General features: G+C 48.4%; 2 protein-coding genes across 2 annotated transcripts in view; both read left to right on the forward strand.

The window, feature by feature from the left end:
• Positions 1–967: 967 nt before the first annotated feature.
• On the forward strand, positions 968–55,787 carry TMEM72 (transmembrane protein 72). The gene is made up of 5 exons (XM_029059125.2): positions 968–1,299; positions 33,129–33,195; positions 34,877–34,948; positions 47,658–47,797; positions 54,562–55,787. Exons 1-5 carry the CDS (start codon positions 1,230–1,232, stop codon positions 55,035–55,037), a joined length of 825 nt encoding a protein of 274 aa, XP_028914958.1. The 5' UTR covers positions 968–1,229; the 3' UTR covers positions 55,038–55,787.
• An 11,143-nt stretch (positions 55,788–66,930) lies between these two features.
• Positions 66,931–72,089, forward strand: part of RASSF4 (Ras association domain family member 4) — a 101,422-nt gene continuing 96,263 nt past the window's right edge. The window contains exon 1 of the mRNA XM_029061387.1: positions 66,931–67,145. The gene's annotated coding sequence lies outside the window, so the exon portion shown is untranslated. The remainder of the gene's footprint in view (positions 67,146–72,089) is intronic.

Raw genomic sequence — 72,089 nt, forward strand, 5'->3', positions numbered from 1 at the left:
TTGGCAAGCCATTTAACTTCTCTGTTCCTCAGTTTCCTCACTTGTAAAATGGGGATTGAATACTTGTTCTCCTTCCCTTAGACCGTGAGCTCCATGGGGGTCTGATCTGACTATACCCTGCTTCTATCCCAGCAGTTAAGCAAGGGCTTGTCATATAAGTGCCTTATAAACAGCACGGTGTAGGGGATAGAGCCCAGGCCTAGGAGTCAGAAGGTCATGGCTTTTAATCTAGGATCTGCCACTTGTTTGCTGTGTGACCTTGAGTAAGTTACTTCACTTCTCTGTGCCTCAGTTACTTCATCTGTAAAATGGAAATTGAAACTGTGAGCCCCACGTGGGACAGGAACACTGTTCAACCCGATTTACGTGCATCCACCCTAGTGGGTACAGTGTCTGGCACAGAGTAAGTAGTGCTTAACAAATACCATAATTATTATTATTTTCATTACTAATAGAGTGTTGAATTAAAACCACTGATTATTATTATTATGACTAGACTGCTTATGCTAACATCAATATGGGCGGGGGAGCGAGGATACTCTGCCCGTCCTTGTAAAAACAATAATCTCTGGAGCCAGCAATTGCCACCCTGTGATCTGGTCCGATGACAGGGATATGCAGGAATTTTCCTCAATGGACCAGCAGTACCCTGTTATGCTTTCATGGACTGATCCCCTTCCCCTCCACAAATGGTTAATTCCAAGCTATGTAAATTGTCCAACAGCATTAAGGAGTTTATGTGCTTCTAATCAGATTGATCTACAGTACCACAGCAACTCAAAGGCAAAGCAAAAAAAAAAAACCAAAACAAAAACAACAAAAAAAAAAAAACCCAACCCACAGAGTGGCTCCTGGCATTCATAACTCCCTGCTCTGAAAGACATTCTTCGGGGGTAATTATTAAACAAAATCCCTCCGACAATGCCGGAAAAGCTACAGGCCAGGAGGGGAGAAGCTGATTTTCATTAACACCTCAGGGAAGTAAGTAGCCGAAGCAGCATTAACTGGTTTGGTGTGGCGAGAACCCGTTCCGCTTCAGCTAAGTCCTCCAGGGCCTCGGGAATCACACAACACTCTGGAAGCCAGCTGTCTCCTTCAGAAAGGTCATTTGGGCTTTGGCAGGAGACGGGCGTTTTCTCCCCGGCGAGGGCCGGATGGAGAGAGATGTAGGCCGGGGTCGTCGGGAATAATTCAGCCGGGTCATCCTCTGGAGCCTTTTCTCTTGGATCATGAAGCCCGGAACGGTCTGGAGAGCCCTGGAGTTCATCTGCCGGTTTCTGGGAGTGTCCACGGCTGCAGGTAAGGGGAACCATCTCTTTGCCACCTCAGGTGTGTTTCCTATTCACGGTTCATCCGGGCGGCCAGGTATTCCGGCGTCAGGGCCCCTCTTAATAGACGGACAGACGGTCCCCTTCCTCTCTCGTCGGAGTCGGGTGGCACAACTTCTCTCTCTGCCCTCGGGGTCTGAGACCCCGAGAGAAACCGAGGTTGGAGAAGACCGTCTTCAACTGCATTCATCGGGGACAGAGCGTCCGGTTAGTGAGAGGCGTGTTATTTTGAGGGGGCTTCCTTTGCTATGGTTTGAAGGAACCCACTGGATCCCTTTAAATAAAGAAGTACAGAACAGGCTTCGAAGACTTAGAGTGAGGTAACTGAAATGGAGGAAAGCCCATATCCTCCCCGGGAGCCTTGGTCTTCCTAATGGATTCCAGTATCTGAAAGCAGTTCGGTGGATCTGATTTACCGTCATTCCTCCTCCACAACCGACACTGAGCCTCCTCCTCCGTCTGCTGCCGTCGCTTCTTCTAACCGCCGACTTCTGTTTCTGTCCGATGCCGGCTCCGCAGCCTGATGCCGTGAATGTGCCCGCGGGGCTGAGCACTGATGTGCTTTTTGGTCTGAAAGTCTGCCATGTAGGATTCTTTCTGCCCGAATCACCGTTGAGTGATCCTGGCCAGGGGCTTCCTAGAGAGACGGGGAAGATTCCAATCAAGACGAACTTATCGGAGAGGCGCTGACGGAAAATGAGAGGTCTTCTTAAACGGAGAGGGTCCGTTCAGATTCTGGTTTAATTTCTGACACTTTAGATGGGAACTGTGGGGACAGTTGTGTCCCCTGAACCCCTCTCTCTCCCAGAGATCATCAGCATCATCGAAGGTATTTAACTGAGCCCTTACTGTGGGCAGAACTCATTCATTCATTCAAGCGTCTTTACTGAGCGCTTACTGTGTGAGGAGCGCTGTACTAAGTGGTTGGAATCTACAGTTCAGCAATAAAGAGAGCCGAATTGGACTTTCCAAGAGTGCTTTCCAAGAGTACTTTCCAAGAGTACAGTGCTCTGCACATAGTAAGCGCTCAATAAATACTAGTGAATGAATGAATGAATGAATCCTTGCCCACACCGGGCTTACACTCTCGAAGGGGGGAAACAGACATCAAAACAACTAAACAGCCTTCAATATAAATAAATAGAATTATAGATATCTACACATCAAAACTGCACTAAGCGCTTGAGAGAGTACAATACAGGCAGAGTAGAAATTTAATTCTGGACTCATTACCTACAAGTAACTATTGAAATGTTTGGGAAATGTTCTCGGGTGAGGAGAGATCCAAGGTAAGAGAATCAATCAGTCATTTATCGAGCGTTTACTGTACGCAGAGTACTCTACTGCCCCAGCGCTTAGAACCGTGCTTGGCACCGTGTTAGCGCTGAACAAGTACCATTATTAGAAGCAGATAGAGCGCCGCCCTGAAAGTCAAAAGGTCATGGGTTCTAATCCCAGCTCTACCGCTTATCTGCTGTGTGACTTACGATTAGACTGTAAACCCGTCAAAGGGCAGGGACTGACTCTCTCTGTTACTGATTTGTACATTCCAAGCGCTTAGTACAGTGCTCTGCACATAGTGAGAGCTCAGTAAATACTATTGAATGACCTTGGGCGAGTCAGTTCACTTCTTGGCGTCTCAGTTACCTCATCCAGAAAATGGGGATTGAGACTGTGAGCTCCACGTGGGACATGGACTGTCGTCAAACCCGATTTGCCTGTATCCACCCTAGTGCTTAGTAGAGAAGAAGCGACGTGGCTCAGTGGAAAGAGCACGGGCTTGGAAGTCAGAGGTCATGGGTTCGAATCCCTGCTCCGCCATTTGTCAGCTGTGTGACTGGGCAAGTCACTTAACTCCTCTGTGCCTCAGTTACCTCATCTGTAAAATGGGGATGAAGACTGTGAGCCTCACGTAGGACAACCTGATGACCCTCTATCTCCCCCGGCGCTTAAAACAGTGCTCTGCACATAGTAAGTGCTTTACAAACACCAACATTATTATTAGAGTGCTTGGCACATAGTAAGTGCTTAATTAATACAATAGTAGTAATAATAATTATTATTATTACTATTACTGAGTGCTTGAGAAAGTACAGGATAACGTTCGATGATTTCTTCAGCTATCAGGGCCCAGCATATACTCTAGAGTGTTAACTCGTCGTGGGTAGGGACTGTGTCTACCAACTCTGTTGTACTGTACTCTCCCAAGTGCTTAGTACAGTGCTCTGCACACAGTAAGTGCTCAATATTCATTCATTCAATAGTATTTATTGAGCGCTTACTATGTGCAGAGCACTGCACTAAGCGCTTGGAATGAACAAGTCGGCAACAGATAGAGACGGTCCCTACCGTTTGACGGGCTTACAGTCGATAAATACCATTGATGATGATAACCTAGTGGCAAGAGCACGGGCTTGGGAGTCAGAAGACAGAGGTTCTAATCCCAGCTCTGCTACTTGTCTGCCACCTGTGACTTTGGACAAGTCACTTAACTTCTTTGGGCCTCAGTTACCTCATCTGTAAAATGGGGATTAAGATTGGGAGCCCCACATAATAATAATAATTATTATGACGACGGCATTTGTTAAGTGCTTACTATGTTCCAGGCACTGTACTAAATCCTGGGGTGGATACAAGCAAATCGGGTTGGACACAGTCGATGTCCCACGTGGGGTCACAGTCTCAAACCCCAGTTTACAGATAAGGGACCTGAGGGCCAGAAAAGTGAAATGACTTGCCCAAAGTCATACAGCAGACAAGTGGCAGAGCTGGGATTAGAATTTATGACCTTCTGACTCACAGCGTGGCTTAGTGGCAAGAGCACGGGCTTCCGGATCAGAGGTTGTGGATTCTAATCCTGACTCTGCCACCTATCAGCTGGATGATCTGGGGCAAGTCACTTAACTTCTCTGTGCCTCACTTCCCTCATCTGTAAAATGGGGATTAAGACTGTGAGCCCCACGTGGGACAACCTGTTTATCTTGTATCTACCCCAGCACTTAGAACAGTGCTTGGCACATAGTAAGCGCTTAACAAATACCATCATCATCATTATTATTATTACACCTTGCTGTTGTCCCATATGGGAAGGGGACTGTGTCCGACCTGATTAGTTTGTAACTACCTCAGTGCTTGGAATAGGGTTTGGCATATAGTAAGCATTTAACAAATCCCTGTCATCATCATCATTATTGTTATTGCTATCATGATATGAAGCATAAACTAGTTGTTGTAGCTCAGAGATAGATTAATCTCCCAAGCAGCTAACTCAGTTTCTCTACTTTTTCATTTTTTTCCTGAGGTTGGGATTTGGTCTGACCTCCTGTGGCCAGTGAAGGGGTAATGGTCCATGGAAAAACCTTTTTTTTTCAATTAGATCAAGTATTTATAAATCCTACTTAGACCAAAGGGAGAGCAAAGATTTTCTGGGTTATCTTGGTAGTGACCCTCACCTTACCACAGGACGTTCTTGGAAGAAGAGAAAGGCTTCTGCTCTTTATGGCTGCACTGTGAGTTCTTAGCCTTGCCAATCCCAACATTACGCGATCACATCGTCAGTCTTTAGTCAGACGAGATGTATTTACGGAGCCCCAGTTAGAGGCCAAGTTCTGTCATGCACAATAAACCTTGCCAAATCTAGGAGCAGGGAGGGTAGTTTTTAAGGTGTTTGTCAAGCAACTACGATATGCCAAGCGCCGTACTGAGCGCTGGGGTAGATGCAGGCTGATCAGGTTGGACATAGTCCCTGTCCCACGTGGGGCTCGCAGTCTGAGGTAACTGAGGCCCAGAAGTGACTCACCCAAGGTCACACAGCAGACAAGTGGAGTAGAACGCAGGGCTTTCTGACTCCTAGGTCTGAGCTCTATTCATCAGGCTCACCTCCTCCAAGAGGCCTTCCCAGACTGAGCTTCCCCTTTTCCCTCTGCTCCCTCTCTGCTCCCCCCCACCTCCCGTCAGCTCAGCCCCCTCTCCCCCCTTTGCCTCCGCTCCTCCCACTCTCCCTTCCCCTCCCCTCAGCACTGTGCTCATTTGTATGTATTTTTATTACCCTATTTATTTTGTTAATGAGGTGTCCATCCCCTCGATTCTATTTATCACGATTAAGTTGTCTTGTTTTTGTCCATCCCCCCCACCCGACTAGACTTTGAGCCCGTCAATGGACAGGGATGGTCTCTATCTGTTGCCGAATTGTACATTCCAAGCGCTTAGTACAGTGCTCTGCACATAGTAAGTGCTCAATAAATACTTTTGAATGAATGAATCAGGCAATACTGCTTCTCAAGTGCGCTTTCTGATTGTGCTTACCTGTACAGACACACCCACATGTGTGCATCGCTAGGTATGTCTACGTTCTCTTTGTAGAGAAAGGGAAACGGGAAGCATTCTATCCCATATTTTCCACTGTGACTCACTGCAGCAGTCCTGTGGCAGGAAATCAGGTTGGGTCCTGTTCACTGTGCCCCGAGTAAGGGAAACTCCAGCCCGAAGCTTGGCCTCCAAAGGAGCTGGACACCTAGGGTGGGTAGTGGTGAAACTGAAGAATTCCGTTCATCCCATTGCAATCCCCGTGGTGCTTTTGCACTGTCCTTACAGAGAACTCTGTAACGTACCGCGATGAGAGGGGTCGAAAGGACGCACAGGTCTCGTAGACGTTCCCGGCACCTAGAGGGACCCCCAGCACGTCGTCGGACGGGATCACGACCCGTGCTTCCCCGGAGTTGTCGCGCTCCCCTCGGAGGAAGCCGCGAACGCGGGTGCCGCCTCCGAGTGGTGGGCTCGATGCCCGGAGCCGAGGCGGAGGGTGCCTGCGTGTTTATAAATTTAAACCGTGGGCGTAAAAGTGGCGGGCCCCTCAGTGGTACCAGGCATCTGATAATCCAGCTGAAATCGATCAGTGATATTTTTTGTTTACTGCGTGCAGTGGGAGAGTCCAAAACAGCAGAGTTGGTCACTTAACTTCTCTGTGCCTCAGTTCCCTCATCTGTAAAATGGGGATTAAGATTGTGAGCCCCACGTGGGACAACCTGATTCCCCTGTGTCTACCCCAGCCCTTGAACGGTGCTCGGCACATAGTAAGCGCTTAACAAATACCAACATTATTATTAGACACGTTCCCTGACCACAGTGAGCTTAAGGTCCAGCGGAAAAATCAGACAAATGGCTGCCCTGTTGACGTGAGAGCTACTCGTGGGCAGGGAATTTGCTTACCAACTCTTATGTCGCACTCTCTCCCAAGTGCTTAGTACAGTGCTCTGCCCACAGTAAGCATTCAATAAATACGATCGATTAACTGGAGCTCCAGCAGGCCATATGTAGAAGTGATTGAGCTCATCCTTTAGGGCTGATCTGAGTTTTAGAACTTCTGCCTCATGGCCTTTCTTTGATTGTGTCTATGGGAGGCGGGGGGAGTTTGGGAACAGACTTTTCTGGTATGAAACTCCATTTTGGTCCCTAAAGCTTCCCGGGGTGAACACCAACTTCATATATAGCTACAGAAAGGTCTTTGGAGCCACGTGATGGTTATCATACTTATAATCAATATTATGCATGAATACGATATTGATTAAGCCATTCTTATGTGCCAAACACTCTGCTTAGCCCCGGAGGAGATGCGAGATAATCAGCCTGGACACTGTTCCTGTCCCACACAGGGCTCACGGTCCAAGACAGAGGCAGAGCAGGTATTTTATCACTATTTTAGAAATGAGACACAGAGTGGTTGACTGACCTGCCCAAAGTGACACGGCAAATACGTGGTAGAGCTGCGACTAGAATCCGGGTCGCCCGCCGAGTCCCCGACTCTGCTCTTTCCAACAGCAAGGCAGCACTTTACCCCACTAGAACATCTGCCCCTTCGGCCCCAGCAACCCTGGCATTGGCACTGACAGATTTCCAGGGTTTGCAATTCCCCAGTCCCATCTCCCTCCCCCGCTGCCTCCTGGGGGGCCTCAGGATGATCTTCAGAGCCTCAGCGGCACATCAGGGGAGGCAGCGAGAGCTGCCCAGCCCCCAGAAAGCTGGAAAGCTACCACGATCCGGGCAGACTCTGGAATCTTTAGGGAGGAAAATGCGAGGCAACAGTCTCCTGGAAAATATTTCGATGAAAGCGTGGTGCTAAACCAGTGTCAGGTGAAATCCCGGTTCTGAGTGACCAAAATGCATCAGTCCAGATCTGATAATAATCGTGATAGTCGTTAAGCACTTACTATGGGGCAGGCACTGTACGAAGCGCTAGGGTAAATACAAGACAATCTGGTTAGACACAGTCCCTGTCCCACATAGGGCTCACACTCTCGAGAAGCAGCGTGGTTTAGTGGAAAGAACCCGGACTTGGGAGTCAGAGGTTGTGGGTTCTAATCCCAGCTCTGCCAATTGACTGCTGTGGGACCTTGGGGCAAGTCACTTAACTTCTCTGTGCTTCAGTTACCTCATCCGTAAAAATGGGGATAAAAATAAAAATGTGAGCTCCACGTGGGACGATCTGATTACCCTGTGTCTACCTCAGTGCTTAGAACAGTGCTCTGCACATAGTAAGAGCTTAATAAATACCATAATTTATTTAATTTAATTTTATTTTAATCCCTATTTTACAGATGAGGTAACTGAGGCCTAGAGAAGTAAATTGGCTTGTCCAAGGTCACACAGCAGACAAGTGGCAAAGCCTGGATAAGAAGCCAGATCCTTTCAACTCCCAGGCCTGTGGTCTATCCGCTAGGCCACGCTCCTTTTTTTAGAGATAGGTCACGCAGAGATTTCTGACGTAGCCCAGGATCAGTAATCCCCACCCGATCGCTGCAGGGAAGACAAGTTGTTCCCCTCACCCCAATTCCACTGTGCCACTTTAGTAGAGTGCTCTGCACACAGTAAGCACTTAATAAATACAATTGAATGACTGACAGCTTGGATTATCCGTTTCAACGGCGGCTCTGGAGAAAGGTAGCACAGTTGGGAAGGTAAGGAAGACAAAGGGACCTCTTATAAATATTGATAGCTCTGGTATTTTTTCCAGAGTTTATCGTGGACCAAATCGTGTACGAATCACTGGGCTAGATACAAGATAATCAAGTCAGGCCCAGCCCCTGTCCCACTAGGGGTTCACGGTCCAACGGGGAGAAAGAAAAGGTATTGAATCCCCTTTTCACACATGAAGAAACTGAGACATGGGAAAGTGTAGTGACTTCCCCAAGGTCACACAGCAGAGTGGAATTAGAACCCCTGTCTTCTGGCTCCCGGGTCCGTGAGCTTTCCGTTAGGTCACAGTGCTTCTCTCCCCCGCTAAACCTGTGCTGCTTTCAACCAGAGGGAGAGGATCCTGTTTTGTCTTCTCCCTCCTCCATCTTATTCCCATTCCACTCCACACCGCACTGTCTGAAGGGGAACGGCCGCCCCCTCTCAGTTCCGGAAAAACCCCTGGGCTCGAGGGCCACCTGGGTTCCAAGGTGACGAGAACCGGAAGGTCACTGACGCCCGAAAGAGGGGCCGCTGGCGGAGAGGAGCTGAGCTGCCAGGGAGTGGCAAGAAGGAGCGTGTCTGGATCAGACTGAGCAGGCCTCTGCCTTTGGGTCAAAGAGCTCAGGTATTTGATCATCGGGACCCCAGTTGGGACCCCCCTCCCGTTGTCTTCCCGCCCCCGTCCTTCTGGAAGCAGCAGTGGCTTTGTAGCCTTTGAGAAGAAGCCGGGGAGGGAGGCTGCGGGGAGCAGGTGGAGGGGACGATGTTTGGGGAAGCTAAGGGATGTAGAAAATGGGTCTCCTAGCGGAGGGGAAGGGGCGAGGGCAGATGGGAGGCAGGGAGTGATCAGCAATGTCATTTGCAATGACCCAAAGAGGCTCGGTCATCCTGCCGGGGACCGTCCCTGAAGCAGGAAACCATCAGGTTACATTTCGAGTCTCTGGGAAACATCCCCTAATACGTTGGTTCGCAATACAGCCCCATTTTGGAGGAACCTCTCCTGGGGTACACCTGTTTCATTAATGTCACTGAGGTTTGCACAGCCTACCAGACAATGTTCCGATTATCTCGGCTCTACGCGGGCCTGGCATTCAACCGGCTCCTCGCGTAAATGGGGCATGCACATACATGAAGCGGAGCCGTATGACCCTTTTTTTCTCCATCACATGTGGATGTCGCGTGCGATTTACGTGGTTGTGTTGCGTTCTACATTCTCTGCTGAGAAGTGTGTCGGTGGGATATTCGCTCGCTCGTACACATACGCACACATTTCCATTACGATGGCCATGGGCCAATTACAGAGTTTAGGCTGAGTCAGATGATTTTTGAAATCCCAGTTCGGCAACACATGAATAAGTCCCAAATTATGGGAAAATCAAGCTAAACAATGAGTTTATGTTCACTGAATAAACATCATTTATCATACTTACTTGTTCTTTTTTACAAATCAAATATTTGGGGATTACTGGGCAGTTCCTTTTTATGGCTTTTTGGCTCTCTAACCTGCCTTCGTGTTTATAAAAAGACTTGGCCGGGCTAAGCCTCAGCCTCGCAATTTTCTCATTTCACATGGCACTCGGAAGACTTCAAAAAGGGGATGTTGTTTATGAATATGCTTAAAATTCAAGAAGCATTTTAAACCCAGATGTTCTCATTATATTTTAAAGAGTACTGCTAACCGGGAATGTGACCTCCTACCCATGCTAAACCCTAAAGACTAATGCTTCTGAAGAAGCATATCTCTTGCCCGATCGCCGATTTCCACTTCTCTTAAATTATATCCCCACGGGCCCTTGCTTGCCAGTGGGGAAAGGTTAGAGAGCCCCGATTTGTGGGTACGTGAATTTCTGACCCTCATGTGTCCGGATGGGGCTTTTAGACCTTAGGGTGGATCCTATGTGTGTCTCTCAGTGGGAATGGAGTCCCGGAATTGTAGCGCACCCCACTGAATCGGAGAGGAGAATGTGGTGGCCACTTTTCTTGGGTGGCGGGTCATCCGGTTTTAAATCAGAGAGCCCGGTATTTGGGGGGGTCCATCCCTTGTCCATTAAGGCTATTCCTGGCTTCTCTTCAGCCCCTAGTCTCCATTCCTTCCTTGAGGTGAGTTCCACAATTCAGCTATGACGCACATGGACGGGAGCATTCCAAGGCCAGTGGGGAATCAGAGACGCCCTTAGACAAAAACTCTAGCGTGGGCCAACTCAAACTCCTTCTTCAAAATGGTGCACACGATGGCATTTGGAGGCATTGTATGCCCGGCCTAACACGTGACACTACACTCCTCTGTGTTTGGATTTTTTCAAGGCAGGCAGCTTGCCTTCATATCTGATGATCTCATCTCTTTAGAGAAGCAGCATGGCCTAGTGGATAGTTGTGCGACCTTGGGCAAGTCACTTTACTTCTCTGGGCCTCAGTTACCTCATCCGTAAAATGGAGATTGAGAAAGTGAGCCCCACATGGGATGGGGACTGTATCCAACCCGATTTGCTCGTACCCACCCCAGCGCTTGGGACAGTGCCTGGCACATAGTAAGTGCTTAACAAACACTGTAATCATTATTATAATTAGAGTTTGGGCCTGGGAGTCAGAAGATCATGGGTTCTAATCCTGACTCTGCCACTTGTCTGATGTCTGACCTTGGGAAAGTCACTTCAGTTCTCTGTGCTTCATGTCCCTCATCTGTAAAATCGGGATTAATAATAATAATAATAATAATAATGGTATTTGTTAAACGTTTACTATGTGCCGAGCACTGTTCTAAGCGTTGGGGTAGATACAAGGTAATCAGGGTGTCCCACATGGGGCTCACAGTCTTAATCCCTATTTTATAGATGAGGCAACGGGCACAGAGAAGTTAAGTGGCTCACCCAAGGTCACACAGCAGACAAATGGCGGAGCCGGGATTAGAACTCACGTCCTCTGACTCCCAAACCCAGGCTCTTTTCACTAAGCCATGCCTCGTGTGGGACAGGGACTTTGTCCACCCCAATTATCCTGTATCTACCCCAGAGCTTAGAACAGTGCCTGGCACATAGTAAGCGCTTTAACAGACACCATTATTATTATTATAATTGTTATTAAGTCCATATCGTTCAGCATGTTTTCAAAAGGAAAAATAATTTGTAGCTCAGTTTAGAAACTCAAAATGAAAGCGGTATCCATTGAAAAAGTCTATTAAGTGCCCCAAACCATACTAAACACTTAGGAATTGTAGCTCCCTGTGCTAAATACTTAAAATGATCTTTAATTCATTCATTCAATAGCATTTACTGAGCGCTTACTATGTTCAGAGCACTGTCCTAGGCGCTTGGAATGGACAATTTGGCAACAGATAGAGACAATCCCTGCCCAGTGACGGGCTTACAGTCTAATCGGGGGAGTCAGACGGACAAAAACAAGACAAGTTAATCACTAATAATTGTGATACTGTACCTCGTATCTACCCAGTGCTTAGAACAGTGCTTAGCACATAGTAAATCCTTCACAAGTACCAAAATTATTATTATTACTAATCTCCGGTGAAGATGCCAGATAAGCAGGTCAGAGATAGTCCTCTCTCACAGGAGACTGACTGGCTAAGGGGGAGGGAGAATGGGTATTCCTCTCCTCCCGTTCCCCGTCGCCGCTATTTTCCAGATGAGAAAACTGAGGCAGAAATAATGAAGTGACTCACCCAAGTCCACACAGCAGATAAGTGTTGCCCAATTGTCCATTCCAAGCGCTTAGTACAGTGCTCTGCACATAGTAAGCGCTCAATAAATACTACTGAATAAGTGGTGGAGTTAGGATTAGAACCCAAGTCCTCTGAGGGTCTGGCCCTTGCTCTTTCCAAACAAACCACAATCCTTTCCCTGCTGCTCTAAGACCCCCTCTTTCCCCGGTAGCCCCAGCTGAGCTGCCCTACTCACCATTTCCCACAGACTCTCGTTAGGACTGGGGCAGAGCGACGGGGAGGCTGTCTTCAGGTGTGGCTTAGATCTTTGTCGCTCCCCGGCTCAGTCTTGCTTCATCCTTGGGTGGGACGGAAGGGCCTTCTGAAGGTGGAAAGCGTCCTGGCCTGAAAGTCAGAGGACCTCTGTCATTAGTCTGCCGGGTGACCTTGGCCAAGTTACTTCACTGGGCCAAAGTTTCCTCATCTATAAAATGGGGATTCAATCCTACACCATCCTACTTAGACCGCAAACCCCACGTGGGACGGGGACTGTGTCCGACCTCGTTACTTTGTATCCACCCCCAAGCGTGACATACGGTAAGCGCTTAACGAGTTCCCTGATTGTTTCTTAGGATGTTGGAAAGAGTGGAGAAACGCCACTCCTTTCTGGGTTTAATCAAAGAACTGGCCTCAGAACCCTATCACTTTAGGCAGGTCACAAGGAAGGCCTACATGCAGCTGTGGCTGATCATGACGGAGAATGAGGAGGGAGTGGGAGAGAAAAGGAGAAAGGGAGAGCGGCAACAGGAAGCCGAGCCTAATGGCCATTTTCTGGCCACCGCAGTTAAAGGCAGAAGCGAGGGGTTTTATAGTGGGAGAGTGGAATCGTAACTTTGGTGATGATCCTGCCCATTTTGGGGTGTCTGATCATGTAACTGTATGCTCTCGACTGTAACAGGGAATGTGTCTACCAACTCTGCTTCACTGTCTTCAATCAATCGTATTTATTGAGTGCTCACCGTGTGCAGAGCACCGTACTAGGTACAGTGGTCTGCACACAGTAAGCACTCAAATATCATTGATTGATTACTAACCCTGGGTCTTCTCAGAACTCTGGAACCCTTTTTCCTCCAGTCAGTCAATCAGTGGCATGTATTGAGTGATTACTTTGTGCTGAGCGTTATACTAAGCACTTGGGAGAGTACCATTAAATAGCACTGGTGGCCATGACCCTGCCCACAGCAAACTTAGAGATTATACTGAGAGACATTAAAATAAACGATAGCTAGGGGAAACAGCAGAGTTTAAGATTACCTACAAAAGTGTTGGGGGACCGGCATGACTATCAGCCACCATAATCGGGGAAACCTTAATTTCTTAAACGAGAGGGTTTCACTGGCTTTCTCCTTTTGTCTGTTTTAATGTTGGTATTTGTTAAGCGCTTACTCTGTGCAGAGCACTGTTCTAAGCGCTGGGGTAGACACAGGGGAATCAGGTTGTCCCACGTGGGGCTCACCGTCTTCATCCTCATTTTACAGATGAGGTAACTGAGGCACAGAGAAGTTAAGTGACTTGCTCACAGTCACACAGCTGTCAAGTGGCAGAGCTGGGATTCGAACTCATGACCCCTGACTCCAAAGCCCGTGCTCTTTCCACCGAGCCACGCTGCTGTTTTGATTGTAGTGTTGATGTAAGAAACAGAATGGTCCCCCTGTTCCCGACTGTGAGCCCGTCACTGGGTAGGGACTGTCTCTATCTGTTGCCTAATTGTATATTCCAAGCGCTTAGTACAGTGTCCTGCACGCAGTAAGCGCTCAATAAATACGATTAATGAATAAATAGAAACGAAATGGGAAATGAGCACGGCTGCATTGCCTTGCTGCCCCCTTGTGGGTTCTTGATAAATTGATTTCTTAATTTACTGATTTGCAGAATTTTTCCTCCTCTATCTTGGTCGATCGTATTAATCGTGTTTACCGTGTGCAGAGCCCTGTACTAAGTATTTGGGAGAACACAGTGATAAAGCAAACACGTTCCCTGCCCATAAGGAGCTCCTACCTCATCCCTCTTTCCCAGGGAAGCTAATCTGGCCTCCTTGCTAGCTGAGGAATAATAATAATAATGTTGGTATTTGTTAAGCGCCTACTATGGGCCGAGCACTGTTCTAAGCGCTGGGGTAGACACAGGGGAATCAGGTTGTCCCACGTGGGGCTCACAGTCTTCATCCCCATTTTACAGATGAGGCAACTGAGGCACCGAGAAGTTGCGACTTGCCCGAAGTCACACAGCTGCCAAGTGGCCGGGCCGGGATTCGAATCCGTGACCTCTGACTCCGAAGCCCGTGCTCTTTCCACTGAGCCACGCTGCTCACTACCTGGGGACAGGTCAGGACCCCAGCTGAGAGGGTGAATTTACCTCTCGTGGGCTCTCTCACCCCTCTGCAGACTTGACCCTGGAGAGTTTGACTCTACCAGTCTCGACTACGGGAGGGAGAGTCCAGCAGAGGCCTGTCCGTTCCATTCCTAGCTTGACCAGTGGCTAGTGAACGGAAGGCCATCGGCTACAAGTCAGTGTGGCTCACTGGAAAGAGCACGGGCTTTGGAGTCAGAGGTCATGGGTTCGAACCCCGGCTCGGCCACTTGCCAGCTGTGTGACTTTGGGCAAGTCACTTCACTTCTCGGTGCCTCAGTTCCCTCATCTGTAAAATGGGGATTAAGACTGTGAGCCCCACGTGGGACAACCTGATCCCCCTGTGTCTACCCCGGCGCTTAGAACGGTGCTCGGCACATAGTAAGCGCTTAACAAATACCAGTTTTAAGTCAAAACTTACCTGCGCTGGGCGGCAGCGGCACGGGAGAGAGTCGAGGTCGGAGACTCACGTTTACTGCGCAGAAGGAGACAGTGGTAAACCACTTCTATATCTCTAGCAAGAAAACTCTATGGATAATTGAACAATTGCAAATGGAGGCGGGGCGTTCCGGGAGAGACGCGGCCATAGCGTCACTATGGGTCAGAGAGGACTCGACAGCATAAGAACAGGGCTCTTTAAAGCAACGGAGTTTATGGTCCGGCTGGGTAGTGATATAGCGGACGGTAAAGAGGAATTCCAGGTGAGAAGAAAGGTAGGGAAAGGGGTGATAACAAAGGGAACAGATATTTGTCCTCTGGCTGGAGTAATCACAGGGGGCAGGAGAGAAAGATGGACTGAGGATGACTGGATGATGATGAAATGGAAGAAGGGGCTGAGTGAGTTGGAGGGGAAGAAGCTGGAGGTGGGGGTCCTTGCGTTCCGGTGAACGTGTTCTGTCTAACCCCGGTTCCTCCCCTTGCCTCCTGTGTGACCTTGGGCAAGTCACTTCACTTCTCTGGGCCCCAATTACCTCCTCTGTAAAATGGGGATTGGGACCGTGAGCCCCACATGGGACAGGGACTGTATCCCAGTACAGTGCCTGGCACGTAGTTAAGCACTTCACCAATACCGTTAGCATTATTATTACTATTATTATGAGGAGGAGGGGGGAGAAGGAGGAGGAGGAGAGCGGTTCTACCGTTTGTGTCCAAGCGGCGTGACCCAGGGAGAGAGAATGAGCTGAAGATTCAGAAGGACCTGGATTCTAATCCCAGCTCTGCTACTTGTCTGCTGTGTAATCTGGGGCAAGTCACTTAACTTTTCTGTGCCACAGTTCCCTCATCTGTAAAATGGGGATTAAGACTGTGAGGCTTACGTGGGACAAGGACTGTGTCTAACCCAATCATCTTGTATCTACCCCAGCGCTTAGAACAGTGCCTGGCACATAGTAAGCACGTAATAAATTATTATTATATTTATTGTCTGCCACGTGACTTTGGGCAAGGTAACTTTTCTGTCCTTCAGTTTCCTCATTTGTAAAATGAGGGTTTTAAACTCTATGCCCTCCTACTTAAACTGTGAGCCCCTTGTGCACCAGGGATTGTGTCCGACCCGATTAACTCATCCAGGCATATGGAAAGCCCTTAAGAAATACATTAAAGACAGAGAGGAGGAGAAGGAGGAGATTAGGAGGAGGTGGTGAGGAGGAGGAGGAAGCATTTAGTAAATGCCTGTCACACAGCAAGTGCTTAACAAATACTTATTTTAAAAAAAGCAGAATCAGATGGGAGAAATAGCATGTGATTCTTGACTCTGTGGGCACAGACTGACTTTGTGTTTGAAGAAGACACTAGTGCTGATTAAGTAGCGTGCATTATGGCAATTATTAAGCACTTATCATGTTCAGGACACTGAACTAAACGCTTGGGAGGGTACAATAGAGGTGGTAGACGAGATCCCTGACCTCGAGGAGCTAACCATCTAGTTAGAGAGACAGATATCAAAATAACCTATGGGTAGGGGAAGGAATTCCCTCTCAGGGTGGCACCTGGAGAGTTTCCAGTCCTCCACCAGTCTCGGCTACGGGAGGGAGAGTCAAGTAGAGGCCTGTCCGTTCCATTCCTAGCGCGGGCAATGGCTAGCAAGTAGAACAAGTCAAAACTCACCCATGCTGGATAGCAGCGGCATGGGAGAGAGTCGAGGGGGGAGACTTGAGTTTACCATGCGGGGGGCGGCAAGGATAAACCACTTCCGGATTTTTACCAAGAAAACTCTGTGAATCCACTACCAGAACGATCGCAGAGCGGGAAGCAGCGCGGATCAGCGGAAAGGGCATGGGTTTGGGAGTCCGAGGTCATGGGTTCGAATCCCCGCTCTGCCACTTGGCAGCTGTGTGACTGTAGGCAAGTCACTCAACTTCTCCGGGCCTCAGTTACCTCATCTATGAAATGGGGATTAAGACTGCGCGCCTCACGTGGGACATCCCGATGACCCTGTATCTACCCCAGTGCTCAGAACGGTGCTCCGCACATAGTAAGCGCCTAACAAATACCAACATTATTATTACTATTATACGGAGGTGGGGGGTTCTGGGAGAGATGTGTCCGTGGCGCCACTATGGGTTGGGAATGACTCGACAGCATAAAATGAGGCATAACAAAGGGAAGGAACAGAGTATAAAGATATGTACTTAACAGCATTTGTGGCTGGAAAGAGAATAAAGCCCAGAATGAAAATAAGGAGACTTTTTCTAATCAATATCGATCAGTGGTATTTAGTGAAAGCTTACTGTGTGCACAACACTCTACTCAGGGATCGGGAGAGCACAGTAGAAAAGAAGCAGTGTGTCCTAGTGGATAGAGCAGAGGTCGGGGAGTCAGAAGGAACTGGGTTCTAATCCCAGTTCCGCCACTTGTCTGCTGCATGACCTTGGACAAGTCACTTCACTTCTCTGCGCCTCAGTTTTCTCATCCGTGAGGGACAGGGACCGTGTCCAGATGCATTTGCTCGTATCTACTCCAGCACTTAGTACTATGCTTGGCACATAGTAAGCGCTTAAATGATGCCATAAAAAACATAATAAAATGCGTATACGTATATGCGTATAATTAGATATAAAAATAATAAATAAATATAATAAATAATAATGGTATTTGTTAAGCACTTATTATGTGCCAAGCACTGTTCTCAGCACTGGGGTAAATACAAGGTCATCAGGTTGTCCCAAGTGGGGCTGACAGTCTTAATCCCCATTTTACAGATGAGGGAACTGAGGCACAGAGAAGTGGCTTGCCCAAAATCATACAGCTGACAAGTGGCGGGGCCAGGATTCAAACCCACGACCTCTGACTCCCAAGCCCCTGTTCTATCGACTATGCCATGCTGCTTACATATGTACATTATATCTATATGTTCATTCAGTTCACTCAAATGTATTTATTGAGCGCTTACTATGTGCGGAGTACTCTACTAAGTGATGTGGAAAGCACAATACAACAATAAACAGTGACATTCTCTGCCCACCGTGAGCTTACAACCTAGAGGGGGAGAGACGGACATCAATACAGTTAAAATTAAATTATAGATATGTACATAAGTGAATGATAAATGGATGAATAAGTGCTGTGGGACTGGGAGGGAGGAAGAACAGAGAGGACGGGGCAGCGGGGCATGAGATTAATAAGCTTTTCCAGGAGTGGTGATGTGACGGGAGGACATTTTCATTGTCTTCTCCAAGCCCCATGCACCTCACTCTACCCTGGTACAGAGGGATGGCAGAGTCAATAATATAATAATAATAATAATAATATTTGTTAAGCGCTTACTATTTGCCAAGCACTGTTCTAAACACTGGGGTAATCAGATCATCCCACATGGGGCTCACAGTCTTAATCCCCATTTTCCAGATGAGGGAACTGAGGCACACAGACATTGAGTAGCTTGCCCAAGGTCACTCAACAGATGAGCGGCAGAGCCGGGATTAGAAGCCACGTCCTCCGACTCCCGAGCCCGTGCTCTTTCCGCTAAGCCAGGCTGCTTCTCTGCATCAGGAGTCAGTCAAGTGTGTTTGGACACTGTACTAAGCACTTGGGAGAGACGATTCCTGCCACGAGAAATAGAGTGTAGAAACTAGCCGGTAATAAAGGAGAGGGGGCGTGTCCTAGATTCAGACACTCTCACAGCAAGCGAGCTTCACCGGGGATACGTCAAGGTCAGAGGTGGAACGAGCCGACGACCTGTAAAAAGAAGCCGCGTGCAATAATGCAAGCGGCACGGGCCTGGAAGTCAGAAGGACCTGGGTTGTAACCGGTTGTCGGCCGGGTGACCTCGGGCAAGTCGCTTCACGTCTCTGGGCCTCGGTTCCTTCATCTGCAGAATGGGGATTCGGTACCTGTTCTCCCTCCTACTTAAACTGCGAGCCCCACGTGGGACCTGATGATCTTAGATCGACCCCAGCGGTCAGTTCAGCGCTTGCCACATAGCGAGCGCCCAACAAATCCCTCACTTGTGATTTCCCACCATCCAGTTCTCTCTACCCTTCTTAGGTCTGGGCCAGACCTGGTTTTCCCAGGCAAGAGTTAATTCGGGAAGGGAGCGAAGGGGGATTTCTCCGGGGGTTCGACAGAGCGCCGATGGTCCATTCTACCGACTTTCGTAATCCCACAACACGCAGCGGTGGCCGAACAGTGATGTCTTCTGTTGTACCGAACAAAAGCTCATTCTCCCCGCCCGATCTCCGCCACAGCCGCTTGTCTTTTGGTTTCTCTGACGCGGAGCATTACCGCCCCGGTGACGCCCGCCCATCAGCGGAGCGGACATCGCTCGCGTGCTTGCCGATCTGTGTGGCCTTTTTCCCGCTCTGAAGCTCCGCCTCTCTTGAGCGCAAAGGAAAACAGGTTACCAGGTGGAAAGGGTCCAAGAAGCAACGTGGCCTAGTGGCTAGAGCACGGACCTGGGAGTCAGAAGGACCTGGGTTCTAATCCCGGCTCCATCACCAGTCTATGTCACCTGGGGCGAGTCACTTCACTTCTCCGAAGCAGCGCGGCTCAGTGGAAAGAGCCCGGGCTTGGGAGTCAGAGGTCATGGGTTCTCATCCCGGCTCCACCACTTGTCAGCTGTGTGACTTTGGGCAAGTCACTTCACTTCTCTGTGCCTCAGTTACCTCGTCTGTAAAGTGAGAACTAAGACTGTGAGCCCCATGTGGGACAACCTGATCATCTTGTATCCCCCCAGCGCTTAGAACAGTGCTCTGCACATAGTAAGCGCTTAAATACCATCATCATTATTATTTTTATACTTAGACTGTGAGCCCGTCAAGGGGCAGTGACTGTCTCTATCTGTACCGATTTGTCCATTCCAAGAGCTTAGTACAGTGCTCTGCACATAGTAAGCGCTCAATAAATACTATTGAATGAATGAGTGAATGAATGATTATTCTCTGGGCCTCAGTTACATCGCTGTAAAATGGGGATTAAGACCGGGAGCCCCATGTGGGACAGGGACTGTGTCTATCCTCATCATCTTGTTTATTGCAGTGCTTGGCACATAATAAGTGCTGAACCGATGCCATGTCAGTTTGCAGTTTGGTCTCGGTGGGCCTCTAATAATAATAATAATAATAATGTTGGTATTTGTTAAGCGCTTACTATGTGCCGAGCACTGTTCTAAGCGCTGGGGTAGACATAGGGGAATCAGGTTGTCCCACGTGGGGCTCACAGTCTTAATCCCCATTTTACAGATGAGGGAACTGAGGCCCAGAGAAGTTAAGTGACTTGCCCACAGTCACACAGCCGACAAGTGGCAGAGCTGGGATTCGAACTCATGAGCCCTGACTCCAAAGCCCGTGCTCTTTCCACTGAGCCACGCTGCCTCTGACACTTATTTTCCCAAAGAATTAATATCGGTCAATCAATCGTTCTTATTGAGTGCTCACTAAACTCTTGGGATGAGAATAATGCAATAAATTTGGCAGACGCGATCCCTGCCCACGAAGAGTCTCCAATCTAGGGAGGAAACTTGAGACCTGAGCAGACTTCAGTAACTTTCTGTCACGAGAAGCAGCGTGGCTCAGTGGAAAGAGCCCGGGCTTGGGAGTCAGAGGTCTTGGTTTTTAATCCCGGCTCCGCCGCTTGTCAGCTGTGTGACCTTGGGCAAGTCACTTAACTTCTCTGTGCCTCTGTTACCTCATCTGGAAAATGGGGATGAGGACTCTGAGCTCTATATGGGACAACCCGATTACCTTGTATCTACCCCAGAGCTTAGAACAGTGCTTGGCACATAGTAAGCGCTCAACAAATACCAACCTTATTATTATCATTCTTATTTCAGCATGTTCCATGGGCTGGAAAGGGGGAGGGAGCGGAAGAAACTTGGGATTTTATGTCCGTGAGGCTTCATTTTCGCATAAGGAAGTCGATTGTGTAGATGGAGAAGCGGCACGGTGTAGTGGATAGAGCACGGGCCTGGGAGTCAGAAGGTCATGGGTTCTGATCTCGGCTCGGTCACATGTCCGCTGTGTGACCTTAGTAAGACACTTCACTTCTCTGAACCTCTGTTACCTCATCTGTATAATGGGGATCGAGACTGTGAGCCCCATATGAGGCAGGGACTGTGTCTAACCCGATTTGCTTGTATCCACCCCAGGGCTTAGTCCGGGGCTTGACACATAATAAACGCTTAACAAATACCACAGTTATTATTATCATTAGACTGTGTAAACGAAAAAGCCAAGTCACCTGACTATCAGATGGTAGGCTCCTTGAGGACAGGGATCTTGATATTTAATGCTATCATGCTCTTGCAAATGCGAAGTCCAATGTTATGTAATGTTGGTGTTTGATAAGCGCTTACTATGTGCAGAGCACTGTTCTAAGCCCTGGAGGAGATACAGGGGAATGAGGTTGTCCCACGTGAGGCTCACAGTCTTCACCCCCATTTTACAGACGAGGGAACTGAGGCGCAGAGAAGTGAAGTGACTTGCCCACGGTCACCCAGCTTGTACACAGTGGGCACTCAGTAAATAGCCAAAACGGAGTGACTGATCTGATTGTATTTAACCCAATGTTTAGTACTGTGTGTGTCACATCATAATTGCAGTACTGATGCAATTGTGAAGCAGCATGGCATAGTGGATGAAGCACGGGCCAGGGAGTCAGAAGATCAGGGCTCCGTCCTTGTCTGCTGTGTGACCTTGAGCAAGTCGCTTCACTTTCCTGTGCCTCAGTGACCTCATCTGTAAAATGGGGAGTGAGACTGTGAGTCCCATGCGTGACAGGGACAGCGTCCAACCCAGTTTGCTTGTCCCCAATCCAGCGCTTAGTAGAGTGCTTAACAAATACCACAGTTACTATCATTAATATTATTATTGTGACCCTAGACAGTCCCAGGATAATGACTCTGGGCAGAGAAGCAGCGTGGCTCAGTGGAAAGAGCCCGGGCTTGGGAGTCAGAGGTTGTGGGTTCTAATCCCGCCTCTGCCACTCGTCAGCTGTGTGACTTTGGGCAAGTCACTCAACTTCTAGGTGCCTCAGTTACCATCTGGAAAACGGGGATCAAGACTGGGAGCCCCAAGTGGGACAACCTGATGATCTTGTATCTATCCCAGCACTTAGAACAGTGCTTGGCACATAGTAAGCACTTAGCAAATGCCATCGTCATCATCCCAGGACACAGGGAGGGATCAAAGATGATCTTGGGTTAGAGTTGAGGATATCCAAGAGATTCAGGGTCCAAAGTTAGGACTCTGGGGAGGAAGGACACTGAGAGGCTGCTTGCAAAGGACCCTGAGAGGGTGAAACTGGAACCCGAGTCTCATTCCTTCATTCATTCAATAGTATTTATTGAGCACTTACTCTGTGCAGAGCACTGTACTAAGGGCTTGGAATGTACAAATCGACAACAGATAGAGACAGTCCCTGCCCTCTGACGGGCTTACGGTCTGATCGGGGGAGACGGACAGAAGAGGACAATGGCAATCAATAGAGTCAAGGGGAAGACTATCTCATAAAAACAATGACAAATAAGTAGAATCACGGTGATGTACATCTCATTAAACAAAATAAATAGGGTGATGAAGATATATACAGTTGAGCGGACGAGTACAGTGCCGAGGGGGTGAGAGGGGGGAGGGGGAGGAGGAGAGGGAAAGTGGGGAGAAGAGGGTTTAAGCTGTGGAGAGGTGAAGTGGGGGTAGAGGGAGTAGAGGAAAAGAGGGGGGAGCTCAGTTTGGGCAGGCCTCTTGGAGGAGGTGAGCTTTAAGTAGGGATTTGAAGAGGGGAAGAGAGTCAGTTTGGCGGAGGTGAGGAGGGAGGGCGTTCCAGGACCGCGGGAGGATGTGGCCCGGGGGTCGACGGCGGGATAGGGGAGACCGAGGGACGGTGAGGAGGTGGGCGGCGGAGGAGCGGAGCGTGCGGGGTGGGCGGTGGAAAGAGAGAAGGGAGGAGAGGTAGGAAGAGAATGTGTAACTCCAGTGACCCAGGCATTCAGACACCTGGCCTGCAGCTAGCTTTTCCTCAGCTAGTTTGGCCTTGCTGGATAATGGTATTTGTTAAGCGCTTACTATGTGCAGAGCACTGTTCTAAGTGCCGGGGTAGACATGGGGTAATCAGGTTTTCCCACGTGAGGCTCACAGTCTTCATCCCCATTTTACAGATGAGGTAACTGAGGCACAGAGAAGTGAAGTGACTTGCCCACAGTCACACAGCTGACAAGTGGCAGAGTGGGGATTCGAACCCGTGACCTCTGGCTCCCAAGCCCGGGCTCTTTCCACCGAGCCACGGTCAGTGGATAATGACTCTGGGCAGGTTGAGAAAGAGTTTAGATTTAAGCCCATTATTGGGTAAGGAGTGTCTCTATTTCTCGCTGCATTGTACTTTCCAAGCGCTTAATACAGTGCTCTGCAGACAGTAAGCGCTCAAGAAATACGATCGACTGAACTAATTTAAAGGCCCAAGTATCGGATAAGAAGAGACTTATCAATCCTGAGGTCTCTGATTTTATACCCGAGAGATGATTGTTTTGAGATGACCTGAGGAAGTGGGGGGTGTCCCAACCACTCAGTCCATCAGTGGCATTCACTAATCGCCTACCGTGTGCAGAGCACCGAGCTAAGCATTTGAGAAAGCACAATAGAGTGGCAGTGTCGCCTAGTGGAAAGAACACGGGCCTGGGCGGCAGAGGGCCCGAATTAATTCATTCAATCATTCCATAGTATTTATTGAGCACTTACTATGTGCAGAGCACCGTACTAACGGCTTGGAATATACGATACGGCAACGGGTAGAGACGACCCCTGCCCAGTTCTAATCCCAGCTCCACTAATTGCCTGCTATGTGACCTTGGGCAAGTCACTTCACTTCTCAGTGTCTCAGCTGTCTCATCTATTAAATGGGGATTGAATACCCGTTCTCCCTCCTACTTAATAATAATAATAATTGTGGTATTTGCTAAGTGCTTCCTGTGGGCACTTGACTCCAAGACCTGTGCTCTATCCACTACGCCATGGTGCTACCCCGAGCACGCCCTGTATCCTGCTCTCCCGGGCTCACAGCTCACAACCTCTCACCTCAAGATGGCCAAGAGCCTTCTTCTCCAACTACCAGGCCCTCTACTTCCTCCATAATCCTCCTCTCTGACTGGCTCGGCTAACTATTTACACTTCCCTCCGGGAGGGGCAACGTGAAACGACTCCCTTGGCTCCCTTCTCCCCCTCCTAAATCAGAGCAGAGCTAATAATGATAAAACTTGAACATTATGGTATTTGTTAAGTGCTTACTTCGTACCAAGCACCGTAGTAAACGCTGGGGTGGATACAAGCAAGTCGAGTTGCACGCAGTCCCTGTCCCACATAGGGCCCACAGTCTTAATCCTTATTTTCCATCTGGGGTAAGTGAGGCGCAGAGAAGTGAAGCGACTTGCCCAAGGTCACACAGCAGACAAGTGGCGGAGTGGGGATCAGAACCCAGGTCCTGGGACTCCCAAGCCCATGTTCTTGCCACTAGGCCATTCTGCTTCCCGACATTTGACATCACCTCCATCTTCCCCACCTCTCATGCCCACGACCTTGGCATTTATACTCAACGTCTCCCTCGCCGACCCCCGTATTCTGTCTAACCTCAAAACCTGTTGGTTCTTCCTCCAAACAACTCCAGGGTCCTCCCCCTTCTCCAACCAAACAGCTACCATACTGATTCTGCTTCGCACTTTTCATAATAATAGTGATAATAACAATAATCATGGTATTTGTACAGCGCTTACTATGTGCCAAGCACTATTCTAAGTACCGGGGTAGATACAATAATAATAATAACGTTGGTATCTGTTAAGTGCTTACTATGTGCAGAGCACTGTTCTAAGCGCTGAGGTAGATTCAGGTTAATCGGGTTGTCCCACAAGAGGTTCACAGTTAATCCTCATTTTACAGATGAGGTCACTGAGGCACAGAGAAGTGAAGTGACTCGCCCACAGTCACACAGCTGACAAGTGGCAGAGCCGGGAGTCGGACCCACGACCTCTGACTCCCAAGCCCGGGATCCTTCCACTGAGCCACGCTGCTTCTCAAGATACAAGAGAATATTCATATCCCAGATTGGCCATCCGGTCTATATTTCATTCTTTAGCTGAACCCCATTTTTTCCAATAGGTCATTCTCCCCGCTCTTCAAAACTCTCCAATGTTGGCCCATTCGTCTGGCCATCAAGCAGAAGCACCTGTCCGCCGGCTGAAGCCTCTCAAATAATAATAATGTTGGTATTTGTTACGCGCTTACTATGTGCCGAGCACTGTTCTAAGCGCTGGGGTAGACACAGGGGAATCAGGTTGTCCCACGTGGGGCTCACGGTCTTAATCCCCATTTTACAGACGAGGTAACTGAGGCACCGAGAAGTGAAGTGACTTGCCCCAAGTCACCCAGCTGACAAGTGGCCGAGCCGGGATTCGAACCCATGACCTCTGACTCCAAAGCCCGTGCTCTTTCCACTGAGCCACGCTGCTTCTCTATAGCTCTCCCTCTCTCTCTCCTCAACCACTCTCTTCTCCCCCTCGCCCCCCGCGCTCTCTCTTTGTTCTCTGCAAGCTAAACGCACTCACTGGACCGCATTCCCCTCTCTCCTTTCCCTGACGGCGTGTTCGGATCCAGCCTGAAACGAAGCGACGTAGCCGGAGCGGACAGACCCGGCCCAGAGGACAGACACGGGTCCAGCTGGCAGGCAACGGCCAGGGGCCCGGCTGCCGGGCCGGCTAACAGACACCGGCCCAGCTAACGAACATCAGTCCAGCTGGCAGACGGTACCCGGGGAGGCAGACTCCAGTCCGGCTAACGGACAACCAGTCCAACCGGCAGGAAAAAGCCAGAGGGACGGACCCCAGTCCAGCCAGTAGACCCAGTCCAACTAACAGACAACAGCCAGGGAGGACGGACACCGGGCCCGCTGGCAAACAAACACCGGTCCAGCTGGCGGAAAACAGCCGGAGGGACCGACCCCATCCCTGCTATCGGATACCAGTCCGGCCGGCAGACACTAGCCAGGAGGGGATGGAAACCAGTCGAGCTGATAGACACCAGCCGGAGGGAGGAGACCCCAGCTAGGGGGACAGACAGTAGTCCGGATGACGGATAGCAGTCAATCGAGCCATCAGACTTATTGAGCACTCGCTGTGTCTAGAGCACCCTACTAAATGTTAGAGGGAGTAATAATAATAATGTTGGGATTTGGTAAGCTCTTACTATGTGCAGAGCACTGTTCTAAGCGCTGGGGTAGATACAGGGTAATCAGGTTGTCCCACGTGAGGTTCACAGTCTTAATCCCCATTTTACAGATGAAGGGACTGAGGCCCAGAGAAGTGAAGTGACTTGCCCACAGTCACACAGCTGACAAGTGGCAGAGCCGGCATTCGAACCCATGATCCTGACTCCCAAACCCGGGCTCTTTCCACTGAGCCACGCTGCTTCCCTACTATAACGGAGTTGGTAGCCAAGGAGCTTAGAATCTAGTGGGGCAGACACTGATTCAAATAACATCCGTGTCATCATTCATTCATTCAATCATATTTATGGAGTGCCTACTGTGTGCAAAGCACTCTACTAAGTGCTTGGGAGAGAACAGTATTACAACAAACAGACACATTCCTGCCCATCACAGGCATCTCCTTGCCCGGGGTCCATGAAGGCCATCAGTGGCCCTCTCATTTTATTCCTATTGTAGAACCGTCCCAAGCGTATAGTAATAATAATAATAATAATGGTGGTATTTGTTAAGCGCTTACTATGTGCAAAGCACTGTTCTAAGCGCTGGGGGGATACGAGGTGATCAGGTCGTCCCACGTGAGACTCAGTCTTAATTCCCATTTTACAGATGAGGGGACTGAGGCTCAGAGAAGTGAAGTGACATGCCCACAGTCACACAGCTGGCAAGTGGCAGAGCGGGGATTCGAACCCATGACCTCTGACTCCCAAGCCCGGGCTCTTTCCACTGAGCCACGCTGCACAGTGCTCTGCATACAGTAATAATGATAACTGTGGTAATGTTAAGCTCTTACTATGTGCCGGACACTGCTCTAAGCACTGGGGTAGTTAGAAGGTCATCAGGTTGTCCCACGTGGGGCTCACGGTCTATAATCCCTATTTTACAGATGAGGTAACCGAGGCACAGAGAGGTTAAATGGTCTGCCCAAGGTCACACAGCAGACAAGTGAAGGAGCCGGGATTGGAACCCACGTCCTCTGACTCCCAAGCCCGGGCTGTTGCCAGTAAGCCACGCTCGATTGATATGATCGATTGTTTGAACCAGAAAAACAACTGTGGCCGTACCTGTGGACCGTCAGTTCATTCAGGACAAGGAACGTGCCGACCAACTTCGGAGAAGCAGCGCGGCTCAGTGGAAAGAGCCCGGGCTTGAGAGTCAGAGGTCATGAGTTCGAATCCCGGCTCTGCCACTTGTCAGCTGTGTGACTGTGGGCGAGTCACTTCACTTCTCTGGGCCTGTTACCTCATCTGTAAAATGGGGATGAAGACTGTGAGCCCCACGTGGGACAACCTGATTCCCCTGTATCTCCCCCAGCGCTTAGAACGGTGCTCTGCACATAGTAAGCGCTTAACAAATACCAACATTATTATTATTATTTGTAAAGGACTCCGGGTGAGCTGGTCGACACTATCGATGAAGCATTTCAGGGAAGAATCAGGGACTCGTCAAGCTATATTGAGCACTTACTCTGTGCTGAGCGCTATATTTATTGGTATTAAGTACTTGAAAGAGAATAATGGAGTTAGTATACACAATCCCTGCTTTCAAAGGGTATTCCTTAAACCCAGGCCCTGAAACACAGGTTCCCGGTTCACAGATCCCATCCAGATCCAGCTCTGTCCCAGTTCTGACTTCTTCCCCGGCTGGGAGAAAGCCATGGAGACCGCCGTGAAGACGCCTTCCATTCATTCAATAGTATTTATTGAGCGCTTACTATGTGCAGAGCACTGTACTAAGCGCTTGGAATGAACAAGTCGGCAACAGATAGAGACGGTCCCTGCCGTTTGACGGGCTTACGGTCTAATCCCTAACTAAGCCCTCCTTTCCTCTTCTCCCACTCCCTTCTGTGTCGCCCTGACTTGTTTCCTTTATTCTTTCCTTTGCCCTCCCCCGCCCACCCACCCCAAACACCCCCGGGGTGAGTAGTGATTGTCTCTATTAGTTGCCGAATTGTACTTTCCAAGTGCTTAGTACAGCGCTCTGCTCACGGTAGGCGCTTGGTGAAAATGACTGAATGAATGAATGTATTTACATATACATCTATAATTCCATGTATTTATATTGCGGCCTATTTACTCGTTTTATAATTCTATTTATTTATACCGATATCTGCTTACTTGTTTGGATGTCTGTCTCCCCCTCTTCTAGCCTGTAAGCCCAGTGTGGGCAGGGATTGTCCCTCTTTATTGCTGAATGGTACTTTCCATTCGCTTAGTACAGTGCTCTGCACAGTCAGAGGTCATGGGTTCTAATCCAGGCTCGGCCACTTGTCAGCTGTGTGACTGTGGGCAAGTCACTTCACTTCTCTGTGCCTCAGTTACCTCATCTGTAAAATGGAGATTAACTGTGAGCCTCATGTATTGCTGGATGGTACTTTCCATTCGCTTAGTACAGTGCTCTGCACAGTCAGAGGTCATGGGTTCTAATCCCGGCTCGGCCACTTGTCAGCTGTGTGACTGTGGGCAAGTCACTTCACTTCTCTGTGCCTCAGTTACCTCATCTGTAAAATGGAGATTAACTGTGAGCCTCATGTGGGACAAACTGATTACCCCGTATCTACCCCAGCGCTTAGAACAGTGCTCGGCACATAGTGAGCACTTAACTAATACCAACATTATTATTATTCTCTGGGCCTCAGTTACCTCATCTGTGAAATGGGGATTAAGACTGTGAGCCCCACGTGGGACAACCTGATTCCCCTGTATCTATCCCAGAGCTTAGAGCAGTGCTCTGCACATAGTAAGCGCTTAACAAATACCAAATACAAATACACAGTAAGTACTGAATAAATACGAATGAATGAATGAATGAATGAATGAATGAATGAATGAATGAATATACAACCTCTCTCCCAGTCCCACCACACGTATTTGCCCCCCATCCCCTCCTCAGGCTCGTGTCCTGGGTCAGAGAGCATCCTGGTCTCTAACTCAGAGCTCCGGGCAGAGAACCTTTGCTGCCTTGGGGCATCCCCAGGCCTCTCCCCACCCCACCCCCGGGCCAAATGGCTCTAAGATGGCGGATCGGACCACGAGGAGGAGACCAACGGGTCCACTGGAGGAGGGACTAAGAGCGATGAACGGAAACCACTGGAAAACAAGGGATGCCAGCTTCCCGCTTCGACCGCCAGTGACCGGCCCCGGATCCTGACGGACAGAGCAGGGCCTGATGAGGGTTCGCTCCCGTGGGAGCGTCTTTGGGAGAGCCCGCTTGGGTGACGGCCTGAAGCAAAGGAAACGATGTGCTCCGAACCCCGAGAAGCAGCGTGGCTCAGTGGAAAGAGCCCGGGCTTGGGAGTCGGAGGTCACGGGTTCGAATCCCCGCTCCTCCGCTTGCCAGCTGTGTGACTTTGGGCGTCACAACTTCCCTGTGCCTCAGTTACCTCATCTGGAAAATGGGGATGAAGAGCCTCCCGTGGGACGACCTGGTCGCAAGAACAGTGCTTGGCACATAGCGCTTAACGAATACCACCGTTATTATTATTATTACTATGTGTTAAAACCGCACCCATGTAAGCGGCCCACGCTCAGTATGGAGACCGTATATTTGCTGACGGCTTTGTCCGCGGTTCGCTCTGTGCGAGAAGAAGTGGTCGTGAGCAGAGCCCTCCCGGGAGCGAGGGAGATTAAAGGTGTCTGCCTTGGAGCAAACTAGAGTGTTTGTCGTCTCTACGCTACCCCTCACCGGGAGCGGTAGCATACGTATCTGTCATTTACTTATTTATATTAACGTCTGTCTTCCCCTTTGACCGTAGGCTCGCTGTGGGCAGGGAACGGGTCCGTTTACTGTGGCGTTTTACTCTCCCAAGCTCTCAATTCAGTGCTCGGTACGCAGTAAGTGCTCGATAAACAGGATTGACTGACTGACCGAAGTGACCGAAAGGTTGTGTTGCCTCCAGGCTCGAGGTCTGGCTTTACACAACCCCTTTGTGTCTGGGTGGTTAATATACTTTCCTTGGAAAATAATACCACTATCAATACTAGTAATAACCGTGGCATAGGTTAAGCACTTATCACGTGCCAATGCCTGAACTGAGCAGTGGGGTAGGAGGTTCACAGTCCCTACCTGGGCTTCTGCTGACGGACCCTGCGGGTTACACGTCACTAAAGTGGGAGAGGACCCCGTTCTGTACTAAATCCCTGGCGCTGTAAGTGGAACCCCAGTCCATACTAAATCCCTGGCACTGTAAAAGTGGAACCCCAGTCCATACTAAATCCCTGGCACTGTAAAAGTGGAACCCCAGTCTATACTGAATCCCTGGCACTGTAAAAGTGGAACCCCACTCTACGCTAAATCCCTGGCATTGGGAATGGATGGAGTACAAGAGCTCCCCGGGAGGAAATTCTCCTCTGTCCAAGGCTAAAAAGCTCTTAAGTGCCGAACACGAAGTACCTGTTTTACAAAAGCAATCATTCCAGCTCAGGCGTTTCTGCTCCGTGTGCTTTTTTTCCAGGCCCTTATCATTAATAATGATAACCCTAATCAGTACAGTGCCTGGCACATTATCGGGATGATGTTGTCTTGTTTTTGTCCGTCTCCCCCAAATAGACTGTGAGCCCGTCATTGGGTAGGGATGGCCTCTAGCTGTTGCCGAATTGTACGTTCCAAGCGCTTAGTACAGTGCTCTGCACATAGTAAGCGCTCAATAAATACGAATGAATGAATGAATGAGTGAGTGAGTGAGTGAGTGAGTGAGTGAGTGAGTGAGTGAGTGAATGAATGAATGGCAATGGCTGCTGTCAATCTACCAGTTAACTGGAGACCTGCTGCCACCATGTGGCCATTCCCAGAAGTACACCGGGAGAAATGAAAGGATGCTCACTAATAATGATGGCATTTGTTAAGCGCTTACTATGTGCAAAGCAATAATAATAATGTTGGTATTTCTTAAGCGCTTACTATGTGCCGAGCACTGTTCTAAGAGCTGGGGTAGGCACAGGGAAATCAGGTTGTCCCACGTGGGGCTCCCAGTCTTCATCCCCATTTTACAGATGAGGGAACTGAGGCACCGAGAAGTGAAGTGACTTGCCCAAAGTCACACAGCTGATAAGTGGCTGAGCCGGGATTCGAACCCATGACCTCTGACTCCAAAGCCCGGGCTCTTTCCACTGTTCTAAGTGCTGGGGAGGATACAAGGTCATCAGGTTGTCCCACGGGGGGCTCACAGTCTTCATCCCATTTTATAGATGAGGTAACTGAGGCACAGAGAGGTGAATCATAATACTATTTAAGTACTTAATAAGAGGGACTGTGGTATCTGTTAAGCGCTTACTATGTGCTGAGCACCGTTCTAAGCGCTGGGGAAGTGGGTAATCGGATTGTCCCGCGTGGGGCTCACGTTTTTTAATCCCCATTTTTACAAACGAGGTAACTGAGGCACGGAGAAGTGAAGTGACTTGCCCAAGGTCACACTGCGGACAGGTAGCGGAGTGGGGATTAGAATCCACGACTTCTGACTCCCAAGCCCGGGCTCTTTCCACTAAGCCACGCCGCTTCCTGTGGATCAAGCACTGTAGTTGGATGGTCACTAAAATAGAACTCTATCTTTCCACCCAAACCCTGTCCTCCCCCTGACTTCTTTCCTCTCGCTATAGACGGCACCACCATCCTTCCCGACTCACAAGCCCTTCACGGTGGCGTTATCCTTGATTTTTTTCTCATTCAGCCCACATATTCAATCCATCACTAAATCCTGTCGGTTCCCCTTTCACAACATCGCCCTCTCCGCTCCATCTAACCCGCTACCATGTTAGCTACCAGCGTGGCTCAGTGGAAAGATCCCGGGCTTGGGAGTCAGAGGTCATGGGTTCGAATCCCGGCTCTGCCGCTTGCCAGCTGTGTGACTTTGGCAAGGCACTTAACCTCTCTGGGCCTCAGTTACCTCATCTGTAAAATGGGGATTAAAATTGTGAGCCCCACGTGGGACAACCTGATCACTTTGTATCCCCCCTGTGCTTAGAACAGTGCTTTGTACATTGTAAGCGCTTAACAAATACCACCATTATTATTATTATTATTACCTTGTATCTACCCCAGAGCTTAGAAGAGTTCTTGGCGCATAGTAAGCGCTTAATGAATACCATCATTATCATTATTATTATGCTAATGACTTATCCTATCCCAACTTAATTACTGAATCAGCCTCCTGGCTGACCTCCCAGCCTCCTGTCTCTCCCTACTCCAGTCCATACTTCATTCTGCTGCCCAGATCATTTTCCTGCAGAGATGTACAGGACACGTTTCCCCGCTCCTCAAAAAACTCCATTGGCTGCCCATCCACCTCCGTATCAGACAAAAACTCTTCACTGTTGGCTTTAAATCACTCCACCATGTCGCCCCCTCCTACCTCACCTCGCTACTTTTCTACAACAACCCAGCCCTCTCGTTTCACTCCTCTAGCGCCAAGCTTCTCACGGTACCTCGATCTTGTCAGTCTCGTGGCCAACCCAATGCCCACCTCCGGTCTCCGGTCTGGAACATCCTCCCTCCTTAGATCCAGTGGACAAGTCATTCATTCGATAGTATTTATTGAGCGCTTACTATGTGCAGAGCACTGTACTAAGCGCTTGGAATGGACAATTCGGCAACAGAGGGAGACCATCCCTGCCCTTTGACGGCCTCACAGTCTAATCGGGGGAGACAGACGGACAAGAACAAGACAACTTAATCACAATAAATAGAATCAAGGGGATGTACACCTCAATAACAAAATAAATAGGGTAATACATATACACTCTCCCCCCTTTCAAAGCCTGACTGGAGGCCCATCTCCTCCAAGAGGCCTTCCCTGACTAAGCCTTCCTTTCCTCTTCTGCCAATTCCTTCTACATCACCCTGCCTTGCTCCCTTTCTTCACCGCCCCCGTCCCAGCCCCCGCACCACTTAGCTCCATGTCTGTCATTTCTTTATTTATATTAATGTCTGCCTCCTTCTCTAACTGTAAGCTCCTTGTGGGAAGGGAATGAATGTGTCTTTTAATTGTCACACTGTACGCTCCCAAGAGTTTAGTACAGTGCTCTGCGTATAGTAAGAACTCAATGAATATGATTGAATGAATGAATTAATGAATGAATGAATTGATTGCCCATCCTATTTTCTATTTCTAGTGTTGATCGGCGTGGGAGTTGAAACCTTCCTACAAGGGAAGTTCAAAAGCCTGGCGTTTTATTTGTTGTAAGTACAAGGGACGCTTTTCCTGACAATTATGACGGCAGTGAATGCTTTGCTAACTTGTCATTTGAGAAAGGCCAAGAATTTGTTTATCTTTCTGCCCTTTTACAACAAACTTGAGTTTGAGGTGGTCCGATATTATCTGCCCGATGGAGGGCTGTGTGGGTAGTCATTATGGAATATGTCCTTACTCTATTGTGAGCCACAGACAGTGTCTAATTACCACCTGTGTACTCCCGGTTCTTAGAACAGTGCTCTGCACACAGTTTAGTGTTAGATAAGTGTTATTACCACATATAAACTATGCCCAGCAAATAAATGTAGTCAATTGATTGGTACATAGGTAAGTTAGTACATGTTAAGCGCTTACTATGTGCAGAGCACTGTCCTAATCGCTGGGGTAGATACAGGGTAATCGGGTTGTCCCACGTGAGGCTCACAGTCTTAATCCCCATTTTACAGATGAGGTGACTGAGGCACAGAGAAGTTAAGTGACCTGCCCACAGTCACCAAGCTGACAAGTGGCAGAGCCGGGATTCAAACCCATGACCTCTGACTCCCAAGCCCGGGCTCTTTCCACTGAGCCACCCTGCCTCTCTTAACGATGGCTCTTGGGATCACAACCTGGATGCAACCTTGTTTTTCATGACTCTGTAGTGGATTCTCCAGGAGATAAGGCAAAGGCACAAAGAGAAGCAGTGTAGCTCAGTGGTTAGAGCACGGGCCTGGGAGTCAGAAGGACCTGGGTTCCGATCCTGGCTCCGCCACTGCTGTGCTGTGTAACCTTGGGCAGGTCACTTAACTTCTCCAGGCCTCAGTTACTTATGTGTAAAATGGGGATCAGGACTGTGATCCCCGTGTCGGGCATGGACTGTGTCCAAAGTGATTACTTTGTACCTACTGCTTAGAACAGGCTTGGCACATAGTAAGCGCTTAACGAATACCGTGAAGAAAAAAAAAAATCTCAGTAGGACTGGAGAGCTGAGAATTCCTAATTCCTCACCCTGGAATCAAATCACAGCACTTCTCCAGCTCACCTTCTCCCTCTTTGCTGTACCGGGATATTTCTTTTCCATTCCTCTGTCTTCAATCCATCCTCTGAGACTCTCCTGTAGAAGGATTGTGCCTTCTCCTCTTCTCCTTCCTTTTGAAGAAATCTAGTTTAAGGCTTGCGTCCTATTTGGGGGTCTTGTTTCCCGGTACAATGGGTCTCAAGGGCCTCCCTCAAGAGATAATAATAATAATTGTGGTATTCGTTAAGTTCTTACTCTCTGCCAAGCATTGTACTAAGCACTGAGGTGGATACCAGCAAATTGGGTTGGACATAATCTCTTTCCCTCATGAGGCTCACAATCTCAATCTCCATTTTACAGATGATATAATTGAGGCAGGGAGAAGTAAAGTGACTTGTCCAAGGTCACATAGCAGAACCCTTCTGACAGTCACTCTGGTTCCCAAACACCAGAGTTTCCCCAGAACTCCTACAGGCCAAGCCCCGTGTGACAAAGGGACTTGGATCTGTTCCTTGCAATAAGAATAAATTGAGTAAAGGGTAAAATAAGAGTAAAATTGCTCTTCCCCAAAAACGTCTTGGAACACTGGGGCCCAGCTTTGCGAAGGAGGATAATCTCCGTGAAGGGAATCCATCTGGCTTCCCTACTTCTAACCGATCTCCGTTCTTTAGGTTTTCAGGGGTGGCGGTTTTCATATGTGAAGGTTCCTATTTTGTGGCTCTGCTGCTTTCGACTTGCTTCACGTGAGTATCCCTCAGATTTCCGATGAGGAAAATGTGGCAGATCAGAAACGCTCCTGGAATGGCTAAAGATGGTCACTCTAATTGCTCTCGCAGCTCAAAGGGCTAACAGAACGTTCGTGATGCTCCGGAGTAAAAGAAACCTATATTCATCCATTCATTCATTCGATCGCATTTATAAAGCACTTGGGAGAGTACAATATGAGAATGTAAGAGACGCATTCCCTGCCCACAATGAGCTCACAGTCTAGAGGGGAAGACAGACGTTAATAAACAGAAATAAATGAGTAAATAAATAAATTGCAGATATATACATATGTGCTGTGGGGCTGGAATGGAGGACAAATGAAGAGAGAAAGTCAGGGTGACACAGAAGGGAATGGGAGAAGAGGAGAGGAGGGCTTAGTCAGGGAAGGCTTCTTGGAGGAGATGGGCCTTCAATAAGGCTTTGAAGTGGGGGAGAGCAATTAGCTGTTGGGTATGAGGAGGGAGGGTGTTCCAGACCAGAGGTGAGATATGGGTGAGAGGTCAGTGGTGAGATAAGTGAGAAGGAAGAGATCGAAGTAGAGTGAGAAGGTTAGCATTAGAGGAGCCAAGTGTGCAGGCTGGGTTGGAGTAGGAGAGTAGAGAGGTGAGGTAGGAGGGGGCAAGGCGATGGAGTGAATAGGAAACAAAACAGAAAGCATTCTCCAAGATACTAGTCAGGTGAAGGGAGGAAAGGGGAAGAAGAGATTGTGTGATGGAAAATTTCCGAAATTCATCTGTATCAATCGATAGTATTTATGGAGCACTCATTGTGTGCAGAGAACGAGAGAGTAAACGGAGTCGGTAGACACCTGATCTGCCTACAAGGAGCTTACAGTCTAAAAGGGGAGACAGACTTTAATAAATACATTTGGGATTTGGACATAAGTGATGTGGGGCTGAGAATGGGGTGAAGAACGAGTGCTTAGAAGGTACAGAACCAAATGCGTGGGCAATACAGAAGGGTGGGGGGTGGAAACGGGGGCTTAGGCGGGAAGGCCTCTCGGAGGAGATGCGATTTTAATAAGATGGGGAGAGTGGTGGACTGGAAACTATGGAAGGAGAGGGAGTTCCAGACCAGAGATAGATGAGATAGACGAGATGAGATAGACGAGATCAAGGTACAGTGGTTAGGTTGGTGTTTGAGGAGCAAAATGTGTGAGCTGGGTTGTAGAAAAAAATCAGCAAAGTAACGTAGGAGGGGAACAGTCGGTAAGGACTTTCCCTTTGATGCAGAAGTGGATGGACAAGCACTAGAAGTTCTTGAGGAACGGGCCATCGGGCACTGAACTTTTTTTAGAAAATTGAACTGGATAACAGAGTGAAGTAAAGGACTGGAGTGGGGAGAGAAAGAAGGTAGAAGGGCCGTTCATTCATTCATTCCTTCAATCGTATTTATTGAGCACTTACTGCGTGCAGAGCACTGAACTAAGCGCTTGGGAGAGTACAATACAACAATAAACAGGCACAATCTCAGCCCACCGGAGCTTACGGCCTAGGGGTGGGGAGAGAGAGATCAATATAGATAAATAAATAAATGAGAGATTTGGACATAGGTGGTGTGGGGCTGGGAAGGGGGAAGAACCAAGGGAACAAGTCAGGCCAACGCAGAAGGGAGTGGGAGAAGAGGGAAGGAAGGGCTTAGTCTGGGAAGGCCTCGTGGAGGAGGTGTGCCTTCAATAAGACTTTGAAGAGGTTGAGAGTAATTGTCTGTCGGATTTGGTACTTGGGAGAGGACATTACAACAGAATTAGCAGGCACATTCCCTGCCCGTAATGAGCTTACAGTCTAGAGGGGGAGACAGACATGAATATAAATTAATAATAATGTTGGTATTTGTTAAGCGCTTACTATGTGCAGAGCACTGTTCTAAGCACTGGGGTAGACACAAGAGAATCGGGTTGTCCCACGTGGGGCTCACAGTCTTCATCCCCATTTTACAGATGAGGTCACTGAGGCACAGAGAAGTGAAGTGACTTGCCCACAGTCACACAGCTGACAAGTGGCAGAGCTTGGATTCGAACTCATGACCCGTGACTCCAAAGCCCATGCTCTTTCCACTGAGCCACGCTGCTTCTCTAATCTATAACATACGATTTCCAGATAGGTACATGAGTGTTGTGGGGATGGGGGTGGGGCAAATATCAAATGCCCAAGGGTCACAGATCCAAACGCATAGACACGGAAGGGAGTGCGTGCCGGGGAAAAGAGGACTTAGTCGGGGAAGTCTTCTTGGAGGAGATGTGACTTTAATGCCTCGAGGGCGGGGAGAGTGGTGGTCTGGCGGATGTGGAACGGGAGGGAGTTCCCAGCCGGGGGGAGGAGGTGAGAAAGGAGTCAGTGGCGAGATAGATCAGATCAGGGTACGACGATCAAGCTAGCGGGGCTGGGCTGAGGTAGGAGATCGATGAGGTGAGGCGCTGGGGTGAGCTGATTGACTGCTTTAAAGCCAATAACGAGGAATTTCTTTTTGATGCGGAGGTGAGGGAGCAGTCACTGGAGGTTCATGAGGAGTGGGGAGTTGCGGATTGAGCGTTTTTGTCGATAAATGATCCGTGAGGCAGAGTGAAGTGTGGACCGGAGTAGGGAGAGACAGGAGGCCGGGAGGTCAGTGAGGAGACCGATACGGGAGTCGAGGCAGGACGGGATAAGTGCTTGGATCGGCACGGTAGCAATTTGGAAACAGGAAAGGGCAGATTTTAGCGACGTTGTGAAGGCGCCGACAAGGAGCTTAGAGTCAAAAGGGAGTCGTGATATGGCATAGTGGCCTAGGGCAGCAGCGCAGCATAGACGATAGAGCACAGGCCTGGGAGTCAGATGGTTATGGGTTCTAATTCTGCTCCTCCATGTGTCTGTGTGACCTTGGGCAAATCACTTCACTTCTCTGGGCCCAATCATCTCATCTATGAAAAGGAGATGGAGACTGTGAGCCCCATGTGGGATAGGGACTGTGACCAACCCAATTTGCTTGTATAATAATGTTGGTATTTGTTAAGCGCTTACTATGGGCAGAGCACTGTTCTAAGCGCTGGGGTAGATAAAAGGGGATGAGGATGTCCCACGTGAGGCTCACAGTCTTCATCCCCATTTTACAGATGAGGGAACTGAGGCACAGAGAAGTGAAGTTACTTGGCCACAGTCACACGGCTGACAAGGGGCAGAGTCGGGATACGAACCCGTGACCTCCGACTCCCAAGCCCGGGCTCTTTCCACTGAGCCACGCTGCTTGTATCCACCTCAGTGCTTAGTACAGAGCCTGGCACGTAGTAAGTGCTTAACAAATCCCAAAAATATTATTAATTATCACTATTAGTGGATTACAGGCCCAGGAGGCAGAAGGACCTGGGTTCCACCCCCGGCTCCCCCACTTGTCTGCTCTGTGACCTTGGGCAAATCACTTAACTTCTCTGTGCCTCGGTTACCTCGTTGGCAAAACGGGGTGGAAGAACGTGAGGCCCTCGAAAGAGCACGGGCTTGGGAGTCAGAGGTCAGAGTTTCTAATCCCGGCTCCTCCACCTAGGAGTCAGAGGTCATGGGTTCGAATCCCAGATCCGCCATTTATCGGCTGTGTGACTTTGGGCAAGTCACTTCGCTTCTTGGTGCCTCAGTTACCTCATCTGTAAAATGAGGATTAAAAGTGTGAGCCTCATGTGGGACAACCTGATTACCCTGTATTTGCCCCGGCGCTTAGAACAGTGCTCGGCACATAGTAAGCGCTTAACAAATACCAACATTATTATTATTATTATTATTACTTATCAGCTATGTGACTTGAGGCAAATCACTTATCTTCTCTGTGCCCCAGTTACCTCATCTGTAAAATGGGGATTAAGACTGTGAGCCCCATGTGGGACAACCCGATTGCCTTTTCTCTACCCCAGCGCTTAGAACAGTGTTTGGTACACAGCGTTGAACAAATGCTACCATCATTATCATTCCCCCGTTTAGAGTGTGAACCCGTTATTGGGCAGAGATCGTCGCTATCTGTTGCCGAATTGTCCATTCCAAGCACTTAGTACAGTGCTCTGCGCATAATAAGCGCTCAATAAATGCTATTGAATGAGTGAATGAACGACAGGGATCGAGTCCGACCTGATTACCTGGCAAATAGCAAACTCTTAACAAATACCATAAAAAAGTCATTCAAATAAATTCCAAGTCTGTTCAGAAGTACCGTGAGGCTGAGGGTGGGGTGAACAGTGGCTACAGATTCAAGTGCGAACAAGTCCAAAACAGACCCTTCATCTTCTCACCCAAACCCTGGCCTCCCCGTGACTTTGTCATCACCGTAGACAGCATCATCATTCTCCCCGTCTCCCAAGCCTGTAACCTTGGCATTACTTCCACTCTTCTCTTTCGGTCGATCTACACATTCAATCTGCATGAGATCCTGTTGATTCTACCTTCGAAGCACCTCAACCACCCGCCTCTTCCTCTCTGTCCAAATTGCTACCGTGCTGATCCAAGCACTTATCATTTCCCGCCTTCATTACTGTGGACTTAACGAGGATCCCGTCTCTCCGCTCTCCAATCTGTACTTTCACTCTGCTGCCTGTACCATCGTCCTGAAAATCTGTCTAGTCCACAGTCCATCAATAGTTTTTATTGAGCACTTGCCATAAAAAAAATCAATCAATCAGTGGTTTTTATTGAGCACTTACTGTGTGCAGAGTACTCTATTGAGCGTTTGGGAGACTACAATGTCGTGGCCAGTAGGTTTGTTCCCTGCAGACAAAGAGTTTACAGTCTAGAAGCAGAGACAGACATTTATATAAATAAATAAAAAATTACATATATGGCTTGTATTCACATTCTTATGTCAGTCAGTCAATCACATTCACTGAGTGCTTACTGTGTGCAGAACACTGTACTAAGTGCTCGGGGGAGTGCCTTCATTCTTTCATTCAATAGTATTTATTGAGCGCTTATTATGTGCAGAGCACCGTACTGAGCGCTTGGAATGGACAATTCGGGAACAGATAGAGACGATCCCTGCCCAATGACGGGTTTACAGTGTAATCTGGGGAGACAGACGGACAAAAACGAGACAACTTAATCGCAATGAATAGAATCGAGGAAGTGTACACCTCATTAACAAAATAAATAAGGTAATAAGAATCTATCCAAATGAGCACAGTGCTGAGGGGAGGGGAAGGGAGAGGGGGAGGAGCAGAGGGAAAGGGGGGAAAGGGGGCTCAGCTGAGGGGAGGTGAAGGGGGGGCAGAGAGGGAGCAGAGAGAGCAGAGGGAAAAGGGGAAGTTCAGTCTGGGAAGACCTTTTGGAGTGCAATGTAACAGTCTAACAGACACACTGACTGCCCACCACAAGCCTACAATCTAGAGGGGGGACGTAACTGAGGCCCAGAGAAGTGAAATAATAATAATAATAATGTTGGTATTTGTTAAGCGCTTACTATGTGCAGAGCACTGTTCTAAGCGCTGGGGGAGACACGGGGGAATCAGGTTGTCCCACATGGGGCTCACAGTCTTAATCCCCTTTTTTCAGATGAGGTCACTGAGGCCCAGAGAAGTGAAGTGACTTGCCCACAGTCACACAGCTGACAAGTGGCAGAGCTGGGATTCGAACTCATGACCTCTGACTCCAAAGCCCGTGCTCTTTCCACGGAGCCACGCTGAAATGACTTGCCCCAAAGTCACACAGCAGACCGTGATCGAGCCGGGATTAGAATCCACTTCCATCTGACTTCCAGGCCCATGCTTTATCCACTAGGCCAAGCTATTTCTCTATTTCCTTATCTGGAGATAAAACCTACCCTGTTGGGTTAGATAAGAGACTTCAAATCTAATCTCCCTGAGGCTGGGCCCGTGAAGAATGGGGAATTCCCAGCCTCGAGGATATAGAAACAGCATGGCTCAGTGGAAAGAGCCCGGGCTTGGGAGTGAGAGGAGGTGGGTTCCAATCCCGGTTCTGCCACCGATCAGCTGTGTGACTTTAGGGAAGTCACTTCACTTCTCTGCGCCTCAGTTCCCTCTTCTGTAAAGTGGGGATGAAGACCGTGAGCCCCACGTGGGACAACGTGATTCACGCTGTATCTTCACCAGTGCTTAGAAGTGCTCGGCACATAGTAAGCGCTTAACAAATAATAATAATATTAATGTTGGTATTCGTTAAGCGTTTACTATGTGCAGAGCACTGTTCTAAATACCATCATCATCATCATATAGAGCTATCACCCGCTGCCCCACTGAAATCAATCAATCAGTTATATCTCTTGAGAGCTTACTATGTGCTGTGCACTGTACTAAGCTCTTGGGAGAGTACAATACAACATAAGTGGAGGCCCCATGGAAGGTTGGTTGGATTAATTAGCTAAGTATGGTATTTATTAAGCGCTTGGGTAGAGACAAGGTAGTCAGATTGTCCCAAGTGGGGCTCACAGTCTTAATCCCCATTTTACAGATGATGTCGCTGAGGCCCAGAGAAGTGAAGTGACTTGCCCAAGGTCTCATGGCAGACAAGTGGCGGAGCCGGGATTAGAACCCACGAACCCAATAGAACTTCTACACTGGGAACCCGTTGTTGGGTAGGAATTATCTCTACCTGTTGCCAAATTGTACTTTCCAAGTGCCTAGTACAGTGCTCTGCACCCAGTAAGCGCTCAATAAATACTATTGATTGAATGAATGAATGAATAATGAATTCAAGTGTCTCAGTTCTACTTTCAAAAAACCAGCTCTCTCCCATCTGCTAGAGAGAGGATTGTCAGGGTGGAACAGCTTGGACCGGAATGAAGTGTCCACCGGCGGTCACAATCATAATAATATCAATCAAACAATCGATCGTATTTATTGAGCACTTACTCTGTGCAGAGCACTGTACTAAGCGCTTGGAAGAGTACAAGGTAACAGGACTGGGAGACACGTTCCCTGCCCACAGTGAGCTTACAGTCGCAGTCGATCGTATTTATTGAACATCTACTGTGTGCAGAGCGCTGTACTAGGATAATAATAATGTTGGTATTTGTTAAGCACTTACTATGTGCAGAGCGCACTGTTCTAAGCACTGGGGTAGACACAGGGTAATCAGGTTGTCCCACGTGAGGCTCACAATCTTAATCCCCATTTTACAGATGAGGTAACTGAGGCACAGAGAAGTGAAGCGACTTGCCCACGGTCACACAGCTGATAATAATGCCAAACGTTAAGTGCTTCAGTGTGTCCTGCACTGAATCTATCTAGCAATCAGTCAGTGGTGTTAAGTGAGCACTTTGTTGCACAGAGCACTGTGCCAAGCACTTGGTAGAGTACAACACAGCAGAGTAAAAAGACACGAACCCTGACCTTCAGAAGCTTTTCATTCATTCATTCAATGGCATTTATTGAGCGCTTACCGTGTGCAGAGCGCCGTACTAAGCACTGGGAAAGTACAATTCAGCAATAGGGACAATCCCTGCCCACGAAGGGCTGACAGTCAAGAGGGGGAGAGACAGGCATCAAAACAAGTAAGCGGGCATCGATATAAATAAAGAGAATGATAGACATATACATGTATACTTAAGTTGAGGTGACGTAGAAGGGAGGGAAAGCTGAGGAAGAAGGAGCTTCGTCTGGGAAGGCCTCTTGGAGGAGGTGAGCCTTTAGTAGGGCTCTGAAGGGGGGAGGAGTGATTGTTTGGAGGGTTTGACAGGACAGACGTAAGAAACGGGCCGGGAGTCGGCAGCGAGACAGGCGAGATCGAAGCTTACAGTCTAGCACAGGTGGGGCAGAGAATAACCAAGCGCTGAGGCAGATACCAAATACAACTAGGATACCAACTCCCACCTGGGGCCCACAGTCTAGGCTTCCATCCTCCACAACACGCTAGTCAAATCAGCCACTAACTCCCCTCTAGCACATGTATTTTATTCCTGCCTTCAGCACTTGCGTACTGAGCTTAGAACAGGACTCGGCACACAGTTAGGGCTTAACGAACGCCATAATTATTATAATGATTAGAGATGTGTTTGAACCTTCAGTGATTTTTTTCAGCTCTTTGATCCTGACATACTTGAACCGGCGCTTGTCCTTTGGGTCACGCGAACTCTCTACCAGCCCTGTTTTATTGTGGTCTCCCAAGCACTTACGCCCGTACTCTGCACACAGTAAGAGCTCAGTAAATGTAACTGGTTGATCAATTGATTGATCCTCACTCTTCCTCCTCCTCCCTCTTTTTGTGGGTCATTTCTCTCTTCCCTGTGTCGCTCCGCAAGCTAGACTGTAAGCTACCTGGAGGCAGGGAATTCATTGAGCGCTTACTATGTGCAGAGCACTGTAACTAAGCACTTGGAATGTACAGTTCGGCAACAGATAAAGACGATCCCTGCCCAAAAGGGAATCTGTGCCCTGTTTCCATTTTGCTCTCCCGGGCTCAGTAAATCCGTTGACTGCTGAAAGCTACTCCGAGGAGTGGAGGAGGATGGGGGGGAGAAGCCTTAAGGAAAGCACATCTGTGTCGCCACGCTAGGATACTTCTGGAGAAGGGCAGAGTGTGGTTAGAGCTCATGCCCCCCATTAGCACTTGGATTAATCGCCCCCAGATTCGTTCTTGAAGAGCCTTAATAATTATGGAATTTGTAAAGAATAATAATAATGATGGCATTTGTTCACCGCTGTGAACCGAACACTGTTCTGAGCGCTGGGGTAGATACAAGGCAACCAGGTTGACCCACATGGGGGTCAAGTCACACAGCTGATAAGTGGCGGAGCCGGGATCGGATCCCTTGACCTCTGACTCCCAAACCCGTGCTCTTTCCACTAAGCCACGCTGCTTCTCAGCATTACTGTTAAGCACTAACTATGTGCCAGACACTGTTCCAAGCACTGGATCGGCAGTAAGGGGAGCCCAGGCCTGAATCCTAACCTTAAACTAGCCTCCCACCCCCCCAACACGCACACCCACAGCAGCAGCCTCGACAGCATGTCCGATCTGATTGTAGAGTATCTGCCGCAACTTTTGGTCCAGGGCTTGGCACATAGTAAGTGCTTAGCATTATCATCAACATCCATCAGTCGCATTTCATTCATTCATTCAATAGTATTTATTGAGCGCTTACTATGTGCAGAGCACTGGACTAAGCATTTGGAATGTGCAATTCGGCAACAGATAGAGACAGTCCCTGCCCACTGACGGGCTCACAGTCCAACCGGGGGAGACGGACGGATAAAAACAATAGCAATAAATAGAATCAGGGGATGTACATCTCCGCATTTACTGAGGATACATTGGGTGCCGAGCACTGTACTCAGAACTTGAGAGAGTACGCTACAGCAGAGTTGGTAGACATATTCCCTGCCCACGGCGAGTTTAGTACAGTGCTCTGCACATAGTAAGCACTCGATAAATACTACTGAATGAACGAGTTGACGATCTAAAGCTTACAGCATCATCATCACCATTGTGTCCTGACTCCCATTTTCAAACCCCCGAATCGGGGTGCAGGAATACATGGGACATTTTATTATTATGCAATGATATTATCGTATCTTGTATATCGTACTGTTATCACTAATATCGTCCTTTAGACTGTAAGCTCACTGTTGGCAGGGAACGTGTGGACCGACTCTGACGGATTGTAGTCTCCCCAACACTTAATACTTCATAGGGGGCTCTGTAAAACTAGGAGGCCCTCAAAAACTGTGAGCCCCTTGTTGGGCAGGGATTGTCTCTGTTGCCAAATTGTACTTTCCAAGCGCTTAGTACAGTGCTCTGCACACAGTAAGTGCTCAATAAATACTACTGAATGAATGAAAAACCATTGATCGCTATTAGTATTACCATTATTATTATTACTAAGAAAACCAAAATTCCAAGTCCTGGTACTAAACTCCAACAGGCTCCTTGGGCTTTTCTGCAACTTTTTTCCAGCCAGTTCAAAGAACAGGTCCCACACTTCTTGTAGCCTCACCAAGCATGCCAATCTAATAATAACTAATAATTATTGTTATTATATCTGTTAAGCCCTTAAAAGACATCAAGCACTGTTCTAAGTGCTGGGGTAAAAACAAAGTAATCCTGTTGGACACGATCCAATATCCAACATCCTCATCTGTAAAATGGGGATTCAGTGCCTCTTCTGGAGCAATCTGGCTCAGTGGAAAGAGCCCAGGCTTGGGAGTCAGAGGTCGTGGGTTCTAATCCCGGCTCTGCCACATGTCGGCTGTGTGACCTTGGGCAAGTCACTTCACTTCTCTGGGCCTCAATTCCCTCCTCTGGAAAACGGGGATTGAGACTGTGAGCCCCACATGGGACAACCTGATTAGCTTGTATCTAACTCAGTGCTTAGAATAATAACAATAATAATGTTGGTATTTGTTAAGCACTTACTATGTGCAGAGCTATGTTCTAAGCGCTTACTATGTTCTAAGCGCTGGAGTAGATACAGAGTGATCAGATTGTCCCACGTGAGGTGTAACAGTTTTAATCCCCATTTTACAGATGAGGGAACTGAGGCGCAGAGAAGTGAAGTGACGCCCACAGTCACACAGCTGCCAAGTGGCAGAGCTAGGATTCGAACCCATGACCTCTGACTCCCAAGCCCGAGCTCTTTCCACTGAGCCAAGCTGCTTCTCTAGTGCTTGGCACATAATAAGAGCTTTAAAAATACCATTATTATTATCATTACTATTATTCTCCCTCTTACTTAGACTGTGAGCTCCATGTGGGACAGACCTATATAGTACCTGATTATCCTGTAGGCTCACCCTCTAGAGTGTAATCCCGTGGTGAGCAGGGAACGAGTCTACCAAATTTGGGGGGTTTACGGTTTTTGTTTAGCATTTACTACGTGAGGTAGAGGCAGCTTAGCGCTAGCACAGTGCTCTGCACACAGTAAGCACTCAATAAATACGACGGAATGAATGGGGCACAGTCTTAATCCCTATTTTACAGATAAGGGAACTGAGGCACAGAGAAGTGAAGAGACTTGCCCACGATCACAAGGCAGCCATCTCCCAAGCGCTAATACATTGTTCTGAACACAGTAAGCGCTCAGGAAACACGATGAATTGCTTGCAGCGTGGCTCGGTGGAAAGAGCCCGGGCCTTGGGAGTCAGAGGTCATGAGTTCGAATCCCAGCTCTGCCACTTGTCAGCTGTGTGACTGTGGGCAAGTCACTTCACTTCTCTGGGCCTCAGTTCCCTCATCTGTAAAATGGGGATGAAGACTGTGAGCCCCATGTGGGACAACCTGATTCCCCCGTGTCTCCCCCAGCGCCTAGAACAGTGCTCTGCACATAGTAAGCGCTTAACAAACACCAACATTATTATTGACCGATTGACAGATGATCCACGACTATGACTGTTTCAGGTTTCCCCAGATCTCAGCATCCACTATAGATTCCGCCACTAGAGAGTGCAAGCGTCCTTTAGTAATAGAGAGCTTACTCTGTGCTAGGCACTGTGCTAAACGCTGGGGTAGATATTCATTCAGTCATATTTATTGAGTGCTTACTGTAATAATAATAATAATATTGCTATTTGTTAAGCGCTGACTGTGTGCAGAGCACTGTTCTAAGCGCTGGGATAGATCCAGGGTCATCAGGTCGTCCCGCGTGAGGCTCACAGTTAATCCCCATTTTACAGATGAGGGAACTGAGGCCCAGAAAAGTGAAGTGACTTGTCCACAGTCACACAGCTGACAAGTGACCGAGCCGGGATTCAAACCCGTGATCTCTGATTTCCAAGCCCAGGCTCTTTCCACTGAGCCACAGAGCACTAGATTAAATGCTTGCTAATCAGTGGGATACAGTCCATGTCCTACACTGGGCTCACAGTCTTAATCCCCATTTTACAGATGAGGTGACTGAGACCCAGAGAAGGAAAGTGACTACCCCAAGGTCACCCAGCAGACAAGCAGCGTGGCTTAGTGGAAGGAGCACGGACTCTGGAGTCAGAGGTCGTGTGTTCTAACTCCGCTTGTCAGCTGTGTGACTTGGGGCGAGTCACTTCGCTTCTCTGTGCTTCAGTTGACTCATCTGTAAAATGGGGATTAAGACCGTGAGCCTCACGTGGGACAACCCAAAAACCTTGTGTCTCCTGCAGTTGCTTAGAACAGTGCTTGGCACATAGTATGGGCTTGACAAATATCATTCTTCTTCTTATAATTATTACTAAGGGGAAGGGCAGGGATTAGATCCCAGGCTCATTAAGAGGCCTTTCCAGACTGAGCTTCCCCTTTTCCCTCTGCTCCCTCTGCTCCCTCTCTGCCCTCCCCTTCACCTCCCCTCACCTGAGGCCCCTTTCCCCCCTTTCCCTCTGTTCCTCTCCCTCTCCCTTTCCCTCAGCACTGTGCTCATTTGGATATATATTTTATTACCCTATTTATTTCGTTAATGAGATGTACATCCCCTTGATTCTATTTACTGCTATTGTTTTTGTCTGTCTCCCCCGACTAGACTGTAAGCCCGTCCAAGGGCAGGGACCGTCTCTATCTGTTGCCGACTTGTTCATTCCAAGCGCTTAGTACAGTGCTCTGCACATAGTAAGTGCTCAATAAATACTACTGAATGAATGGTCTTTCCTCTGGACCAGACTTTTCAAGTAAACGCAGAGGCACTTCCTACCAAGAGCAGGGATCACAGAGGAAAAACTCCCTCTGGCTGGCGGGTGGGCTCCTTGGACTGTGCCCTCCTGAGCCGAGCCGTGACCGAGCGCGTGCTGGGGTCCGGTGGGGGGCAACGTTTCTCTTGCAGGTGCCCGCCGGAGTCTCTGGCCTACGCCCTACGGGAAAAAGCCTCCAAACCGGGGAGCTTCCAGAAATTCCTCGGCTACCTGCTGCTGTCTGTGGCCTGTTTCCTGCACCCGGTGCTCGTCTGGCACGTGACCATCCCAGGTACAGCCTCCGGGCCTCCACTGCTCCGAACCAACTCAGACACGCTTCCCTCATGATAATAATTACGGTACCCGCTAAGCGCTTACTAGTTGCCAAGCACTGTTCTATTCGCTGGGGGAGAGACAAGGTCACCAGGTTGGGCGCAGTCCTTGTCCCACGTGGGGCTCACCGTCTTAATCCCCATTTTCCAGATGAGGTAACTGAGGTCCAGAGAATACTAATAATATAATTATGGTGTCAATTAAGTACTTACCATGTGCCAAGAATTGTTCTAAGCCCTGGGGTAGAGACAAGTTAATCAAATTGGACACAGTTCTTGTCCCATATGGGGCTCACCGTCTTAATCCCTACATCTCCGCCCCGTCCTCTCCCCCTCCCTTCAGACTCGTATCTCCTCCTGCCTCCAGGACGTCTCCACCTGGATGTCTGCCCGCCACCTAAAACTCAACATGTCCAAAAATGAGCTCCTCATCTTCCCTCGCAAGCCCTGTCCTCTTCCTGACTTCCCTGTCACCGTGGATGGCACGACCATCCTTCCCGTCTCTCAAGCCCGCAACCTCGGTGTCACCCTGGCCTCCGCTCTCTCATTCATCCCACACATCCAATCCGTCACCAAGGCCTGCCGGTCTCACCTTATAATATCGCCAAGATCCGCCCTTTCCTCTCCACCCAAACGGCTACCTTACTGCTACGGGCTCTCGTGATATCCCGGCTGGATTATAGCATCAGCCTTCTCTCAGATCTCCCTTCCTTCTGTCTCTCCCCACTCTAGTCTATTCTTCACTCCGCTGCCCGGCTCATCTTCCTGCAGAAACGCTCTGGGCCTGTCACTCCTCGTCTTAAAAACCTCCAGTGGTTGCCTATCAACCTCCACACGAAACTAAAACTTCTCACTCTGAGCTTCAAGGCTGTCCATCCCCTCGCCCCCTCCTACCTCTCCTCCCCTTCTCTCTTTCCACCGCCCACCCCGCACGCTCCGCTCCTCCGCCGCCCACCTCCTCGCCGTCCCCCGTTCTCACCTATCCCGCCGTCGACCCCTGACCCACGTCCTCCCGCTGTCCCGGAACGCCCTCCCTCCTCACCTCCGCCAAACTGACTCTCTTCCCCTCTTCAAAGCCCTACTGAGAGCTCACCTCCTCCAAGAAGCCTTCCCAGACTGAGCTTCCCCTTTTCCCTCTGCTCCCTCTGCTGCCTCTCTGCGCTCCCCTTCACCTTCCCTCAGCTAAGCCCCTTTTTTTTTCCTTTTCCCTCTGCTCCTCCCCCTCTCCCTTCCCCTCCCCTCAGCACTGTGCTCGTCTGCTCATTTGTATAGATTTTTATTACCCTATTTATTTTTGTTAATGAAATGTCCATCCCCTTGATTCTATTTATTGCTACTGTTTCTGTCTCTCTGTCTCCCCCGATTAGACTGTGAGCCCGTCAATAGGCAGGGATGGTCTCGATCTGTTGCCGAATTGTACATTCCAAGCGCTTAGTACTAGTGCTCTGCACAGCGTAAGCTCTCGATAAATGCTATTGAATGAATTAATTAACTTTCCAGATGAGGTAACAGAGGCCGAGAACAATAATAATAGTAATTATAATATATATTAAGCACTAGTTAATCAGGTTGGACAGAGTCCCTGTCCCACAAGGGGCTCATACTCTTAATCCCCATTCTGCAGATGAGGTAACTGAGGCCGGGAAAAGTTAAAAATAATGATAATGATGGCAGTCGTTAAGCGCTTACTATGTGCGAAGCACTGTTCTTGACTTGCCCGTGGTCACACAGCAGACACGCGGTGGAGCCGGGATCAGAACCCAGTTCCTTCTGACTCCCAGGTCTGTGTTCTATCCACTAAGTCACGCAGCTTCTCTCGAGTGAAGTGACTTGCCCTAGGTCACATAGCAGACAGATGGCAGGGCGGGGATTAGAACTCAGGTCCTCGGACTTCCAGACCGGTGCTCTGTCCATTAAGTATCCCATAAGCCACGCCATCCCCTTGGGAAAAACATTCCAGAGACACTATTCCTAACCAGAGCCTTCATGACCGAAGCCAAACCAATCTCCTTCACCTCCACTTCCCACTCTTGACATGCCCAAGGGACACAGTCAATCAGCGGTATTTATTGAGCACTTTCTGAGTGCAGAGCACTGAACTAAACACTTGGAAAAGAACAGTAGAGTTATTAAATAATAATAATGTTGGTATTTGTTAAGCGCTTACTATGTGCAGAGCACTGTTCTAAAGCGCCGGGGTAGATACAGGGGAATCGGGTTGCCCCACGTGAGGCTCGCAGTCTTAATCCCCATTTTCCAGATGAGGTAACTGAGGGCCGGAGAATATTAATAATAATGAGGGTGTTTATTAAGCACTCACTATGTGCCAAGAATTGTTCTAAGCCCTGAGGTGGAGACAAGTTAATCAAATTGGACACAGTCCTTGTCCCACATGGGGCTCGCAGTCTTAATCCCCATTTTCCAAATGAGGGAACTGAGGCCCGGAGAAGTTAAGTGACTTGCCCAGAGTCCCACAGCTGACAGAGTCGGGATTCGAACCCATGACCCATTAACGCAGGAAGCAGCATGGCTCAGTGGAAAGAGCCCGGGCTTGGGAGTCAGAGGTCATGGGTTCAAATCCCAGCTCTGCCACTTGGCAGCTGTGTGACTGTAGGCAAGTCACTTCACTTCTCTGTGCCTCAGTTCCCTCATCGGGGAAATGGGGATGAAGACTGTGAGCCTCAGGTGGGACAACCTAATTACCCTGTATCTCCCCCCAGCGCTTAGAACAGTGCTCTGCACATAGTAAGCGCTTAGCAAATACTAATATTATTATTATTACGACCTCTGACTCCCAAGCCCGGGATCTTTCCAATGAGCCACGCTGTGCCCTGATCTCGGGGAGTTTACAATCTCGGGGACTACACACTGTCTTTATAGAGCGCTTTCTAATAATAATTGTAGTAGTTTCTGCTAAGCATTTACCGTGTGCCCTGCACTATTCTAAGAATAATAATATTTGTGGCATTTGTTAAGCACTTACTATGTGCCAGGCACTGTCCTAAGCGCTGAGGTGGATACAAGCTAATTGGGATGGACACAGTCCCTGTCCCACGGGGGGCTCACAGTCTCAATCCCCATTTAACAGGCAACTGCGGCCCAGAGAAGTGAAGTGACTTGCCTAGGGTCACCCAGCAGACAATTGGCGGGGCCGGAATTAGAAGCCATGACCTTCTGACACTCAGGCCCTGCGCTCTATCCGCTACACCGTATGCTGAGATAGGTACAAGTTAATTGGAAGGGATTTTCTGTGTGCAGAACACTGTCCTAAGCACTTGGGAAAGAACAATAGTTACTAGGCTTGCTCTCTGCCCTCAGGGAGTTTTCAAACTAGGGGATTGTCTCTATCTGTTGCTCAGTTGTACATTCCAAGAGCTTAGAACAGTGCTCCGCACATAGTAAGCGCTCAATAAATACTACTGAATGAATGAATGAATGCACTGTAGTGAGACAGAGCTAGTCCTGTGCCCCATCGGGAAGCAGCGTGGCTCAGTGGAAAGAGCCCGGGCTTGGGAGTCAGAGGTCATGGGTTCGAATCCCGGCTCTGCCACTTGTCAGCTGTGTGACTATGGGCAAGTCACTTAGCTTTTCTGGGCCTCAGGTACCTCATCTGTAAAATGGGAATTAACTGTGAGCTTCACGTGGGACAACTTGATTACCCTGTATCTACCTCAGCGCTTAGAAGAGTGCCCTGCACATAGTAAGCGCTTAACAAATACCAGCATTATCATTATCTTGCCGGGAGGCAAGTTCCACTGAGGCAGAGCCTTGGCAGCATCTGACCACGAGAAGCAGTGGGGCCTAGCGGACAAAGCCCGCGCCCGGGACTCAGTAGGACCTGGCTTCTTGCCCCAGCTCCGCCACTCGTCTGCTGCGTTGCCTGGGCAAATCACTTCCCTTCTCTGTGCCTCAGTGACCTCATCTGTAAAATGGGGATTAAGATTGTGAGCCCCACGTGGGATGATCTGATTACCTTGTATCTACCCCTGTGTTTAAAACAGTGCTTGTCACATAGTAAGCGCTTAACAAACACCATCATCATCATTATTATTATTATCATCATATAATCAGGTAGGACACAGTCAATCAAAGAGAACAGAAGCAACGTGGTCTAGAGGAAAGAGCACAGGACTGTGAGTCAGAAGACCTGGGTTTTAATTGCAGCTCTGCCACTAGCCTGCTGTGTGACCTTGGGCAAGTCTCTTCACTTTTCTGAGACTCAGTTTCCTCATCTGTAAAATGGGAATTCAATTATCCCTCCACCTTAGGCTGCGAGCCCTTTATGGGACAGAGACCGTTTCTGATCAGTTTGTAGTGTAAACTACTGTAAGATCATTAGGGGCAAGGAACGAATCTGCTAATTCCGTTGTATTGTACTCTCCCAAGCGCTTAGAGCTGTGCTCTATACATAGTAAGTGCTCAGTAATTGAACTCAAATGCATTTATTTGTTGATTACTCCAGTGCTTTGCACCTAGTCATAAGTTAACAAATGCCACAAGTAGTAGCAGTAGTAGTAGTAGTAGTAGTAGTAGTAGTATTCCTACACCAATTTTACTTTTTTATGTTTAATCCTCATCTTGCCCTCCCAAGTCCTGTCCTCTTCCCACATATCCAATCCGTCACCAAAACCTGCCGGTCTCACCTTTATAATATCGCCAAGATCCGCCCTTTCCTCTCCAACCAAACGGCTATCTAACTGTTACGGGTTCTCGTAATATCCCGGCTGGATTATCGTGTCAGCCTGCTCTCTGATCTCCCTTCCTCCTGTCTCTGTCCGCTCCAGTCTGTTCTTCATTCTGCTGCCCGGCTCATCTTCCTGCAGACACGCTCTGGGCCTGTCACTCCCCTTCTTAAAAACCTCCAGTGGTTGCCTATAAACCTCCGCACGAAACAAAAACTTCTCACTCTGGGCTTTGAAGCTTTCCATCCCCTTGCCCCCTCCTACCTCTCCTCCCTTCTCTCTTTCCACCGCCCACCCCGCACTCTCCGCTCCTCCGCCGCCCACCTCCTCGCCGTCCCCCGTTCTCGCCCGTCCCGCCGTCGACCCCCGGGCCACGGTCCCCGCTGTCCCGGAACGCCCTCCCTCCTCACCTCTGCCAAACTGATTCTCTTCCCCTCTTCTAAACCCTACTTACAGCTCATCTCCTCCGAGAGGCCTTCCCAGACTGAGCTTCCCCTTTACCCTCTGCTCCTTCTACCCCCCCCCCTTCACCTCCTGTCAGCTAAGCCCTCTTTTCCCCCCTTTCCCTCTGCTCCTCCCCCCTCCCTTCCCCTCCCCTCAGCACTGTGCTCATTCGCTCAATTGTATTTTCATTACCCTATTTATTTTGTTAATGAGATGTACATCACCTTGATTCTATTTATTGCTATTGTTTTAATGAGATGTTCATCCCCTCGATTCTATTTATTGCTATTGTTCTTGTCTGTCCTTCTCCCCCCGATTAGATTGTAAGCCCGCCAGAGGGCAGGGACTGTCTCTATCTGTTCCTGAATTGTCCATTCCAAGCGCTTAGTACAGTGCTCTGCACATAGTAAGTGCTCAATAAATACTATTGAATGAATGAATGAATGAAATCAAGTTGGACACAGTCCCTGTCCCATGTAGCGCTCACAGTCTTATTCCCCATTTCAGTAATGAGGTAACTGAGGCCGGAGAAGTAAGGTGACTTGCCCAAGGTCACACAGCAGACAAGGGGCAAAGCCGGGCTTAGAATCTAAGTCCTTCGGACTCCCAGGCCCCTACTGTGGGTACTAGGCCACCTGCTTCTCTGGGCCAACTTGTGGATTTTATTATATCCTGCATAGATCTGTGATGTGGGCAGAACGTGCCCCAGTACTTCGACATGCTAGATCCAAATTGGGATATAGGAAGCGGCACGGCACAGTGAGAAACAGCGTGTCGTAGTGGACACAGCACAGATAGAGCTTAGTGGAGAGACCATGGGCCTGGGAGTCAGAAGGACCTGGGTTCTAATCCCAGCTCTGCCACATCCGTTCTGTGACCTCGGGAAAGTCACTTCACTTCTCTGGGCTTCGGTTACCGCTCCTTTAAAATGGGGATTCAGACCCTGAGACCTACCCTGGTCAGGGAGTGTGTCCAGCCCGATTTGCTTGTATCTACCCCAGCGATTAGTACAGTGACCGACAAGAAATAAGCGCTTAACAAATACCACAATTATTAGTGTCACCAGTATTAACCCTGGGTTGAGGAAGAAACGATAGAACAAATACCGTCATCATTATTATTATCCCCAACTAACAGAGGTAACTGCTTAAAGTTCCTATAGGTTGGACAGGGGTAACTGCTGAAAGTACCTATGGGTTGGAGGTTGTGTGGTGACACTCCGGGTTCCAAGATTTGCCGATCTCCTCCTTCTCCCTAGGGACTCGTAGGCCCCAATCCAGAGGATTTATGGGGAGTCAGGGAGGATAATAGCGGGAAGGAGTGTGAGACCAGACTTGCCTGTCTTTTTGTTGATTACGGTAGCAAGAGAAGCGTGATCCTCCTCCCAGTGTGTCTGCAAAGAGGTCAGCTCCACAGAGATGACCACAGACTTCCCCGTCTCTGAGTCTCTAGCTAGTCGACAAAAACTTCTTGCCCACCTCCTGAGTCAGGAGAAGATGCTTCACCTTAGACTCCGTAGAGGTGCTAACATAACAGTCAGGGTATAGAGAGTGGACGCACAATCTTGGGGTCTTTGCTGATGTTTCTCCTCCCCTCAGGTTCCATGCTCATCCTCACTGGCCTGGCCTATTTCCTTCTGAGCAAACGGAAGAAGAGCAAAAGCGGCCAGGAGTTGTTTTCGACCCCAGAGCGATACACAGACCCCTCGGGCAGCGCCGTGAGCAGCACCCGCGGCGGAGACACCGAGCAGATCTACACTTTCCACGGCCCCTTTAAGGAAGGCCGGACCTCGCTCCTCGTCCACATGAAGAGCATCCTGAAGGGCAGCCGAGATCAACCGGCCAGGGCCCCGGACGCCAAGATGGAGCTGGCCCTGCAGCCGACCGAGGCCCCGGCTGGAAAGAAGCAGGTGCATTTTGAGGAGAAAGTGGTTAAAATCATCCCTCCCACGATGGAGAGCCCTGAAGACCAGGACAGCGAGCCCGAGGAAACTACATCCGACACAACGCCCATCATCGCTCCCCCAGAGAGCTCTCTCTTCATGTCTTCTCTTGCCGCCACGAGTCTCTTCTGAGCCTCCACGGTCACCTCACCTGATCTTCATCTCCCTGAACCCAGAGGATTCTGGAAAGGAGGATCACGGACACTTAGGGTTCCTCTCAAACACACTGCTCCACCCGGGGCTTCCTTCCTTAGCTTCTTTCAGGAGAGCTCAGAAGGTTTTATTCTACTCATGCTCCCCCCCCCCGCCCCCACAGCAGGATGGATGAGTTGCAGGTGGAGAAACTGAGGCAGGCCCACGTGAAGGGACTTGTTGCTGGTCACCCCTTGAGTTAATAGGTCGAGTCATGATTTCTCAAGCTGAATGTAGCAGAATTCCTTACCGGACACCTGCAAAAATTTTCAGAGTCAGCAAGAGGGCGAGAAGAGAACAGGAGACACGGAGTGATAAACTGGACAAGAAAATATATCGGTTCTGAGACGACCAACCCTGGAAAGGATTTTCTAGCTTCATGTATTTTCCCGTGACTTGGACTGTGTCTCCAGACTCATTATCAATCATTCGGTGTTCTTTATTGAGCACTTCCTATGTGCAGACCCTGGCACAATGGAAGCACTTAAACACCTCAAATCAATTCATTTGAGTTGGTAGGCAATATTTAATTACGAAAAGGCAACTCAAATGTCTCAGAAATAATGGTCACCCAATTCATGAGTGTCCAAGAAACTTAAGTTAATAGGGTACAATCTGGGAGAGAGGAGAAACATAAGGTGTCATTGATAATAATAATGGCTTTTGTTAAGAGCTTACTATGTCCAGGCACTGTACTAAGCACTAGGGTAGATGCAAGGTAATAGGATTGGACAGACTCCCTGTCCCACACGGGGCTCACGGTCTTAGTCCCCATTTTACAGATGAAGAAACGGAGGTACAGAAAAGTGAAGGGACTTGCCCGAGGTCACCCAGCAGACCAGTGGCTTAGCCGGGATTCAAACTCAGGACCTTCTGACTCTCAGGCACTTGCTCTTCCCACTGGGCCACGCTGCTTCTCACCGCCCATAGAGAGTTGATTTAAAAAGAACCCCATCCCCGGGGGCCTTGGGGACCTTGGGAGTCAGACCATCTGAGGGGAAGACCTCAACCTGACCTCTCCTCATCACAGAAATGTGGATGGTTAGTGGAGAGAGGAACCCGTTTTGTAGTTGTCTTCATTCTCATCATGTTCCACCCTGGACCTATTCTCTAGGGGAAACTCCTCAAGCTAACATCCCCACGATGGGCCACCCGTGATTCAGAAACAGCAACATCATTTGGGAGGTGAGAGATTGGCAAAATTTATCCCTAGGCTCCATCTCAGTCTCGCTCTACCCCTGTACAGAGACTCCTGAGGGCGTTTTCCTTTCAAAGTTGCGCCGACAAGGCTTCAGGAAGGAAGTTCAAATGTTGGTTCAAACTTGTCTCACTTAAAATCCAATAAACACTTTGAAAAACAACTCTCGGGAGATTTGTGGTCAATCAATCTGACCAGCACCTGCTCACCACTGTCCTAAGCGTATGAGAAGATATAATAGGCATATGAGAAGCAGAGTGGCTTAGTGGAAAGAGCAGGGGCTTGGGAGTCAGAGACTGTGGGTTCTAATTCCGGCTCCACCGCTTATCAGCTGTGTGACTTTGGGTAAGTCACTTCACTTCTCTGAGCCTCAGTTACTTCATCTGTAAAATGTGGATTAAGACTGTGAGCACCACACCTGATTACCTTGTATCTACCCCAAAGCTTAGACCAGTCCTTGGCACAGTCCTTAGAGAAGCAGTGTGGCTCAGTGGAAAGAGCCCGGGCTTGGGAGTCAGAGGTCATGGGTTTGAATCCCAGCTCTGCTACTTGTCAGCTGTGTGACTGTGGACAAGTCACTTCACTTCTCTGTGCCTCAGTTCCCTCATCTGTAAAATGTGGATTAACTGTGAGCCTCACATGGGACAACCTGATGAGCCTGTCTCTCCCCCAGCGCTTAGAACAATGCTCTGCACAGAGTAAGCGCTTATCAAATACCAACATTATTATTTTTATTATTTCATTGTAAGCACTTAACAAATCCCATCATTATTATTATTATTATTAATAAAGTTCAAAGATACTCTTCCTGTCTCTGAAGAGTCCCCAGTCATATTTCGGAAGTGAGATCTCTGAGGAGACTTAAGAATTGTGTATGAGACACCAAGACTCATGAAGACCCAGGTTCTCCTCAGGTTGGGTTGTGTCAAGAGACAAGGTTTTAATTGTTAAAGAAGGGAGAAGGTTTTTCTTCCGAACTTAGTTCTTCCTCTGCCTGTGCTGAGGCAGCTCTGAGCTCGAGTGAAAGTGAAAACCAGTAGCTGTAGCCCTTCTCTTGCACAGTCTCTTGCACAGCGTCCATGACCCCTATCGCATCTCCTCCAAGAAGCCTTCCCCGAATAAGGCCTCATCTCTCTTACTCCCTCTCCCTTCTTGGTCGACCTGGCACTGAGATCTGTAACCTTTATTCGCCCCTCCTCGGCCCCACACACTTACATCCCTCTCCATAATTTAGTTTAACGTCTGTCTCCCTCTCTAAAATGTTCACTCTTTGTGGGCAGGGTACATGTCTACCACCTCTGTTACACTGTACTCCCCCAAGCACCCAGTACAGTGCTCTGCATGCAGTAAGTGCCCAATAAATACCACTGATTGATTGACAACGTTTCCGAGCCTTGCGATGAGAAGCAGCATGGTGTAGTGGGTAGAGCGCGGGCCGGGGAGTCAGAGGGTCATGGATTCATTCATTCATGCATTCAATTGTATTTAACGAGCGCTTACTATGTGCAGAGCACTGTACTAAGCGCTTAGAATGTACAATTTGGCAACAGATAGAGATAGTCCCTGCCCAATGTCGGGCTCACAGTCTAACCGACTCCACCACTTGCCTACTGTGTGTCCTTGGGCACCTCACTTCACTTCTCTGGGCCTCAGTGACCTCATCTGTAAAATGGGGATTGAGACTGTGAGTCTCACGTGCGACAGGGACTGATTTGCCTGTATCCACCCCAGCGCCTAGTACAGTGCCCGACACATAGGAAGCACTTAACAAACAACACAATTATCATTATTATTATTACTATTATTCCCAACGCACCAGTTGGAACCAGACTTAAGTCCTTTAGGTAATCCACTGGCGGGATCGTTTTAGAAAGGTTCACTCCTTGTCTATTCTAGATAACTGCAGGCTCTAGACTGTAAACTCACTGAGGGCAGGGAATGAGTCTGCTAACTGTTGTCTTTTACTCTCCCAAGCGCTTGTTACAGTGTTCTACCCACAGTTAGAGCTCAATAAATACCACTGATTGATTATTCCCGCTAACGTTAACCACATAACTACAAGCGTTATCTGAATTCTTTGGTTTGGGTCCATGAGTTGTCCCTCCCTCTTCCAGCAGGCTTCCCAGGCTACAATACCAGATAATAATAATAATAATAATAATGATGATATTTGTTCATACATTAATTCAATAGTATTTATGGAGCGCTTACTATGTGCAGAGCTTGGAATGTACAAATCAGTAACAGATAGAGACAGTCGCTGCCCTTTGACGGGCTCACAGTCTAATCGGGGGAGAGGGACAGACAAGAACATTAGCAATAAATAGAATCGAGGGGATGAACATCTCATTAAAACAATAGCAACTAAATAGAATCACGGTGATGTACATCTCATTAACAAAATTAATCACTTACTATATGTCAAGCACTGTTCAAAGCACTGATCACTGTTCTAGGCACTGATAATGACGAAATGGTCAAATTTGGTTTAGACATACGTGGAGCATTCATTGCGGATGAAGTAAAGGTTTGGAGGCCCCATCTGCTATTTTTTTTTTCACTGGTAAGCGTTAAGTGCTTATTGTGTGCCAGGCACCGAACTGAGCCCTGAGGTAGATACAAGCTAAGCAGGTCGGACACAGTGTCTGCCCCACATGGGGCTCGCGGTCTTAATCTTCATTTTACAGAGGAGGTAACTGAGGCACAGAAAAGCGAAGCGACTTGCTCGAGGTCACAAGGGGAGGACCTGGGTTTAGAATCCAGGTCCTCTAACTCCGGGGCCTGTGCTCTTTCCGGTAGGCCATGCGGCTTCTCTCGACATTAGGTCCAATCACCAAAGGGAATCATTCATTCATTCAATCGTATTTATTGAGCACTTACTGTGTGCTAAGAACTGTACTAAGCACTTGGAAAATACAATACAGCAATAAAGAGAGACAATCCCCGCCCATGATGAGCTCACAATGTAGATGGGGGGGGAGACCATCAAAATCCTCAATCAATTGATCAATCAATGGAATTTATGGAGCACTTACTGCATGCAAAACATGTACTAAGCACTTGGGAAAGTACAGTACGATAGAGTTGGCAGATGCTATTCCTGCCCACATAGAGCTCTATGTGGAGAGTTGCCGAATCTGTTGCCGAACTGTACTTTCCAAGGGCTTAGTACAGTGCTCTGCACACAGTAAGCGCTCAGTAAATACGATTGAATGAATGAGAGACAGACATTGCTCATCCCCCACAGAAAGACTTGAAGGACAGCTTCGCCACACCGTCTGGGGCCTTGAGAAGGAGGCGACCTGGAGGCGGACGGTTAGTTTATAGGGGAAGAGATCGCAGGTAGACTCAGGTCCTTCTTGCCTCCCTCCCCTACTTTCAATTTGGCGCTGCTTTTGGTTATATTCCGCTCCTGCCTCCCCCGCCCTTTTAGGAACACAAACTGGGAAGCCAAACTTCTCAATTTCATCCAACAGCAACACAGAATCAGTGCCAGTGGAGAAACGGAGGCACACCCACACGAAGTGACTTGGTGTTGGTTACTCGTAGCCTAGAGAAACAGCACGGCTTAGTGGCGAGGGCACGGGCTTGGGAGTCAGAGGACACGGGTTCTAATCCCGGCTCTGCTACTTGTCTGCGGTGTGACCTTGAACGAGCCACTTAACTTCCCTGGGCCTCAGTTACCTCATCTGTAAAATGAGAGTTAAGACTGTGAGCCCCACGTGGGACAATGTGATTACCTTGTATCTACCCCAGCACTTATTCATTCATTCAGTAGTATTTATTGAGCACTTACTATATGCAGAGCACTGTACTAAGCACTTGGAATGGACAATTCGGCAATAGATAGAGACAATCCCTGCCCACTGACGGGCTCACAGTCTAATGGGGGGAGACAGATGGACAAAAACAAGACAACATAATCACGATAAATAGAATCAAGGGGATGGACACCTCATTAACAAAATAAATAGGGTAATAAATAATATATACAAATAAGCACAGTGCTGAGGGGAGGGGAAGGGAGATGGGGGAAGAGCAGAGGGAAAGGGGGCTTAGCTGAGGGGAGGTGAACGGGGGGGAAGGGGGAGGAGCGGAGGGGGAGAACAGTGAACTTAGAACAGTGCTTGGCACATAGTAAGTGCTTAACAAATTCCATCATTATTATTATAACCATCATCCTTGACTCCTCTCTCTATCAGGGTGGCCTAGTGAGAAGCAGCGTGGCCTAGTGGAAAGAGCATGGGCCTGGGAGTCAGAAGAACTTGGGTTCTAAGCCCGGTTCCGCCGCTTATCTGCTGTGTGGCCGTGGGTAATCCCTTCACTTCTCTGTGTCTCAGTTATCTCATCTGTAAAATGGGGATAAAGACTGTGAGCCCTATGTGAGACAGGGACCGTGTCCAATCTGATAAGTCATATCTATCCCAGTGTTTAATACAGTGCCTGGCACATAGTAAGCACTTTACAAATACCTTTATCATTATTATTATTCAACCCAAATACACGCTCTAGCACTACTGTGTTGGACTCTCCCATCATTATTATTACTATCATTATTGTTCAACTCACATATTCAATCTATCACTACTGCGTTATACTCTCCTAAGCACCTAGTACAGTGCTCTGCACATAGTAAGCACTCAATATTGATTGATTTATGGATACTCCTTGAGTTAATGACCGAGTCATGATTCCTCATGTTGAGCAGAACATAATTCCTTACCTGCCACCTCCAAATATTTTCAGTTCCAGCAAGACAGTAAGGCGAGAGAGGAATGCCATTCCTGTCAGGCAGCCTAAATTCACTATAATCTCTGCACTTAAGAAGCAGCGTGATTCAGTGGAAAGAGGCCGGGCTTGGAAGTCCGTGGTTATGGGTTCTAATCCCCGCTCCGCCACTTGTCAGTTGTGTGACTGTGGACAAGTCACTTCACTTCTCTGGGCCTCAGTTCCCTCATCTGTAAAATGGAGATGAAGACTGTGAGCCTCACGTGGGACAACCTGATTACCCTGTATCTCCCCCAGCGCTTAGAACAGTGTTCTGCACGTAGTAAGCGCTTAACAAATACCAATATTATTATTATTATTAGTGGATGAACATGGGCTTGGGAGTCAGAGGGTATGGGTTCGATTGTCTGCTGTGTGACCTTGGGGAAGTCACTTAATTTTTCTGTGCATCAATTAACTCAACTGCAAAATGGGGCTTGAGACTGTGAGCCCCATGTGGGACAGGGACTGTATCCAACCCGATTACCTTGTTCTTAGAGCTGCGCTTGGCATAAAGCAAGCACTTAACAAATACAATTATTATTATTATCATCATCCCAATTCTGTGTTGCTTTCAGAAGAAGAAAAGAAAACCACCACTGCCAGATGATGAAAAAGGTGGTCTTTATGGCTGACTCAAAAGCTGCACCTCCAGCTGAGATTGGGGGATGAAAATGTCTTGCCCCCTTGTTCAGAAAAATGGATGACTTTTTAAAGAATGATTCAAGACGACAACCCCAGTGGACAGAAGAGTTCAGAGGTGGGTAGAAGCATTCAGGTCTCAGCCTGCTACGAGATGCTTCACGAAGACAAGAAGAAGGCTGTCGTTCAACCTAAATTGGACACTTTTTTCACTAAAATAGAAAAATGACAATCACAGTCTGCAGAACAAGCTTTAACTGCTTTCTACAAAAATGAATAATCACGTTAGCACCTCTTATTTGGTCAGCGTGGTCATGGTATGCTGTACGGGACTTGTGACCGGGAAAGACATAAGGAGAGTGATTACCTCAAGCCAAGAAATATTTAAACACGTTTCATACTATGCTAATGGATTGAATTCTTTTCTGGGAAGCTGTGTGGCCTAGTGGAAAGAGCATTGGCATGGAAGTTAGGGGACCTGGATTCTAATCTCCCCTCTGCCACTTGCCTGCTTTGTGACCTGGGACAAATCATTTAACTTCTCTGCCCCTCAGTTTTCTCAACTGTAAAATGGGGATTCAACACCTGCTCTCCCTCCTACTTAAACTGTGAACTGGATGAGGGGCAGCGACCGTGTCTAGCCAGATTATTTTATATCTACCGGGGGCTTAGAACAGTGCCTGGCACATAGTAAGGATTTAGCAAATATCATGATTATGATAGCTTTAGAGCTCCTTCTCCTTCAATGCTCAGGTTTCGGGGACAGCCAGAGAAGCAGCATGGTTTAGTGAAAGAGCATGGGTTTGGGAGTTAGAGGACATGGGTTCTAATCCCAGCTCTGCCACTTGTCTGCTGTGTGACCTTGCATAAGCCACTTAACTTCTCTGTGCCTCAGTTACTTCATCTGTAAACTGGGGATTAAAACTGTGAGCCCTGTGTGGGACAACCTGTTTACGTTGTATTTACCCCAGTGCTTAGAACAGTGCTTGGCACACAGTAAGTGCTTAATAAGTGCTACTGTTATTATTATTATTATTATTAATGCACTCCATTTCTAGCTGGAGAACAAACCCATAGAGGAGCCTGTCATATTGCTCATTATTTTTGGATTTCCCAAAATTTTTAGCCCACAGCTCCATCTGCTAGACCCTCCTTTTAAGATTGGGTTTGAGGATTAGAGGGGGTTCATATTTCCAAATTTTCTGCACCCCTTGAAGTTTTGGTACCAACGCAGAGGGGTGGGGGGTGCTAGGAGAGAAAGAGGAGAACAATTCCTAAACCCCTGTGTGGATTCAAAGCTTCAGAGATCCACAGAACAATTCTGTTTTAAAATTGCTCAGCATTTTATTAGCAGAATTATTACCATCACATTAGCCTTCTCTGCTCTCTTACTTCAACTTTTCTGGTGTGCCCCTAATATTTGTCTTAGAATTCATCAATCAGTGGTATTTATTGAGCACTTACCGTGAACAAAACACTATACTAAGTAGTTGGGAGAGGGCACAAGGAGTTTACAGTCCAGAGGAGACAGGCACTGAAAGAAATTACAGACTGTGGAAGCAGCAGAGTGGAAGAATATGTATATAAGTGCTGTGGGGCTGGGGAAGGGTGAACATCAAAGTTCTTAAGGGGTACAGATCCAAATGCATAGATAACGCAGAAAGGAGGGTGACTAAGACAGAGAAATGAGGGGTGAGTCAGGGAAAGAATGAATGGAAGACTTCTTGGATGAGACTTATTCATTCAATTGTATTTACTGAATGTTTATTGTGTGCAGAGCAGAGTACTGAGCCCTTGGGAGAGTGCGGTGTAGCAAGAAACAGACACATTCCCTGACCTCATCGAACTTAAATTCTAGAGGTGGAGATAGTCATTAATATAAATAAATGAATAAATGACAGATATGTACATAAGTGTTTTGGAGTTGGGAGCTGGGACGAATAAAGGGAGCAAGATGTGATTTTAATAATGCTGCCCAGGTGGGGAGAGTGGTGGTCTGTCACCAGTGGAGGGGGAGACAGTTCCAGGCCAGAGGATGGGTAAGGGGTCAAGGGCGAGGTAGATGAGATCTAATTACAGGGAGTAGGTTGGCTTTAGAGGAGTGTAGTGAGCGGGCTGGGCTGTAGTAGTGTGGCTCAGTGGAAAGAGCACGGGCTTTGGGGTCAGGGGTCATGAGTTCGAATCCCAGCTCTGCCCCTTGTCAGCTGTGTGACTGTGGGCAGGTCACTTAACTTCTCTGGGCCTCAGTTTCCTCATCTGTAAAATGGGGATGAAGACTGTGAGCCCCACGTGGGACAACCTGATTCCCCTGTGTCTACCCCAGCGCTTAGAACGGTGCTCTGCACATAGTAAGCGCTTAACCAATACCAACATTATTATTATCAGTAGGAGAGCAGGGAGGTGAGGTAGGACGGGGCAAGTTGATTGAGTACCTTGAAGTCGGTGGTAAGGAGTTTCTGTTTGATGCAGAGGCAGCTAGAATAAAGAATAAGAATAATAAAGGATTTGTTAAGTGCTTACTATGTGCCAAGCACTGTTCTAAGCGCTGGGGTAGATACAAGGTAATCAGGTTGTCCTATGTGGGACTCACAGTCTTAATCCCCATTTTCCAGATGAGATATCTGAGGCACAGAGAAGTGAAGTGACATGCCCAAAGTCACTCAGCTGACAAGTGGCGGAGTCGGAATTAGAACACTCCCCGGCAAGAGTGGCCAGGGCTCTCAGAGACGGACATTTCCAGAGCCTGAAATATCTCCAAAGTCTTCATTCACACTCTCCCCCGGAAAGTTCCTGTGACTATCACCACAAGCGGTGTTCTCTGCGACTTCCTCTATTGACCCCAGGCAGAGATATTGCTGATATCATCTTCCTAACTTCGATCTGTTTTTCCTGACATTTTGATGTGGTGAATAAAACCGGAAAGTAGATAAGCCATGTCGCTTGGTGGAAAGAGCAGAGAACCGGGAGTCAGAACACCGGGGTTCTAATTCTGGGGCTCCTTCACTTGCCCTCTGTACGACCTAGGGTAAGCCACTTAACCGCCCTGTGCCTCGGTCTCCTCCCCTGTAAAAAAAGGCGTTTAAGTGCCTGTTCTCCCTCCCCTTTAGACTACCATTAGCAAGTGAGACAGGAACGAGGTCTAATTTGATTATCCTGCATCTACCTCAATCAGTATCAATCAATCAATCGTATTTATTGATTCCTTACTGCTTGCAGAGCACTAAACTAAGCACTTGGGAGAGTAGAGTACAACAGAGTTGGCAGACACATTCCCTGCCCACAAGGAATTTACAGTCAAGAAGGGAGCTTACAGTCTATAGTGCTTATTAAAGTGTTTGGCACCCTGTAAGCACTCAGTATCGCCAAGATCCGCCCTTTCCTCTCCACCCAAACGGCTATTTTACTGTTACAGGCTCTCGTAATATCCGGGCTGGATTACTGTGTCAGCCTTCCCTCTGATCTCCCTTCCTCCTGTCTCTCCCCGCTCCAGTCTATTCTTCATTCCCCTGCCCGGCTCATCTTCCTGCAGAAACGCTCTGGGCCTGTCACTCCCCTCCTTAAAAATCTCCAGTGGTTGCCTATCGACCTCCGCGCGAAACAAAAACTTCTCACTCTAGGCTTCGAGGCTGTCCATCACCTTGCCCCCTCCTACCTCTCCTCCCTTCTCTCTTTCCACCGCCCACCCCGCACGCTCCGCTCCTCCGCCGCCCACCTCTTCACCGTTCCTCGGTCTCGCCCATCCCGCCGTCGACCCCTGGGCCACGTTCCCCCGCGGTCCCGGAACGCCCTCCCTCCTCACCTCCGCCAAACTCACTCTCTTCCCCTCTTCAAAGCCCTACTGAGAGCTCACCTCCTCCGAGAGGCCTTCCCGGACTGAGCTTCCCCTTTACCCTCTGCTCCCTCTACCCCCCCTTCACCTCCCGTCAGCTAAACCCTCTTTTCCCCCCTTTCCCTCTGCTCCTCCCCCTCTCCCTTCCCCTCCCCTCAGCACTGTATTCATCCGCTCAACTGTATATATCTTCATTACCCATTTATTTCGTTAATGAGATGTACATCACCTTGATTCTATTTATCTGCTATCGTTTTAATGAGATGTTCATCCCCTCGATCCTATTTATTGCTATTGTTCTTGTCTCTCCGTCTCCCCGCATTAGACTGTAAGCCCATCAAAGGGCAGGGATTGTCTCTGTTACCGATTTGCACATTCCAAGTGCTTAGTACAGTGCTGTGCACATAGTAAGTGCTCAATAAATACTATTGAATGAATGAATGAATGAATGAACTCAACTAATACAATTATCATGGTTATTAACTAACGATTGTTATTAATAATCATAAGTCCAACTCAGTTCTCCCTGAGGTATAGATAGACCCATTGTCCTTCCACACTCAGGCTTCTACCTTTTTTTCCGCTTGCAAGGTCTTAGGAAAACTTCCCTGATACCTCAAACCCTATTATTATTCCTATAATGGCATTTATCAAGCCCTAACTACTCATTCATTCATTCAATAGTATTTATTGAGCGCTTACTTTGTGCACAGCACTGTCCTAAGCGCTGGGAATGTACAATTTGGCAACAGATAGAGACAATCCCTGCCCATTAACAGGCAGACAACAAAGCAAAGCAGAACAAAACAACATCATCAAGATAAATCATGGAGATATAGACATCATTAACAAAATAAAATAAATAGGGTAACTATGTACCAAGCAACATTTTAAGCACTGGAGTAGATACAAGTTAATCAGTTGGACTCAATCCCTGTCTCACATGATTTTCACCATCTAAGTAAGAGGGAAAACTGGAATTTAATCCCCATTTAGACTGAGCTCGTCTTTGAACAGGGATTGTTTCTCTCTGTTGCCGAATCGTACATTCCAAGCACTTAGTACAGTGCTCTGTACGTAGTAAGCACTCAATAAATACTATTGAATGAAATAATTTTACAACTGAGGAAACTGAGACCCAGAGAAGTGAAGAGACTTGCCCAGGTCGCACAGCAGACAAGTAGCAGAGCCGGGATGAGAAGGCAAGTCATCTGCCTCACAGCCCCATGCTCTTCCCTCTGGGCCACGTCGCTTCTCAGTTTTCCTCAAAGAGGAAATCGTAGCCATCCACTGTGGACTTCCCAGCGGGCTGTGGGTGTCGTCAGACACAGCCCTCATTCTGTTGCTCCCCTTCTCTCCCCCTCAGCCATTCTCTGATATCTCAAAAGAAACAAGCCTTGTTTTGTGTCCAGATACAGGAATCCGCTCTCATCGGCTTCCCCATCTCCTCCTCCCAACCCCGACTTTAGCTTTTGACCGTCATCTCTCTGAGTTCCCTCCTCGTCGCGGATATCCATCCCTGGCCAGCCCTCTCCCAACTGAAGCCTGCCTGGGCCATTGATAGCTAAGACCCAGGCACTCAATCCGGTGGGAAAGTTCGCCGATTGATGAGGTAAGTGGAGAGGGGCTTTGGTGGGGATGGGGAGGGCAGGGCACTGGAACAGGCAAGGGGTTTTCCTAAAGCCCACAGAGGGCATATCGCCCCCTCATCGACGCTGGTTTCACGATTTTAAAATGTCTCGATCCACCCTTCGAATTTCCATCTTACCATTTTTAAGGATCAAAACCTCAGCGACTAGCATTTGCTCACAGAGACTGCATCAAAAGTCAGCCCGGAACGGAAATGAATGTTGTACAGGTTGAACCGTAAGACAGAGAATTTTGCAGGGATGGAAAGGATTAAAGTACTCCTGAAAATAAACTCACATGCCCAGGCCTAAATAGAGTTTAGAGAGAGACGGATGGGAAGGAAGCACGGTCACCTGGTGGAAAGAGCACGGGCCTGGGAGTCAGACACCTGGGTTCTAATCCTGGCTCTGCCACTTGTCTGCTGTGTGACCTTGTCAAGTCACTTAATTTCTCTGCGCCTCAGTTCCCCTACCTGTAAAATGGGGATTCATTCATTCAATCGTATTTATTGGGCGCTTACTATGTGCAGAGAACTGTGCAGAGAGCTGTGAGAAGCAGCGTGGCTCAGTGGAAAGAGCCCGGGCTTGGGAGTCAGAGGTCATGGGTTCGAATCCCGGCTCTGCCGCTTGGCAGCTGGGTGACTGTGGGCAAGTCACTTAACTTCTCTGTGCCTCAATTCCCTCAGCTGTAAAATGGGGATTAAAACTGCGAGCCCCACGTGGGACAACCTGATCACCTTGTATCCCCCCAGCGTTTAGAACAGTGCTTTGTACACAGTAAGCGCTTAACAAATACCATCATTATTATTATTACTGAGGGCTTGGAAAGTACAATTCAGCAACAAAGAAAGACAATCCCTGCCCACAATGGGCTCACAGCCTAGAAGGGGAGAGAAAAACATCAAAACAAGTAAACAGGCATCGATAGCATCAATATAAAAAAATAGAATTATAGATGTCTATATGTAACGGGGAGGGGAGGGAGGTAGAGCGAAGGAAGGGAGTCGGGACGATGCGGGGGAGAGGGGGAGCTGAGGTAAAGGTGGGCTTAGTCTGGGAAGGCCTCCTGGAGGAAGTGAGCCTTCAGTAGGGCTTTGAAGGGGGGAAGTGTGATTGTTTGGTGGATTTGAGGAGAGAGGGCATTCCAGGCCAGGAGTAGGATGTGGGCCAGGGGTCGATGGCGGGTCAGGAGAGAACGAGGCCCACCGAGGAGGTGAGGGGCAGCAGAGGAACAGAATGTGGGGGCTGGGATGGAGAAGGAGAGAAGGAAGGCGAAGTAGGAGGGGACAAGGGGATGGAGAACTTTGAAGCCCAGAGTGAGGTGTTTTTGTTTATTACAGAGGTTGATAGGCAACCACTGGAGTTTTTGTTTATTACAGAGGTTGATAGGCAACCACTGGAGTTTTTGAGGAGGGGGGTGAGAAGTGGGCACTAAATCCTACACCCTTCTAACTACACTGTGAGCCTCATGTGGGTCAGGGAATCTGTCCAAAGAGATAACTTTGTATCTACCCCAGTACTTAGAATATCGCTTGGCACGGAATCACTCAGTGGTATTTATTGAATGCTTACTATGCACTGTTTGGGAGAGTACAATACCACATAATTAGCAGATACATTCCCTGCCCATAATGAGTTTACAGCATAGTTGAGGGTATAAATAGTAAGTACTTAGCAAATACTATAATTATTATAATTATCGTACCTGCTAACTCTTTTGGACGCTCCCAAATGTTTGGTACAGTGCTCCCCACATAGTAAGTACTCAAAAAATACCACTGATTAATAGGTCACAATACAACAAAATGTATGATTCTTATTTACTATTATGGCATTTATTGAGCATACACTATGCGCTGAGGGCTCAGATAGATGCAAGGTAATGAGCTTTTTCATAGTCCCCTGTCTCAAATTGGGTCCATCATCCATTTTATCCCCATTTTGCAGATGAGGAAACTGAGACCCAAAAAGATTAATGACTTACCCAAGGTCATTGAGTTGGTAGGTGACGGAGGTAGGACTTGAGCTCCACTTTTCTGATCTCTCCTCTTCGTTACTAATTAGTAATAATAATAATAGTAATCGTGGTATTTGTTAAGTGCTTACTGTGTGCCAGGCACTGTACTAGGTGTTGGGGTGGATATAAGCCAATTGGGTTAGTCACAGTGCTTGGCCCACCTTTTATATGCCAAGCACAGGAATGTGCAAGCTCTTTATGGGCAGGGAGTATATCAGTAGTTTTGCACTTCCCAAACGCTTAAGGCCAGCGTGGTCTAGTGGTTAGAGCACAGACCTATGAGTCCATAAGGACCTGGATTCTAATCCCGACTCCTCCACTTCTCTGCTGGGTAATCTTGGACAAGCCATTTGACTTCTCAGTGCCTCCATTTCCTTAACTGTAAAATGAGGATTAAGACTGCGAGCCCCATGTGGGACGCAAACCGTGTTCAGCCTGATTATCTTGGATCTAAGTAGGAGGCAGAACATGCTTAGTATGTATGAGATTATCCTTTCTAGGCTGTAAACTCCTTGTGGGCAAGAGTAATCTCCCTGCGATATTGTACTCTCCCAAACACTTAGTACAGTGCTCTGCACTCAGTAAGCACTCAATAAACCCAACTCACTAACTAACAGTCCAGTGCTCTGCACACAGTAAGTGCTCAATAAATACCACTGATAGATTGATTGATTCCAGGTGTGAGGAGGAACTAGGTTTGGGTCTGCCACAGGTGGTGATGGGCTTAATGTAGAAAGGCAAAGGCGCTGGACAGGGGAGGGAGATCTGGGGCAAAACGGGCAAGATCAGTGCAAATTCGGTGAGCTATGGAAACGCCCCTGCACTAATCATTATGGAAATGCCCTTGTCCTAATCATTTTTGAAAGTGACGGAAGGTGACATGCAGAGAGGGGACATAGTGCAGGGAAGGAGGGCAGAGAACTGGCCGTTGGTCCTGATGACTAATTTGTCCTTAAGCAATTGAATTGCCAGAGGGGAAGGCTCTGTTGTGTACAACAGCACATGACAGTCAGCGACCCAGCTGCGAAGGAAGCCCAGAGTGGGACACATTGTGTTTCCCCAGCTTTTTATCTCGGCACATTCCTGGAAGCTTTCTGGGAGGGATGTTTGTGGGTCTCCAGCTCTCGTGTTCCTTTTCCTAAGAGGGAAACCCGACCAAGTCGCTTCCTTTGGAACTCGGTGGCATTTTCCAGGCCCAGTGTTTGTGTTGCTAGGACTGAGGTCAAACGACTTCCCTCCCTGCTCCCGTGACACAGCCCCGCTGGTTTAACCCATCCCTCCCAAAGAAGATCTACAGAAAAGAGCTGCCGCAGGAGAGATAAGAGAGAGATAAAGAGGCCTCTGTGTTTCACACAGTAACAAAAGCAGCCCAGACTCCCCCTGGGGCTAAGCTACTAGCTGGAAGTCAATTAGACAGAGGCATTCACCCTCTCGGGCCTCTGACTGACTTTTTAACAGAGAGAGACCCGGAGACCCCTTGCAGTTGAAGTGCAACCTAAGGAAAAATCAGGGAGGAGGTTAGGCCCCGGGGGACTCTACTGAGGCTGGGTGACACCCTTGAGAAACAGAAGCGATCTCATTCCCAGATTTGTAAAAGCCTGGAGAGGTCGGTGACCTGCCCCAATAACCATTGATGGGTCACAGAGAGGACCCCGGAAGCTTAAGAGACAGAGAAACATCTCTTGTTTTCACTGGCAAAGCCAATGTCAGTCAATCACTGGGATTTACTGAGCTCTTAATAATAATAATGGCAGTTGTTAAGCATTTTTTCATTCAATCACATTTTTTGAGCATATTTATTATCCATTCAAACTGCTACCTTGCTGGTACAATCTCTCATCATATCCCCACTGGATTAGTGCATCAGCCTCCTTTCTGATCTCCCATCCTCCTGTCTCTCCCTGCTTCAGTCTATACTTCACTCTGTTCCCCGGATTATCTTTCTACAGAAATGCTCTGGGCATGTCATTCTCCTCAGAAATCTCCAGTGGTTGCCTAACAACCTTCGCATGAAGCAACAACTCCTCACTCTTGGCTTCAAAGCTCTCCATCCCCTTGCCCCTTTTTACCTCACCTCTCTTCTCTGCTTTTCCAGCCCAGCGTGGACACTCGACTCCTCTGCTGCTCACCTCCTCACTGTGCTTCATTCTCCCCTGTCCCGCCATCGACCCTGGCCCACGTCCTACCTCTGTCCTGGAATGCCCTCCCTCCTCACATCTGCCAAACTAGCTCTCTTTCCCCCCTTCAAAGCCCTACTGAGAGCTCACCTCCTCCAGGAGGCCTTCCCAGACTGAGCCCCCTATTTCCTCTGCTCCTCCTCCCCTCCCCATCGCCCCGACTCCCTCCCTCTGCTCTACCCCCGTCCCCTCCCCCCAGCACCTGTGTACATAAGGGCTGGGAGGGGGGAAGAGCAAAGGGAGCAAGTCAGGGTGACACAGAAGGGAGGGGGAGATGAGGAAAAGTGAGGCTTAATCAGGGAAGGCCTCTTGGAGGAGATGGGCCTTCAATAAGGCTTTGAAAGGGGGGAAAGTCGTCTCTCAGATTTGAGGAGGGAGGGTATTTCAGGCCACAAGCCTGGTGGGTAGAGATGAACTGGCACCATGCTGAGATCTGTGAAACCAGAAAGGGCCAGGCCATTTCTGCTCCCTTTTGACCAAAGCCTTATTAAAATCTCATCTCCTCCAGGAGGCTAAGTCCTCATTTCCTCTTAATAATAATAATAATAATTTTGGTATTTGTTAATCGCTTACTAGGTGCCAGGCACTGTACTAAACATGGAGGTGGAAGCAAGCAAATCAGGTTGGACACAGTCTCTGTCCTATGTGGGGCTCCTAGTCTCAATCCCCATTTTACAGATGAGGTTACTGAGGCACAAAGAAGTTGAGTGACTTGCCCGAGGTTACACGGCAGA

This window comes from Ornithorhynchus anatinus, chromosome 3 (genome assembly GCF_004115215.2).
Source record: "Ornithorhynchus anatinus isolate Pmale09 chromosome 3, mOrnAna1.pri.v4, whole genome shotgun sequence".
Lineage (NCBI taxonomy): Eukaryota > Metazoa > Chordata > Mammalia > Monotremata > Ornithorhynchidae > Ornithorhynchus > Ornithorhynchus anatinus.

Bases quoted from the DNA above. Each gene is read 5' to 3' on its own strand.
- TMEM72 (XM_029059125.2), top strand. From the start codon at position 1,230: ATGAAGCCCGGAACGGTCTGGAGAGCCCTGGAGTTCATCTGCCGGTTT. The intron at 1,300-33,128 runs GTAAGGGGAACC...TTCTATTTCTAG, and splicing joins GGGAGTGTCCACGGCTGCAG to TGTTGATCGGCGTGGGAGTT. The intron at 47,798-54,561 runs GTACAGCCTCCG...TCCTCCCCTCAG, and splicing joins CTGGCACGTGACCATCCCAG to GTTCCATGCTCATCCTCACT.